Here is a 70,728-nt window from a genome sequence, read left to right as displayed (position 1 = left end):
GCGCAACGAGTGCGGAACGTGGGAGTAGGCTCTGTATTTTGGGCCCTGGGCACGGCGTGCTCGCGCGATGTGGCCACGGTGGTGAGGCCTGGTGTCTTAGGCCAACCCACCCTGGTACACGCCGACCCAGAGGGCTCCTTCCTGGTCCTGGACTTCACGGACACAGTGAAGTTCAGACTAATTAATATCTACGCCCCGAACGATGATGGTCTGAGGAGGCAATTCTTCAAAAAAATATTTCGCTTTGCAAACGACAATACAATCATAATCGGTGACTTTAATACAACACTTTGCAAGACAGACATCGGCATTAACAACTCTTTTAAAAACAGCACTGCCAGGACAGCCCTGTTGGAAGAAGCCGCCAGCAGGAACCTGACGGAGGTGTGGCGGTTCGTCCACCCCTTCCTGCAGGATTTCTCCAGGTGGCAGGGCGTCCCGAAGCAGTCCCGCATTACCTCTGTTTTGCCTCCTCAGACCTGGCACAGAGAGTCAGTGGTGCTTCCTACAAGTGGTCAGGCTTGAGTGATCACTCCACTTTAGATATTTATTTTGGGTTAGTTTCATCACCGAGGAATGGAGGACTGTGGGTCCTAAACAGCTCCATCCTCGGTGATGAAACTTTTTGTAGGAAAATGGACTTTTTGTTTGATGTATTTGACATGGAGCTGGAGCTGATCGACAGCGTGGTCGATTGGTGGCCGACGGCAAAAACACGCATTAAAAAGCTCTGTGTCAATTACAGCAAACACAAGGCGTGGCTGTCGACCAGGAGGGAGACCGCTCTCCGCCAGCGCCTGCAGGTCCTGGACCAGGGCGCAGCTTCCACCACTGGCCCTGTGGATCCAGAGTACCTGGTGGTGCGCGCTGAGCTGGAGCAGCTGGAGGTAAGTAGGTGTCAGGGTGCAATTTTGAGGGCAAAAGCCAGACACACAGTCGAAGGAGAACGCTCGACAGCGTTCTTCTTCGGCTGTGAGAAGGCTACACAGGGAAAGATGCACATAGATAAGTTGATAGAGAAGACAGGTAAGATTGTTTCCGAGGTAAGTGAGGTTTTAGAGACAGCGCAGGATTTCTATAGTAGGCTTTTTAGTTCAGACGGAGTGGCAGAGCAGGCTTTAGACCAGGCTGTAGGTGCTCTGGAGCGCAAACTGAGCAGGGAGGATAGGGAGCTGTGCGACGCGCCTCTGTCTCTCATGGAGATAGAGGCTGCAGTCAAGAGTTTAAATACAGGAAAAAGCCCCGGAGAGGACGGACTAACCTGTGAGTTTTTCAAGCGTTTCGCTTCCAGGTTAGCTCCGATCCTACTCCTATTATATCAGGATTTTGAGAGTGAGTGTAGAGTTGGCGATGGTTTTGCGATGAGTGTCGTCACTCTGCTTTTTAAGAAGGGCGACAGGAGCAGCCTCGCCAACTACAGGCCCATTAGCCTTTTGAACGTAGTCTATAAAATTTTAGCAAAGGTATTAGCAGGTAGGTTAAAGCGTGTGATTGGATCCATCATACACCCCTCGCAGGCCTACAGCGTCCCCGGGAGGGACATCTCAGACATAGTTTTGTCTCTGAGATATCTCCTTCGGCAGATGCACGCGACCGGTGGTATTCACGTTAGTGTAGACTTTAACAAGGCGTTCGACAGAGTTGAGCATTCGTTCCTCTGGACTGTATTAGGTAAGTTAGGTTTCGGCGAACGGTTTGTTAATTGGCTACAGCTCATCTATTCCTTTGCGGTCAGTAAGGTCAAAGTCAACGGGTTTCTAACTGACTCTTTCCCCTTAAAAAGATCAGTCAGGCAGGGCTGTCCCCTCTCGTCGCTCCTCTACAGCATCGCCGCTGAGCCTTTGGCGGCCATGTTGCGGGCGGACGCGGCGGTGAGGGGACTGACCACGCCTGCGGGTAGGGAAGTCAAAATTTTTCAGTACGCAGATGACACGAATCTGATCCTCCGAGACGTGGAGAGCCTGAACGCCTCTCTCCACGTGCTCAATGTTTATGGCCTCGCTTCAGGGGCCAAAATAAATTTCGATAAAACCACGGTTAAATTTTGCGGCAGCGTCACGCCTGTTCCTCTCCCTGTCCAGCTCCGGGAGGCCGGGGACTCCTACAAGGTCCTCGGCGTCCCCCTGGGCAGAGACGAGGAGGCGTGTCATACTGCACTTTGGTCGCCTTTGTGCGAGAAAATTACAGCGCGCTTGAATTTTTGGAGACGTCGTAATCTGACATTAAAAGGTAAAGTCTTAGTTGTAAATTCTTTGTGCATGTCCATGTTGAACCATGCACTCTCCGTGTACGGCCTGCCGGGGGTCTATGCTAACAAATTAAGGTTAGTGATAAACCACTTTTTGTGGAATCGTGAGAGGGGCTTTATTGCACATAAGGTTATGATAGGTGAGTACGATCAGGGAGGTTTAAAGTTAGCAGATTTAGAGTTAAGGAAGAAGGCCTTCCGGCTGAAAACAATTCGGAAATTTCTAGACGTTGAGGTAGATGCTCCATGGAAGGATTATATAGGTGAGTTTGTTAATAGTCTAGGTAAGTTTGGTGTTTATAATTTGTGTTTGTTGCCCCCTGTTTCGGTCCTGGAAGGCCTCCCCCCCTTCGAGAGGGAACTCTTGGAGGCGTGGAGGACTTTCAGGCCCCTGACTGTGGCGGTTCCAGACAGCGGTGAGGGTCTCGCGCACATGCCCCTCCGTCATAACCCTGACTTGCTCTCCGCTCCCCCCGGGAAGCGTGAGTGCATGATCAGTGGGGCGATGGAGGAGGCTGGGCTGGAATATGTAGGTAAGGTATTTGACGTGAAAGGTAATTTTAGTGTAGATTATATAGGGAAGTGTTTTAGGTTAGCAGGTAAAGTGTTTAGGAAAAAGTATATTAGTGGTATGGTAAGTATTTTTAACAGGAATCTGGTCAGGCATTGGGGAAGCACTTTGGGCCAAATGGGGAGCACGACAGGTAAGTTGAATTTTAATGTATTTGTTAGCACGGGGAGGTTTAGGATTTTCACAGACCTACCCACCCGCATCCTGTATCAGTTGTTGTTGCCGGGAGTGCTCAGGCGTCCCGCCTCGGAACACAAATGGTCATTAACATTCCCCGCACGCACCATTGCAACCATCTGGGCCAACATCTATAATTGGTACACCCCACATAACGTAGGTCATTTTGACTTCAGATTTAGACACAGGATCGTCTTTACATCCGCAGCACTGCACGCATTTCTTCCCGACAGCTACGCTGCGGACTGCCCCGTGTGCCACGGACCCCCCGAGACCCTGGAGCACATGCTGTACACCTGCCCGGCCGTCCGCCCGTTCTGGTCCCGACTGCAGGACCTCCTCGCTCGGAGGCTGTCCTGGAGGCTCCCACTGCTGGCGGCCCTAGGAGGGGACGACCAGGAGCCCTGGCTCCTCCTCTTTGGTCCCGGACAGAGTCGCTCTGTAGCCAACACCCATCTCGCCCGACTAACCCTCTCCATAGCCCGGTACACATTATATCTCAACAGGAACATCCATCTCCGTGACAATAAAACAGCAGAACCCTGGCCCATCTTCAAAGGACTCTTGGCCGCACACCTCCGACACCTCCACATGGCAGCAGAGCACCGGTTCATCACCCACCTCGTCCCCCACAACACCCTGATCCACCTCACACCCTCTGGAAACCTGGACATCATCTTCTGACCCCGGCATAACCCCCCCAACCACGGCATCAACCCCAACCACGGCATCACCCCCCATCACTGAAGAATGTTTGGAGAATGATTGTGTGTTTGATTTTCTGTAATTTTTTGTCTCGTCTCCCCCTGCCCTTGTGTATCCCATTCCCCTGCCCTTGTGTGTCATGTCTGTCTGTACATTCATGTAAATATATGTAAATACTTGTTTTGATGTTTTTGATAATAAAAGATAAAAAAAAAAAAAAAAAAAAAAAACAGTAAACATCCAGGGACGGGACATTGAGAGAATGGACTCATACAAGTACCTGGGTGTTGATCTGAACCACTAACTGGACTGGACTCATAACACAGACGCACTGTACAGGAAGAGACAGAGTCGGCTCTACCTCCTGAGGAGACTCAGGTCTTTTGGAGTGACAGGGCCACTCCTGAAGACCTTCTACGACTCTGTGGTGGCATCAGCCCTCCTGTACGGTGTGGCCTGCTGGAGCAGCAGCATCACAGAGAGGGAGAGGAAGAGGCTGGACAAAGTCATCAAGAAGTCCAGCTCCGTCCTGGGCTGTGCTCTGGACTCGGTGCAGGAGGTGGGGGACATGAGGGTCCTGGCTAGATTCACATCTATGCTGGACCATGAGTGTCATCCCCTGCAGGACACTATGTCCGCTCTGGAGAGCAGCTTCAGTGAGAGACTAATCCACCCTCGCTGTGTGAGGGAAAGGTTTCGTAGGTCTTTCCTTCCTGCTTCTGTCAGACTTTATAACAAACACTGTTAGTCCTGAACACTCGCAATACTGACCTAACCTAATACTGATGTGCAATTCCGTCATATGTGCAATTGCTGTTGGAATCCATGTGCAATTCATGTGCAATTACTGTGAAATTCATGTGCAATCTATGTGCCGTCATGACACATATTCATGTGCAATTACTGTTGTGATCACATGCAATGGTATTTATGTATTTATCTTATTATCTTATCTTATCTTATCTTATCTTATCTTCTTTACCATTAAATTAGCTCTTACCTTCTCAAATCATTCCCATATGGTCTAGCGGTTAGGATTCCTGGCTCTCATCCAGGTGGCCCGGGTTCAACTCCCGGCTTACATTATGTACAAGACTCACTGTGGTTACAATTATATTCAAGCTGGACGGAGGTGAAGAGAGGCATAGAAACATGGCATCAATTAGGGCGCAGCATGCGGAAGTTTGTAATTAACCTTTAGCTTTTCTATGCATCTATAGACTAGCAGGTTTGTTGGTGTTTCTTTTTGGAGCATTTCTAGACAAAGTGGGTCAGCGGTAGAGCGCATACTTTGCTTCATTTGGGATCAGTCATGTTTTCCAGCAATTCTTGACTGGACAAGCATATCTTGATTTTTTTATTGGTCTCAAGCTTTCACTGTAATTTTCCAAAGATGCAGTATTGTGGTGGCCAGGTGGTCAAGCTGATGGGCAAAAAATCCATTGGCATTGCTTCATATTTCTTAGAACCCTGCTGGAAACATACCTTTCTCTTCCCCCTGACCAGCAAAGGATGCCACCTGCTTAACAGTGCTTGATTTGTAAATATATAGGTACAGGAACACTTGTGGACTGGGTGATCAGGCCAAAAAAGTTACTGTAACACACAAAAAGTGACGCACATGTAAGTAAAGTAACAATGGGACAAAGTTTTGTGTCACAACCAGTCAAATTGGAATAAACAAAAAAAAAATGAAGAATTGAATTGCCTATCTGGTCACTGTTTCTGTTGATTCTATTCTATCTGTTCTGTTTTTGTCCATCTATCCGTCTATCATTTTAAGGCATTGATAAGGAAGGGGATGTAGCTCAGTGGTAGAGCGCATGCTTAGCATGTATGTGGTCTTGGGTTCAATCCCCAGCAGGTGACACTGTAGTCTTTGCTAATGGCCAGATTACACTGCAGTGAATTTTAGAGACCTTCACTTAAATATTTCAAATCAGCACATGTGGTGATTCAGTGCAAGCTCCCAGTCCCGCATTACCTTTGAACCTTGTAGCACTTATAAAATTCAAACAATATTATTTCATCCATCCACACTACCTGCAGGAAGGTGAGACAAAGTGGCCCATTCAGGTGGCCTGGGTTCAACTCCTGGCATGGGAACATCGTGGTCAGCCTTTTGGAAGACTTGAATCCACAGTATGAATAAGACACGCTGTGGGTTGTTAAGAGAGACATTGAAAAATCCCATCCATTTAGGATGCAGCGTGCAATATGCAGTAATCAACCTTTAGCTGTTCCATGCAACGTAGCAGCGGTTGTACTTGAAAGCATCCCTTCACAGGGACTGGAACTTAAATCTAGCTCCTTAGAGCACTCAGCCAGATTTTCTGGAGCGGGACAACACAAACTCAGAGCTGCTTGATAGTGCTTCCTACCCCATTAAAAAAAACTGTATTAAAAACCAAGACCTGGCTCTATTTGGCTGAACCAAAAGAAAGATACAAATCCCGAGCTATGTGCTTCTCTCCATGACATGCAGAACCAAGCACATTTAGATATTAAAAATGCTTGCTTAAAAGCTGGTGACCCAACTATGCACTGTTCTTTAACCTCTCAAACATCAATGAGGCTTATGTTACAATTCAATCTGTTACACTTGATCTTTATATTTCTCATATGGTCTAGGGGTTAGAATTTCTAGTTCTCGCCGAGGCAGCCTGGGCGACATTCCCAACTTCCAGTATGGGTATGTCTCGCCAAACCTGAGCTTAGAATGTTTAGTAAAACATGCTGTCTCCATGAATTCATGGAGAGTTAAATCTGGTAATGTAATTGCGCTAGTTTCAGAAAATAATGTGGATAATTTCCGCTTTCTTAAACACAGTTCAAATGTGTATTGTTGTTGTGGCCGAGAGGTTAAGGCGATGGACTTGAAATCCATTGGGGTTTCCCCGCGCAGGTTCGAGTCCTGTCAGCAACGTGTGTTTAGCAGCACAGATTTTGAGGTTTCGTTCTATTCTATAAACCAGCATGTTTGCTGATGTTTAATTTCGGAGCCTCACTTCAGAACGAGGGCATGTATGAAATCCTTGTTTCAATCCCCTGCATCTCCATTCAATATGTTGATGGCACAAAGTGAAAAGTGTTGACTCCAGGTCTCGCTTGGACAATAATCATGACAGACAAGAGATGGTTATGTAGCTCAGTGTTAGAGCACAGTCTTTCGTAGCAAGATCCCAGTTCCACATTCCTTTAAAATTAGATTTCATATTTTGAAGCAATTTGAGTCTATTAGACGTATACAGCCCCATGGGCATTACGCACTGGCCTCTTGAACCAGGGACTGTGGGTTTGAGTCCCATGATCATAACCATTCAGCAGAGTGGCGCAGCGGAAGCGTGCTGGGCCCATAACCCAGAGGTCGATGGATCGATACCATCCTCTGCTAGAATGTTTTTACTTGCATTATTGCCATTGTCAATCCAAATTAACCAAGCTAGTCAGTAATGTGTTGGATGATGGAAGCCGATCTTCAGCGCAAGCTCCCAGTTCCACATTTGCTTTGAATCTAGCAGCACATTTCTTTTATCCATCCTACATTGTTATTTCTTTTTTGGGGAAAAGGATAGCTGAGTAGTGAAAGAAGATGTAGGTCAAAAAAGACCCATGATTAGACATTTTGAAGCAATTTGAGTCTATTATGGGTACATAACCCCATAAGCAATATGCACAGGATACTAGCCTCCAAAATCCGGGATTGTGGATTTCAGGTCCATGGTCTAATAGGCTGAGCCACAAGGAAAATACTAATCACTAGACTTGTTGCACGTGGAATGGGCTTATATCTATTACATACAGAACTGTTCCTTAACTCTCAAGCATCAATGAGGCCTTCTTTATACGTCATAAGGCGCTGGTGCAGCTAGCAGCCCGGTGTAAACGCTCTCTCTTTTTTCTCACACTTATTGTGCTTCATCTCCTATATTTTGTAAATATAGTTAGTACATTTTTTCTATTTTACTGTACGATAGGGACACGCGCTGGAATCGTTTTTAATTCAACTGTTTTTGACTTTTTTCGGCTGGATTTGAGCGTTTTTCATCCGAGCTAGCCCCCCCGCGCCCTCCGGCCGCCGCCAAAGTACGGCGTGTTGTCGGTACACGCTTATATACACGTTTATATGAAAGAGGAACTTCATGAACGATCGGGACACGCACTGGAATCGCTTTAAAATAACTTGTTTTGACTTTATTCGGCTGGATTGAGTGTTTTCGTCGTGTCGTGGCGATGTGTCTTGGCTCTGAGTCCCCCGGCTCCGGCCCCGCCCCCCGGCCGGCGCCGTACCGCGTTTACACAAAGGAGGAACTAATGAAACTGCGGAGAACAGTCGTCTTACCCGGAGATCGTCACGTTATCCCGGCGGACATCCTAAGGAAAACGCAACGAAGCAGACAGGCTGGACGTAAACTCAGAGAGAAGAGAGGGACAAACAGGAAGTCGGTTCCCGCCGTAGTCATGGGTAACGTGAGGTCCCTTCAAATTAAAATGACGGAAATAGCGAGCCTCATGCGGTCCCAGAGGATTTACAGTTTGTGAGAGCACGGGATTGTGTGTCTGACACTCGGACCTGCAGTGTGGGGGCGCCCCAGGGCACTGTCCTCGCGCCCTTTCTCTTCACCCTTTACACTGCAGACTTCAGACATGACACGGACAGCTGTGTCCTGCAGAAGTTCTCTGATGACTCTGCCATTATCGGACTCATCACGGACGAAGATGACGCGGAGTACAGAGGACTGGCGCAGGACTTTGTGGACTGGTGTCAGCGGAACCACCTCATCAACGCGGGGAAGACCAAGGAAATGGTGGTGGATTTCCGCAGACGCCACCCCACTGCCCCCTTACCAGTGAACATCCAGGGACGGGACATTGAGAGAATGGACTCATACAAGTACCTGGGTGTTGATCTGAACCACAAACTGGACTGGACTCATAACACAGACGCACTGTACAGGAAGAGCCAGAGTCGGCTCTACCTCCTGAGGAGACTCAGGTCTTTTGGAGTGACAGGGCCACTCCTGAAGACCTTCTACGACTCTGTGGTGGCATCAGCCCTCCTGTACGGTGTGGCCTGCTGGAGCAGCAGCATCACAGAGAGGGAGAGGAAGAGGCTGGACAAAGTCATCGAGAAGTCCAGCTCCGTCCTGGGCTGTGCTCTGGACTCGGTGCAGGAGGTGGGGGACACGAGGGTCCTGGCTAGATTCACATCTATGCTGGACCATGAGTGTCATCCCCTGCAGGACACTATGTCAACTCTGGAGAGCAGCTTCAGTGAGAGACTAATCCACCCTCGCTGTGTGAGGGAAAGGTTTCGTAGGTCTTTCCTTCCTGCTGCTGTCAGACTTTATAACAAACACTGTTAGTCCTGAACACTCGCAATACTGACCTAACCTAATACTGATGTGCAATTCCGTCATATGTGCAATTGCTGTTGGAATCCATGTGCAATTCATGTGCAATTACTGTGAAATTCATGTGCAATCTATGTGCCGTCATGACACATATTCATGTGCAATTACTGTTGTGATCACATGCAATGGTATTTATGTATTTATCTTATTATCTTATCTTATCTCATCTCATCTCATCTCATCTCATCTTATCTTATCTTATCTTTTTTACCATTAAATTAGCTCTTACCTTCTCAAATCCTTCCCATATGGTCTAGCGGTTAGGATTCCTGGCTCTCATTCAGGTGGCCCGGGTTCAACTCCCGGTATGGGAATATCTGGTCTGTCCTTCTGGAATACTTGTAGCCACATTATGTACAAGACTCACCGTGGTTACGAGTACTTTCAAGCTGAACGGAGGTGAAGAGAGGCATAGAAACTTGGCATCAATTTGAGCGCAGCATGCGGAAGTTTGTAATCAACCTTCAGCTTTTCTATGCATCTATAGACTAGCAGGTTGGTTGGTGTTTCTTTTTGGAGCATTTCTAGACAAAGTGGGTCAGCGGTAGAGCGCATACTTTACTTCATTTGGGATCAGTCATGTTTTCCAGCAATTCTTGACTGGACAAGCATATCTTGATTTTTTTATTGGTCTAAAGCTTTCACTGTAATTTTCCAAAGATGCAGTATTGTGGTGGCCAGGTGGTCAAGCTGATGGGCAAAAAATCCATTGGCATTGCTTCATATTTCTTAGAACCCTGCTGGAAACATACCTTTCTCTTCCCCCTGACCAGCAAAGGATGCCACCTGCTTAACAGTGCTTGATTTGTAAATATATAGGTACAGGAACACTTGTGGACTGGGTGATCAGGCCAAAAAAGTTACTGTAACACACAAAAAGTGACGCACATGTAAGTAAAGTAACAATGGGACAAACCTTTGTGTCACAACCAGTCAAATTGGAATAAACAAAAAAAAATGAAGAATTGAATTGCCTATCTGGTCACTGTTTCTGTTGATTCTATTCTATCTGTTCTGTTTTTGTCCATTCTATCATTTTAAGGCATTGATAAGGAAGGGGGTGTAGCTCAGTGGTAGAGCGAATGCTTAGCATGTACGAGGTCTTGGGTTCAATCCCCAGCATCTCCAGGTGACACTGTAGTCTTTGCTAATGGCCAGATTACACTGCAGTGAATTTTAGAGACCTTCACTTAAATATTTCAAATCAGCACATGTGGTGATTCAGTGCAAGCTCCCAGTCCCGCATTACCTTTGAACCTTGTAGCACTTATAAAATTCAAACAATATTATTTCATCCATCCACACTACCTGCAGGAAGGTGAGACAAAGTGGCCCATTCAGGTGGCCTGGGTTCAACTCCTGGCATGGGAACATCGTGGTCAGCCTTTTGGAAGACTTGAATCCACAGTATGAATAAGACACGCTGTGGGTTGTTAAGAGAGACATTGAAAAATCCCATCCATTTAGGATGCAGTGTGCAATATGCAGTAATCAACCTTTAGCTGTTCCATGCAACGTAGCAGCGGTTGTACTTGAAAGCATCCCTTCACAGGGACTGGAACTTAAATCTAGCTCCTTAGAGCACTCAGCCAGATTTTCTGGGGCGGGACAACACAAACTCAGAGCTGCTTGATAGTGCTTCCTACCCCATTAAAAAAAACTGTATTAAAAATCAAGACCTGGCTCTATTTGGCTGAACCAAAAGAAAGATACAAATCCCGAGCTATGTGCTTCTCTCCATGACATGCAGAACCAAGCACATTTAGATATTAAAAATGCTTGCTTAAAAGCTGGTGACCCAACTATGCACTGTTCTTTAACCTCTCAAACATCAATGAGGCTTATGTTACAATTCAATCTGTTACACTTGATCTTTATATTTCTCATATGGTCTAGGGGTTAGAATTTCTAGTTCTCGCCGAGGCAGCCTGGGCGACATTCCCAACTTCCAGTATGGGTATGTCTCGCCAAACCTGAGCTTAGAATGTTTAGTAAAACATGCTGTCTCCATGAATTCATGGAGAGTTAAATCTGGTAATGTAATTGCGCTAGTTTCAGAAAATAATGTGGATAATTTCCGCTTTCTTAAACACAGTTCAAATGTGTATTGTTGTTGTGGCCGAGAGGTTAAGGCGATGGACTTGAAATCCATTGGGGTTTCCCCGCACAGGTTCGAGTCCTGTCAGCAACGTGTGTTTAGCAGCACAGATTTTGAGGTTCTATTCTATAAACCAGCATGTTTGCTGATGTTTAATTTCGGAGCCTTTCTTTCAGAACGAGGGCATTTATGAAATCCTTGTTTCAATCCCCTGCATCTCCATTCAATATGTTGATGGCACAAAGTGAAAAGTGTTGACTCCAGGTCTCGCTTGGACAATAATCATGACAGACAAGAGATGGTTATGTAGCTCAGTGTTAGAGCACAGTCTTTCGTAGCAAGATCCCAGTTCCACATTCCTTTAAAATTAGATTTCATATTTTGAAGCGATTTGAGTCTATTAGACGTATACAGCCCCATGGGCATTACGCACTGGCCTCTTGTACCAGGGATTGTGGGTTTGAGTCCCATGATCATAACCATTCAGCAGAGTGGCGCAGCGGAAGCGTGCTGGGCCCATAACCCAGAGGTCGATGGATCGAAACCATCCTCTGCTAGAATGTTTTTTCTTGCATTATTGCCATTGTCAATCCAAATTAACCAAGCTAGTCAGTAATGTGTTGGATGATGGAAGCCGATCTTCAGCGCAAGCTCCCAGTTCCACATTTGCTTTGAATCTAGCAGCACATTTCTTTTATCCATCCTACATTGTTATTTCTTTTTTGGGGAAAAGGATAGCTGAGTAGTGAAAGAAGATGTAGGTCAAAAAAGACCCATGATTAGACATTTTGAAGCAATTTGAGTCTATTATGGGTACATAACCCCATAAGCAATATGCACAGGATACTAGCCTCCAAAATCCGGGATTGTGGATTTCAGGTCCATGGTCTAATAGGCTGAGCCACAAGGAAAATACTAATCACTAGACTTGTTGCACGTGGAATGGGCTTATATCTATTACATACAGAACTGTTCCTTAACTCTCAAGCATCAATGAGGCCTTCTTTATACGCCATAAGGCGCTGGTACAGCTAGCAGCCCGGTGTAAACGCTCTCTCTTTTTTCTCACACTTATTGTGCTTCATCTCCTATATTTTGTAAATATAGTTAGTACATTTTTTCTATTTTACTGTACGATAGGGACACGCGCTGGAATCGTTTTTAATTCAACTGTTTTTGACTTTTTTCAGCTGGATTTGAGCGTTTTTCGTCGTGTTGTTGTGATGTGAGCTAGCTCCGAGCTAGCCCCCCCGCGCCCTCCGGCCGCCGCCAAAGTACGGCGTGTTGTCGGTACACGCTTATATACACGTTTATATGAAAGAGGAACTTCATGAACGATCGGGACACGCACTGGAATCGCTTTAAAATAACTTGTTTTGACTTTATTCGGCTGGATTGAGTGTTTTCGTCGTGTCTTGGCTCTGAGTCCCCCGGCTCCGGCCCCGCCCCCCGGCCGGCGCCGTACCGCGTTTACACAAAGGAGGAACTAATGAAACTGCGGAGAACAGTCGTCTTACCCGGAGATCGTCACGTTATCCCGGCGGACATCCTAAGGAAAACGCAACGAAGCAGACAGGCTGGACGTAAACTCAGAGAGAAGAGAGGGACAAACAGGAAGTCGGTTCCCGCCGTAGTCATGGGTAACGTGAGGTCCCTTCAAAATAAAATGACGGAAATAGCGAGCCTCATGCGGTCCCAGAGGATTTACAGTTTGTGAGAGCACGGGATTGTGTGTCTGACACTCGGACCTGCAGTGTGGGGGCGCCCCAGGGCACTGTCCTCGCGCCCTTTCTCTTCACCCTTTACACTGCAGACTTCAGACATGACACGGACAGCTGTGTCCTGCAGAAGTTCTCTGATGACTCTGCCATCATCGGACTCATCACGGACGAAGATGACGCAGAGTACAGAGGACTGGCGCAGGACTTTGAGGACTGGTCTCAGCGGAACCACCTCATCAAAGCGGGGAAGACCAAGGAAATGGTGGTGGATTTCCGCAGACGCCACCCCACTGCCCCCTTACCAGTGAACATCCAGGGACGGGACATTGAGAGAATGGACTCATACAAGTACCTGGGTGTTGATCTGAACCACAAACTGGACTGGACTCATAACACAGACGCACTGTACAGGAAGAGACAGAGTCGGCTCTACCTCCTGAGGAGACTCAGGTCTTTTGGAGTGACAGGGCCACTCCTGAAGACCTTCTACGACTCTGTGGTGGCATCAGCCCTCCTGTACGGTGTGGCCTGCTGGAGCAGCAGCATCACAGAGAGGGAGAGGAAGAGGCTGGACAAAGTCATCGAGAAGTCCAGCTCCGTCCTGGGCTGTGCTCTGGACTCGGTGCAGGAGGTGGGGGACATGAGGGTCCTGGCTAGATTCACATCTATGCTGGACCATGAGTGTCATCCCCTGCAGGACACTATGTCCGCTCTGGAGAGCAGCTTCAGTGAGAGACTAATCCACCCTCGCTGTGTGAGGGAAAGGTTTCGTAGGTCTTTCCTTCCTGCTGCTGTCAGACTTTATAACAAACACTGTTAGTCCTGAACACTCGCAATACTGACCTAACCTAATACTGATGTGCAATTCCGTCATATGTGCAATTGCTGTTGGAATCCATGTGCAATTCATGTGCAATTACTGTGAAATTCATGTGCAATCTATGTGCCTTCATGACACATATTCATGTGCAATTACTGTTGTGATCACATGCAATGGTATTTATGTATTTATCTTATTATCTTATCTCATCTCATCTTATCTTATCTTATCTTTTTTACCATTAAATTAGCTCTTACCTTCTCAAATCCTTCCCATATGGTCTAGCGGTTAGGATTCCTGGCTCTCATTCAGGTGGCCCGGGTTCAACTCCAGGTATGGGAATATCTGGTCTGTCCTTCTGGAATACTTGTAGCCACATTATGTACAAGACTCACCGTGGTTACGAGTACATTCAAGCTAGACGGAGGTGAAGAGAGGCATAGAAACTTGGCATCAATTTGGGCGCAGCATGCGGAAGTTTGTAATCAACCTTCAGCTTTTCTATGCATCTATAGACTAGCAGGTTGGTTGGTGTCCCTCTAATTGCAATAAGAAATGAAGAAAAACTCTGGATTCAGAGCGCTAACCGCTATACCGTTGAACCACACCTTTCTACAGGATGTCCTGTTTTGAAAATAAGTATGACATTTGATCATTGGGCTATATCAAAGAGAGCAGCATTGAAGTAGGCAAACTTCTGCTTCATGGTTTCATTGTGTGGTGGTCATCACATCTGCCCTACACGCAGAAGGTCTTGGGTACAACATTCAGCGAAACCAAACATGTTACCAAACATGTTCATGCGAACAATGTTCCAACGAAAGCTTGCTGTTTATGTTTTATAGATCCTTTCCAGGCCATTTATGTCCTGATCTCGCAAAATATCCAATCGACCCAGCATTCCTATTCATTGTATTTTTGAGCAAAGACTAACATTCAGGTACACATGCCGAAACCCGGGATTGAACCAGGAATAACGTAGCGAGAAAATGAACTAGTTCTGTGTGTCCTTTTTTCTTTTCTTTTGATTAAACATAAAACAATACAGGACACGACCAGGGAGCAAAAATCGTAATTAAAAGAACTTAATAGTTACATAAAACATATCATAACATGACATAACATAAAAACAAAATCACATTTAAATGAAAATAGGGGGCCTACTTGGTCCAAGTCAATCAAATTAGTGCTTATCCAAATTAAGCCTGAATGTCACTGTTTTCCATTCATCCAATGTCTAATGTCTGTTACTATGTCAGTCAAGTCTTTGATCGTTGGCGTGGTTGGTGTCGAGCATTTCTTTGTGATGGCCTTTTTCTCTACAGCCAAAAGTATGTTCCAAGGGTATCCATTTATTGTGTCCATGGCAGGAGTGTTGAGGCCCAAGTACATAGTTTTAAATTTGAGTGGGATGGCAAAGTGTGATAAAATGTGAATATATGATTGTATTTCTGTGATGTATTTTATCTGCATAATAGTGATATATTATCTGCATCATTAGTCTAAGAGAAGAACGGGTGTGTGAGAAACTGGATTTGTGAAGGGGTCGTAAAGATGGCCAAAGGATGTTTACCCGAGGGGGGGTGATAACCCAGAGGAGTCTGGGTAATGTTTACCCAAGGCTTGATCTCTACGGAAAAATACCAAGTGCCTTGATGTGAGGCTGACCAATGAGAAATGTGACCCGCCTATTCCAGAATATCTAATAAAACCAACCAGCATGGGAAATAACAGGGTGAGACGCGGGGGTGAGACACAGGAGGATCACGTAAGCTGCTTACAACAGCTTGCGTGATCAGTCCCCGCGTTTTCTCCCATGCATGCCATACAAATGTCTGATCTTTCTGTGTCGTTTCATATTCTAAGTTGAATTGTGTTCTCTATGTGTTAAGGAATAGCATCGGGTGTATGTCTCATTTCTTGACATTTTCTGGTCCTATCGAGCCGGATGACAAGCAGCCCCTTCGCGGAGATTGACGGGTGAATCGGTGAAGTCTGTGCACAGCTGAAAGAAGTCCACTTTTCCCGTGGCCGCCCATCGCACCTCATTCTCCGCCAGGAGAGCGCGTCGTTTCGAAGCAGCAGGAGAACACAGGCGACAAAGAAGGTCAGACAAAATTTTGTGTGTGAAAAAGAGTTAGCCATAAAACGTTTTTATGCATTAGTTTGATATTTACTGGAAAAATATTGTAGGCTTATGGACGAGATAAGTTTCTCACATAAAGCAAGGCAGTTAGGTATTACTGAGGAAATACCCAGTTTCAAATTACTGAGGAAATACGCAGTTTAGGTATTACTGAGGAAATACCCAGTTTAATATTACTGAGGAAATATGTGTGAATGTAAGCGCTGTGCACGAGCGAAGTAAGTAAGAGAGAAGTGTGAATGTGTGAATGAGGATTAATAAGTGATTAACTAACGAGTGTGAGAATCACAATTAATCAAGGGTCACAAGGCGTTATTCTGAGAGATCTAAAATTTGCAGTCACGGGTGAATCTTAAACACCACGTTTATGTCCGGAGGAATCTAATAAGGAATTTTCTCTAGAAGCTTGACATTAACCGTGACTGTAAAGCAAGTAGCATTTCTGTCAGACGACCGAGACCACATAATGCCAGAATTATCACCCCAAACTGTAAAAAGACAAAGGAAAAGTTATAGAGGATTTTGGAGGGAGACTTCCAGCGTGCTCAGATGACGTGGCAGAGAGGGGGAGATAAGGGGGGTCAACAAGACAGGAGAATGGGGAGAAAGCACTCAGAGGACGCTCTGAATGAATGAATTAGGAACTAAACTCAGCTGTTTTAAATTTTAGTCTGTAGAACAAATTTAAGGGTTTTGTTTGATTGACAACAATCAATTATAAAGATTTCATTAAACTTGATAAGAGATGAAGATGAATTCAGATTTTTATAGATGGCCAATATTTTGGGGAATGTGATCACAGACAGGACACTTCCTGTCCCCGACATAGATGACAAAAGTTGTGTTTTTACGGTATCGTGTTTTTTTGAGTGCACAGAACAAACCTACGTTTTGTTTTGTTTTATTTTTGGATTTGACAAAAAATATTTTTTGGACTTAATGCATGACTAGATCAAAGTACAGGACGAAAAGACAGAAGTGTTTTTAAATTTAGAATCAAATGCAGGCACAGGCCTGGTGTGATAATGTGGGTAAATTAATGACTACTGATGTTTTTGGACAGTAGAATGGGCAGTAAGTAAAGTGAAAAGTTATATCAGTAACTTATTTATTTGTATTATCATGAGGAAACCTCGTATTGCGATGTAGACGTAAGTGAGGGAATAAGTTAAATAGTGACGTGCCAATGTCCTCCTTGGAAAGACATGAATGGGTCATTAACTAAAGACAACAGGACACCAAGTCATAAAGATAGTCAGAGATAAGGGGCTATTGACTGGCAAAGAATCTGGAGAGGACTCAGGATGGAGCAGATGTCGTTATCTTTACGTATCACAGTGACAATTAACAGCAACTCCACCTCAGGGGGGGTTGACGTGATGGGTAATAGGAAAAGTTAAAATTAACAGGGAAAGAATTTGACATTCTAAAGTAAATACCTGAAGGATTGTTGAGATTCAATCAAGAATTGAATAGATTTAAATAAGACAATATCATCTAAATTTAGACGCTATAGAAGTTATGAAAACCAGTGATAATAGGACTTAAACATTATAGGACTCAGGACGGAGGCAAGAGATGGTTAGACTGATAAAATGACGTGCCTTATGGATAAGGGGAAGGTTTAGAATCATTTTGATTGTTAATACACATATAGACTTGCTAGAACAAACTAATACACAATGTTTGTAAAGCACCACATGAGCAGGTGTGAGAGATTGAGTTTGAATCTCACCTGAAGCACATATAAAAGATTAGCACATATTACATTAGATGTGTGACTTTATGCAGGCCACACAAACAGAGGAGATGTGAAATTATTAATTATGTGAAGAATTCTAAGTTGTGAACTGACCCTTATGGCCAGCTCAACGGGGGAATTATTGAGATAATTATTATTGTTTGATGTATTTGTAGTTGTATTGCACATACACACACACATACATACATACGCGCGCACACGTGGACAACCAAACATTTAGAGTTTGAAACTTTTAGAGTTTGAAACAAATGGTGGTAAAACAGATTTACAAGTTACAGATCGCAGAGGCAGTGTCGGATTACAGACACACAGGGTGGGGGCCCAGCGCCGTGGAAGGGGGGCTCAGCCAGGGATGTGACCACTGAACTGTGAAAAGTCAAGAGGTGACATTGCGGAGTGGAGTGACAGACGCAATTCCATCTCTTCCTTGATTACATCCTGGATTAGTGAACGTTGTAAACTATCTGGATTATTGAATTTTGGTTAAATGTAGAAGTTTGAGAAATGGGCAAAGCCATATCTCAAAAAGGAGGGCTATTGTACGTGTAAACAAATATTCCGAATCAAAAATTACTAAAAAAAAAATTGTAAACAAGAAAACTGAAATACACTGAATTGTCGAAAAGACTTTATCACCGCAGAGAACGTGTTGGAGATGTGGTGTTTACAGAAACGAGCCAAGTGGACGAGCAAGGTGGACGGAGCCACATCGTGTCGTCCTCACACCGACCATTGGAGGGACGAGAACATGGGTGCTCTCATGGGAAAGTGAGAGAAATGTCTGGACAACACAGCGGCAGATCCTTAACATCGCAGACGCAGGACTTTGTTTGTATTCTTCGTTTCTGTATGCAGAGACGACAGACAGATTCGTGTAGGCAAAGTACTATACTCTGCTACGATGAACGAGAGCCAGAGGCTACGGTGCGCAGAGTACCATACTCTGTGAAAAAGAATCAACGAGTTATCATCATCAAGTGATGACGGTAATATGGGTGCTGAACACCTGTATTATGCACCGGACAATCGGGACAATCGGGACAATCGATCAACATACACAACTGTGTATACCGGGAAATGAAACATACACAGACCTGGAATAGAGGGAAGCAAATAAGTGATCAACTTGAAAGGTTATGAAATGCATGATGTGTAATAATGTACAATGTATAATTGACATGACAGAGGCTGAAGAAACACAATGGCATATTATACAGCCACTGTTGTTTGCACGAACAGAGTGTATTTTTTATCTGCTACAACATAACTACATGTAATGTTAATGAGATTATGAATTGAGATGGGAAATGTACCAGTTCATATGTGTCATAGGTGTGACCGAAGCGAGCAGCGGGAGGAGGTCTCTTAAGAAACCAAGCAAGGACGTATGGTGATGTGGGGACACTTGTGGGACGTTGTGCCTATGTATCGCTTTTGTGATCAGCATCACCCAGAACCATACCGCAGGGTCAAGGGCGAGAGGTTAGTGGACAATCTGGTCCCAGTAGCACCTGATACTACGTATTTGATTCTATTGGGGTGTCCAGAGAGGTCCCTGACGAGTCAAAGTGACTGACCAGAGAGCAGCGGGTTTAAGGGCTTTCCGCTTGTACTTCTATATTTCCCATCACACCGCACAAAATATAGACAAGATAAATTGTCTGTTTGTCAAATTACAGAGATTGACCAATCTGACTCAAAATTTAGGACAGTAATGCTGTAGAAATGTTGTGGGCCGAGAGAAAAGAAGTGTGTTCAATGTTGAGAAATGTGCATAGACTTTTTGAGTGTAAAAGTGTCATTTTAACACCTATATGAAAGACATGTTGAAAACTGAAAAGAGTAATGTGTTTGGCATATGAGACAGTAGACTAATGCTTTGATAAACAGGAGGGAAATGTGATAAAATGTGAATATATGATTATATTTCTGTGATGTATTTTATCTGCATAATAGTGATATATTATCTGCATCATTAGTCTAAGAGAAGAACGGGTGTGTGACAAACTGGATTTGTGAAGGGGTCGTAAAGATGGCCAAAGGATGTTTACCAGAGGGGGGGTGATAACCCAGAGGAGTCTGGGTAATGTTTACCCAAGGCTTGATCTCTACGGAAAAATACCAAGTGCCTTGATGTGAAGCTGACCAATGAGAAATGTGACCCGCCTATTCCAGAATATCTAATAAAACCAACCAGCATGGGAAATAACAGGGTGAGACGCGGGGGTGAGACGCAGGAGGATCACGTAAGCTGCTTACAACAGCTTGCGTGATCAGTCCCCGCGTTTTCTCCCATGCATGCCATACAAATGTCTGATCTTTCTGTGTCGTTTCATATTCTAAGTTGAATTGTGTTCTCTATGTGTTAAGGAATAGCATCGGGTGTATGTCTCATTTCTTGACACAAAGTCAAAAACAGTCTGCAGTGCCCTGTGAATTTCAGTCCATTATTTTTGAGCAACAGCACAGCCCCAAAACACCTGATAGTGGTTTGCCTGCTGGGTTCTCCAGCAGTTAGCATTTCCTTGTGAATAATGGGCACTTTGACATGGTGTGGTGAAAAAACATATTTTTCCCCTTCAGGCATGTGATTTTGTGGTCTTCCTTAGGGCTGTTCCTACATTTCCACACTCTTGGTCAGACAAAACCAGGTTAACTTCTCGTTCCCATTGGTTTAGAATATACTTAGCAGAACGTTGTCCAGATTACCAATGCATTGAGATCATTTAGAAATGATTCCCCTCGCAAGTTCTGATTGATTGGTTTCAACAAAGATTACTGTCAGAGGATTATAGTGGTCATTTCTTTGTTTCATTTCTTGCTTATAATAAGTCCTATAAAAGTCCTGTCTCTCCAAGTCAAAGGATTCCTTCAACACATCAATGCTTTTCATTTGAGTTTCTTTTGCAATGCGGTGAAACGTTTACGCCTTTTGTAATCCAGGCGTTGAATCATAAGCTTGGTCATAAGAAAACCAACACCAGATTTTAACAGCTTTGTTTAGGTTGTATGCTTTGGTTGGCTCCTTTCAGGGGGTAAGCACAGATTTTACCCAAAGATTCTTCTTGTTTCTGCACTTTTTCAAAAGAGTAACGCTGCTCTCAGGGCACTCAAGGTTCCACCGAGATTTGAACTCGGATCGCTGGATTCAGAGTCCAGAGTGCTAACCATTACACCATGGAACCGCAGACTGGTCATTGGAAGGATAACTTTCATCCAAATCTATAAGTCTTTACATCAATCATCCCTTGCCAAAAAAATGAGAAACAAGGAGTGCAAACAGTGCAAATAATCTTGATGTGCAGCAATACTTTTCCCTCTCTTAATGCAAAGTGTAGCAGCAGTAAACTTGAGGGGGAAAGGTATGGGTTTGAGGGCTCTTCTTGTGGGCTTTTCTGTCCTTGTAAATATTTTTCAGAGTAGGCATTTCCTGTTTACTAAACAGGCCCTTTGACCAAGGAAGCCGCAGCGCCATAATGATTTCCTGGTTTCCTTACATAATTAGATAAAGTGGTTACTTCTGGGATTGTATTTCTTGCTTGCTCTGGCAAGGTGCGCAGTCGTCCCTGGGTGGGCTCCAGCCACCAACCTTTCGGTTAACAGCCGAACGCGCTAGCCGATTGCGCCACAGAGATGCATATCCATAAAAGACTTGTCCCTCTAATTGCAATAAGAAATGAAGAAAAACTCTGGATTCAGAGCGCTAACCGCTATACCGTTGAACCACACCTTTCTACAGGATATCCTGTTTTGAAAATAAGTATGACATTTGATCATTGGGCTATATCAAAGAGAGCAGCATTGAAGTAGGCAAACTTCTGCTTCATGGTTTCATTGTGTGGTGGTCATCACATCTGCCCTACACGCAGAAGGTCTTGGGTACAACATTCAGCAAAACCAAACATGTTACCAAACATGTTCATGCTAACAATGTTCCAACGAAAGCATGCTGTTTATGTTTTATAGATCCTTTCCAGGCCATTTATGTCCTGATCTCGCAAAATATCCAATAGACCCAGCATTCCTATTCATTGTATTTTTGAGCAAAGACTAACATTTAGGTACACCTGCCGAAACCCCGGATTGAACCAGGGACCTTTAGATATTCAGTCTAACGCTCTCCCAACTGAGCTATTTCGGCTACTTTATCGAATAAATTAGGCAAGGGAGGGAAACGTGTGGCATAACGTAGCGAGAAAATGAACTATTTCTGTGTGTCCTTTTTTCTTTTCTTTTGATTAAACATAAAACAATACAGGACACGACCAGGGAGCAAAAATTGTAATTAAAAGAACTTAATAGTTACATAAAACATAACATAACATAACATAACATAACATAACATAAAATAAAAACAAAATCACCTTTAAATGAAAATAGGGGCCTACTTGGTCCAAGTCAATAAAATTAGTGCTTATCCAAATTAAGCCTGAATGTCACTGTTTTCCATTCATCCAATGTCTAATGTCTGTTACTATGTCAGTCAAGTCTTTGATCGTTGGCGTGGTTGGTGTCGAGCATTTCTTTGTGATGGCCTTTTTCTCTACAGCCAAAAGTATGTTCCAAGGGTATCCATTTATTGTGTCCATGGCAGGAGTGTTGAGGCCCAAGTACATAGTTTTAAATTTGAGTGGGATGGCAAAGTCAAAAACAGTCTGCAGTGCCCTGTGAATTTCAGTCCATTATTTTTGAGCAACAGCACAGCCCCAAAACACCTGATAGTGGTTTGCCTGCTGGGTTCTCCAGCAGTTAGCATTTCCTTGTGAATAATGGGCACTTTGACATGGTGTGGTGAAAAAAACATATTTTTCCCCTTCAGGCATGTGATTTTGTGGTCTTCCTCAGGGCTGTTCCTACATTTCCACACTCTTGGTCAGACAAAACCAGGTTAACCCTTTAGGCGCCAGAGATTATGGATGAAATAAATGTATAAATAAAAAACTTCCTGAGATACAGAGAACTGAAGCCGGGGCACAGCTCTGGGTCGGCAGTGCCCCTGGAGGCCCGTAGAAGCTCCACACTCCAGTTGATTCTTGGATAAAAGTGCACCCAGCCGGTCTCGAACTCGCGTGAGGCGGAGCAGGGTTCACACACCCCGCACACGGCCAGACTTTGCCCGGCCAGGGAGCACCTTCTGCAGGTCGGAGGCTCCGGGTCGGAGCCCCTGGAGCCTGGAGCCCTCACTGGGCCCCGAACTCGGCTGCCGGAGGCAGTGCAGTGCCTCATGGATAAAGGTGCACCCAGCCGGTCTCGAACTCGCGTGAGGCGGAGCAGGGTTCACCCACCCCGCACACGGCCAGACTTTGCCCGGCCAGGGAGCACCTTCTGCGGGTCGGAGGCTCCGGGTCGGAGCCCCTGGAGCCTGGAGCCCTCACTGGGCCCCGAACTCGGCTGCCGGAGGCAGTGCAGTGCCTCATGGATAAAGGTGCACCCAGCCGGTCTCGAACTCGCGTGAGGCGGAGCAGGGTTCACCCACCCCGCACACGGCCAGACTTTGCCCGGCCAGGGAGCACCTTCTGCGGGTCGGAGGCTCCGGGTCGGAGCCCCTGGAGCCTGGAGCCCTCACTGGGCCCCGAACTCGGCTGCCGGAGGCAGTGCAGTGCCTCATGGATAAAGGTGCACCCAGCCGGTCTCGAACGGAACGGCCCAGCACTCACCACAGAGGCTCGCGCCGGCCCCGGCCCACCTTTCGTTCCCGGGTACCCACACTTAAGCACCCCCACACGAGCTACACACCCTTGGTGCAGCCCCCTGGAAGTCCGTGCCCTTGGTACTCTGAGCCACTTTAAAAGATAAAAAGCACCAGGACCCCAAGGCCCTGGCTCCCCTGTCCCCTACACCACACTTGGAGGCAGGGCCCTTGCCCTCCACTGGCTGCCCCCGCGCCCAATGTACTCCATAACCGAAGAAGAGAGGGGGGACCCGGAGGCCGGCCTACTAGGGTAACAGGTTTAATTTAGAGCCGGGGCTCTGGACCACAAATGCCTACAACCCCGCAGTGCGCAGGAGCCTTCGAAGCTGGATGAAACCAGAACGGGGCCCTACGATGGCGGTGACCAGCCACAGTTGATAGCAAAGTGAGCCCTGGACAGGCGCTGCATTTGACAAACTCAGAGACGAGGAAGGGACCGGAGTCGGACCAAATATATCATCTGGCGCTGTGTCCAGCGTGAGGGTGAGCCAGCGCAAATCAGGACCACAAATGCCTACAACCCCGCAGTGCGCAGGAGCCTTCGAAGCTGGATGAAACCAGAACGGGGCCCTACGATGGCGGTGACCAGCCACAGTTGATAGCAAAGTGAGCCCTGGACAGGCGCTGCATTTGACAAACTCAGAGACGAGGAAGGGACCGGAGTCGGACCAAATATATCATCTGGCGCTGTGTCCAGCGTGAGGGTGAGCCAGCGCAAATCAGGACCACAAATGCCTACAACCCCGCAGTGCGCAGGAGCCTTCGAAGCTGGATGAAACCAGAACGGGGCCCTACGATGGCGGTGACCAGCCACAGTTGATAGCAAAGTGAGCCCTGGACAGGCGCTGCATTTGACAAACTCAGAGACGAGGAAGGGACCGGAGTCGGACCAAAAGTATGCGCCGGCCCTGCCCCCCGCCCCGCGCAGAGCCATCGGACACGTTGAGGCTGAAGGGGACTGGCGCAGAGCCCTTGGGCCCAGGGGCAAAGCGCAGCCATCATCCTTCAAGCCGCGCCTCCTGCTGCGCGGGGGTGAGTGACAATGGGCCCGGACTGTGTTCCAACCGGACGCGTTGAGGCTGAAGGGGACTGGCTCAGAGCACCTGGCACAGGGGCTAAGCACAGCCATCATCCTTCAAGCCGCGCGTCCTTCAGTGCGGGGGTGAGTGACGGTCCCATCTCCGGAGACAAGGGGCCAGGCGCGGGGGAAGCCAGTCAGACTGACGCCCCGCGCCTGGTGGGACCTCTGTCTCGGCCTCGCTTCCAACGTGTCCGGCGTGAGGTTAGCCGGAGCAAACCACAGCCGCAAAATGTAAACAAAACCGCAGTGCGCAGGAGCCTTCGAAGCTGGATAAAACCAGAATGGGGCCCTACGATGGCGGGTCATGTGTGCCCGTCGACCAAGCTCCTTGTCTGGTATACATAGAACCATGATTTGTACCATTTTCATGGTTGATTCATGCTCACGCGAGTTCGAGACCGGCTGGGTGCACTTTTATCCATGAGGCACTGCACTGCCTCCGGCAGCCGAGTTCGGGGCCCGGTGAGGGCTCCAGGCTCCAGGGGCTCCGACCCGGAGCCTCCGACCCGCAGAAGGTGCTCCCTGGCCGGGCAAAGTCTGGCCGTGTGCGGGGTGGATGGCCCTGGGTCTGGGCGAAGCTAAGATCACGGAGCGGGTCACCTCCGCGTACAGCCCGTGGTCAGCGTGACACTGTGCTCTGCCCCGAGCAATCAGAGCAAACAGCAAGCTTCTGGAAGTGCCCGCGAGTCTGGTAAAATCAAGCCGAAAATAGACCCTCTCATGCCCGGTCTGAGCGGCGCTTAGAGCGCGGAGGAGCGCGGAGCGCGGGGCTCCATTCAGAGGCTCCGTGATCCGCCTTACAACCAGCTCTCACCTCCACGTACAGCCCGTGGTCAGCGTGACACTGTGCTCTGCCCCGAGCAATCAGAGCAAACAGCAAGCTTCTGGAAGTGCCCGCGAGTCTGGTAAAATCAAGCCGAAAATAGACCCTCTCATGCCCGGTCTGAGCGGCGCTTAGAGCGCGGAGGAGCGCGGAGCGCGGGGCTCCATTCAGAGGCTCCGTGATCCGACGCTCACCTCCGCACCTCCGAACCATGACTTGAGATTACGGCTGTGAAGGAGCCTTGGAAGCTGGATAAAACCAGAACGGGGCCCATCGATCGCGGTTCTCGTGTGTCCGTCAAACGAGCTCCTCCCCCGGTAGCCGCACAACCAGGAAATGTACCTGTTTCGATTGCGAAAAACGTCATTCTCAAAAACCGCCCGCCCGTCCCTCCCAGCATTACCATTTTGCACATCCCGCGTGAGAGCAGCGTAGGAATTTCTCGGGAGCAGCGTGATTTAGCCCGGGACTCTTGAGCTGAACGCTTATTTCCACGAGCCCAAAAAATGACTAAGTCCAACGGTATATAGTGTACTATTGCCGAAAAACGACAGAGTCGCTCGGGTATAGTGTACTATTGCCGAAAAATGACAGAGTCTTTTCAGGTATAGTGTACTATTTCGGTTTTTACTCTAAGTCCCTCAGGGGCATATGGTGCTATACTATGATGGTCAGATCACCTCCAGGCCCCAGGGGAGTGCTTTTCTGGGGGCAAACAGTGCACTGATGATGGGGGATTATTTCATTTTGCTCATTTTGGTGTTTTTTCACATTTTAACCCATTTTCACCCCTTTTGCTCACAACTTCATACTACGGCCCGGAAAAACGACAGAGTCCCTCGGGTATAGTGTACTATTGCCGAAAAACGACAGAGTCTTTTCAGGCATAGTGTACTATTTCGGTTTTTACTCTAAGTCCCTCAGGGGCATATGGTGCTATACTCTGATGGTCAGATCACCTCCAGGCCCCAGGGGAGTGCTTTTCTGGGGGCAAACAGTGCACTGATGATGGGGGATTATTTCATTTTGCTCATTTTGGTGTTTTTTCACATTTTAACCCATTTTCACCCCTTTTGCTCACAACTTCATACTACGGCCCGGAAAAACGACAGAGTCCCTCGGGTATAGTGTACTATTGCCGAAAAACGACAGAGTCCCTCGGGTATAGTGTACTATTGCCGAAAAACGACAGAGTCCCTCGGGTATAGTGTACTATTGCCGAAAAACGACAGAGTCCCTCGGGTATAGTATACTATTGCCGAAAAACGACAGAGTCCCTCGGGTATAGTGTACTATTGCCGAAAAACGACAGAGTCCCTCGGGTATAGTGTACTATTGCCGAAAAACGACAGAGTCCCTCGGGTATAGTGTACTATTGCCGAAAAACGACAGAGTCCCTCGGGCATAGTGTACTATTGCCGAAAAACGACAGAGTCCCTCGGGTATAGTGTACTATTGCCGAAAAACGACAGAGTCCCTCGGGTATAGTGTACTATTGCCGAAAAACGACAGAGTCCCTCGGGTATAGTGTACTATTGGCTGGAAGCTCGGTTTTTTTTCTAAGTCCAGCAGGGGTATATGGTACTATATTCTGGTGGTCAGATCACCTCCAGGCCCCAGGGGAGTGCTTTTCTGGGGGCAAACTGTGCACTGATGATGGGGGATTATTTCATTTTGCTCATTTTGGTGTTTTTTCACATTTTAACCCATTTTCACCCCTTTTGCTCACATCTTCAAACTCGGGCCCTGATTACAAGTTCTGACCAAATGATGACAAACACGGTATTTATTATGTATTTTTTTCATTTTTTTTTATTTTTCCAACTTATACATCCATCATTGGTGCCAGGCAGGTTGTGGAGAAAGCAGTGAAGAAAGGAGAGAGCCATCACAGAAAAGATGTCCATCCAGGGTCAAGGTACCCTGCACTTTTACATATCCAAATGACAGCATTTAAAGTTTTTTAGCGTATGGTATCTCTCGTTGCATGGAACCGCACAGAGGCCAACGCCACACAGACGGCACCTGTACTTTGTTTGCCGCCTGCCTTTGGTACGAGAGCGGTCAGAGCACACGGCGCAGTCTGGACGTCCCTCTGCTTGACAAAGCCAATGACGCTCTGTGAGTCTCTGTGGCATTTCACCCTCCGGTCTTGAGCGCCTTTCTTGTTTTTTGGAGTGATCAGCCAGTAATGCATCAATAATGTTCTGAATGTAAACCTTTAAAGGTTTGTGTGGGCCTGGAGTGGATTTGGTGTATATGATGTGTGAGTTGACAATACTTATGCTTATAATGGCATTGAATATGCGATGATACCATTTCCGGGACCTGTGTGGAAAGAGGTATGTCTTCATCCTCTGGTCAGCAGTGTCCACTCCACCCATGTAGGCGTTGTACTGGTCGACACATACAGGTCTTTTGATGTCACGGAAGCCAGTGTCATCTGTCTTGGATCGGATCCTCCTCTGAACACAATCATTTCCATGGACTGTGGACAACATGGTGAGACGTTTAGTATCGTGCCAAGCACAAGCCAGGAGTTTTCCCTTTCTGCAAAAAACTGGGTCATCTCCTTTTTTCAGCTGTAAGACACTTTTACCAAGGCATTTTGGCATCCCCAACCTGGTAATCCTTACCGTCCCACACAGTCCAGTTTCCAAATCTGCTAATTCATTTGCAATTACAGGCGAGGTATAGTAACTGTCCATGTAAATCTCGTGTCCTTTGCCCGTAAAGGGAGAAACCAACTCACGGACAACTGCGTGTGTTGCACTGATGTTGCTTGCATTATTTTTGTACTGTCCAGTGTGCATTGACCAGCGCAAAACATACCCTGAACAGCTTTCACTCAGGGCATACACTCTATAGCCATATTTGTCAGGTTTATTCGGAGAGTAACATTTTAGTGAAGATCTCCCCTTGAAAGCTATTGTCATTTCATCTAAAGAAAGCTCCTTGATTGGACTGTAAACTGCTGCAAATTTGGGAATAATCAAATCTATTATTGGGCGGACTTTGAACAGTTTATCGTGCCCGGGCTCGCCTGTTCTCACATAATCATTATTGTTGACAAAATGAAAGAACGAAAGAATGATTTCAAATCTGTTTCTTGACATTACATTTCCAAATCCAGGCGTTTGTGTAAGCCAAAATGTTCCCCAGTAATCCTCGATTTCAGGTTTCTCAACAAGGCCCATGGAGAGATGCAAAGCGAAGAAAGCTTTCATTTCGGTGACTGATACATCATACCACTCAAGAAATCTTGAATGTGGCTTCAGAATCATAGGTGCCATACACTGATGTGCATATCTATTTGTCTCATCAGTAATGAAAGTCCAAAACTGATCGGTCAGAAAGAGTGACAGAATATCAAATGGATTAGCATCCGTCAGATCCATCTCTCCTGTGTAGCCAACTGGGTCTTCAAAAGGTTTGATCCATGCCTCAAATACCTCGACCTCTCTCAGCATGTCCCAGCTCTCATCCACCGGGCAAGTTTTACTGCAGCCACTGGTTCCACTGGTTCCTCACCTCCGTCTGTCCTTTGCACCTGTCCGTTGTTTCGAAGTCCCTTCATCTCCACTTGGAAATCCATCGTCACTCTCGGGGAGATAATACCCTTCAGAGTCAGAATCTGCTGTAAATTGCATGCCACGTGAACTTCCTCCAGCCATTTTTTTCCTTACCGGATCTGCCCTGGATCATACCTGGCTAATAAAGGGAAGTTGCACCGAACCGACCAATGACTGAAGTGATTCATTTTCTACTATTATTTCATTAATTTCCTTGTACGGTAAAGTTGCATTTCTGCGACTTTGGCGCTTAAAGGGTTAACTAAACAGGCCCTTTGACCAAGGAAGCCCCAGCGCCGTAATGATTTCCTGGTTTCCATAAATAATTACATACAGTGGTTACTTCTGGGATTGTATCTCTTGCTTGCTCTGGCAAGGTGAGCAGTCGTCCCTGGGTGGGCTCAAACCACCAACCTTTCGCCTATCAGCAGAACGCGCTAGCCGATTGCGCCACAGAGGCGAGAATCTTAACAGACCCATGAAAGGGTTACCCCTCTAATTGCAATTAGAAATGAAGAAAAACTCTGGATTCAGAGCGCTAACCGCTATACCGTTGAACCACACCTTTCTACAGGATGTCCTGTTTTGAAAATAAGTATGACATTTGATCATTGGGCTATATCAAAGAGAGCAGCATTGAAGTAGGCATACTTCTGCTTCATGGTTTCATTGTGTGGTGGTCATCACATCTGCCCTACACGCAGAAGGTCTTGGGTACAACATTCAGCAAAACCAAACATGTTACCAAACATGTTCATGCTAACAATGTTCCAACGAAAGCATGCTGTTTATGTTTTATAGATCCTTTCCAGGCCATTTATGTCCTGATCTCGCAAAATATCCAATAGACCCAGCATTCCTATTCATTGTATTTTTGAGCAAAGACTAACATTCAGGTACACATGCCGAAACCCGGGATTGAACCAGGAATAACGTAGCGAGAAAATGAACTAGTTCTGTGTGTCCTTTTTTCTTTTCTTTTGATTAAACATAAAACAATACAGGACACGACCAGGGAGCAAAAATCGTAATTAAAAGAACTTAATAGTTACATAAAACATAACATAACATAAAATAAAATAAAAACAAAATCACATTTAAATGAAAATAAGGGTCCTACTTGGTCCAAGTCAATCAAATTAGTGCTTATCCAAATTAAGCCTGGATGTCACTGTTTTCCATTCATCCAATGTCTAATGTCTGTTACTATGTCAGTCAAGTCTTTGATCGTTGGCGTGGTTGGTGTCGAGCATTTCTTTGTGATGGCCTTTTTCTCTACAGCCAAAAGTATGTTCCAAGGGTATCCATTTATTGTGTCCATGGCAGGAGTGTTGAGGCCCAAGTACATAGTTTTAAATTTGAGTGGGATGGCAAAGTCAAAAACAGTCTGCAGTGCCCTGTGAATTTCAGTCCATTATTTTTGAGCAACAGCACAGCCCCAAAACACCTGATAGTGGTTTGCCTGCTGGGTTCTCCAGCAGTTAGCATTTCCTTGTGAATAATGGGCACTTTGACATGGTGTGGTGAAAAAAACATATTTTTCCCCTTCAGGCATGTGATTTTGTGGTCTTCCTTAGGGCTGTTCCTACATTTCCACACTCTTGGTCAGACAAAACCAGGTTAACTTCTCGTCCCCATTGGTTTAGAATATACTTAGCAGAACGTTGTCCAGATTACCAATGCATTGAGATCATTTAGAAATGATTCCCCTCGCAAGTTCTGATTGATTGGTTTCAACAAAGATTACTGTCAGAGGATTATAGTGGTCATTTCTTTGTTTAATTTCTTGCTTATAATAAGTCCTATAAAAGTCCTGTCTCTCCAAGTCAAAGGATTCCTTCAACACATCAATGCTTTTCATTTGAGTTTCTTTTGCAATGCGGTGAAACGTTTACGCCTTTTGTAATCCAGGCGTTGAATCATAAGCTTGGTCATAAGAAAACCAGCTCCAGATTTTAACAGCTTTGTTTAGTTTGTATGCTTTGGTTGGCTCCTTTCAGGGGGTAAGCACAGATTTTACCCAAAGATTCTTCTTGTTTCTGCACTTTTTCAAAAGAGTAACGCTGCTCTCGGGGCACTCAAGGTTCCACCGAGATTTGAACTCAGATCGCTGGATTCAGAGTCCAGAGTGCTAACCATTACACCATGGAACCGCAGACTGGTCATTGGAAGGATAACTTTCATCCAAATCTATAAGTCTTTACATCAATCATCCCTTGCCAAAAAAATGAGAAACAAGGAGTGCAAACAGTGCAAATAATCTTGATGTGCAGCAATACTTTTCCCTCTCTTAATGCAAAGTGTAGCAGCAGTAAACTTGAGGGGGAAAGGTATGGGTTTGAGGGCTCTTCTTGTGGGCTTTTCTGTCCTTGTAAATATTTTTCATAGACAAAAGAGTAGGCATTTCCTGTTTACTAAACAGGCCCTTTGACCAAGGAAGCCGCAGCGCCATAATGATTTCCTGGTTTCCTTACATAATTAGATACAGTGGTTACTTCTGTGATTGTATTTCTTGCTTGCTCTGGCAAGGTGCGCAGTCGTCCCTGGGTGGGCTCCAACCACCAACCTTTCGGTTAACAGCCGAACGAGCTAGCCGATTGCGCCACAGAGACTAGAATCTAGGCATATCCATAAAAGACTTGTGCCTCTAATTGCAATAAGAAATGAAGAAAAACTCTGGATTCAGAGCGCTAACCGCTATACCGTTGAACCACACCTTTCTACAGGATGTCCTGTTTTGAAAATAAGTATGACATTTGATCATTGGGCTATATCAAAGAGAGCAGCATTGAAGTAGGCAAACTTCTGCTTCATGGTTTCATTGTGTGGTGGTCATCACATCTGCCCTACACGCAGAAGGTCTTGGGTACAACATTCAGCAAAACCAAACATGTTACCAAACATGTTCATGCTAACAATGTTCCAACGAAAGCATGCTGTTTATGTTTTATAGATCCTTTCCAGGCCATTTATGTCCTGATCTCGCAAAATATCCAATAGACCCAGCATTCCTATTCATTGTATTTTTGAGCAAAGACTAACATTTAGGTACACCTGCCGAAACCCCGGATTGAACCAGGGACCTTTAGATATTCAGTCTAACGCTCTCCCAACTGAGCTATTTCGGCTACTTTATCGAATAAATTAGGCAAGGGAGGGAAACGTGTGGCATAACGTAGCGAGAAAATGAACTATTTCTGTGTGTCCTTTTTTCTTTTCTTTTGATTAAACATAAAACAATACAGGACACGACCAGGGAGCAAAAATTGTAATTAAAAGAACTTAATAGTTACATAAAACATAACATAACATAACATAACATAACATAAAATAAAAACAAAATCACCTTTAAATGAAAATAGGGGCCCACTTGGTCCAAGTCAATAAAATTAGTGCTTATCCAAATTAAGCCTGAATGTCACTGTTTTCCATTCATCCAATGTCTAATGTCTGTTACTATGTCAGTCAAGTCTTTGATCGTTGGCGTGGTTGGTGTCGAGCATTTCTTTGTGATGGCCTTTTTCTCTACAGCCAAAAGTATGTTCCAAGGGTATCCATTTATTGTGTCCATGGCAGGAGTGTTGAGGCCCAAGTACATAGTTTTAAATTTGAGTGGGATGGCAAAGTCAAAAACAGTCTGCAGTGCCCTGTGAATTTCAGTCCATTATTTTTGAGCAACAGCACAGCCCCAAAACACCTGATAGTGGTTTGCCTGCTGGGTTCTCCAGCAGTTAGCATTTCCTTGAGAATAATGGGCACTTTGACATGGTGTGGTGAAAAAAACATATTTTTCCCCTTCAGGCATGTGATTTTGTGGTCTTCCTCAGGGCTGTTCCTACATTTCCACACTCTTGGTCAGACAAAACCAGGTTAACCCTTTAGGCGCCAGAGATTATGGATGAAATAAATGTATAAATAAAAAACTTCCTGAGATACAGAGAACTGAAGCCGGGGCACAGCTCTGGGTCGGCAGTGCCCCTGGAGGCCCGTAGAAGCTCCACACTCCAGTTGATTCTTGGATAAAAGTGCACCCAGCCGGTCTCGAACTCGCGTGAGGCGGAGCAGGGTTCACACACCCCGCACACGGCCAGACTTTGCCCGGCCAGGGAGCACCTTCTGCGGGTCGGAGGCTCCGGGTCGGAGCCCCTGGAGCCTGGAGCCCTCACTGGGCCCCGAACTCGGCTGCCGGAGGCAGTGCAGTGCCTCATGGATAAAGGTGCACCCAGCCGGTCTCGAACTCGCGTGAGGCGGAGCAGGGTTCACCACCCCGCACACGGCCAGACTTTGCCCGGCCAGGGAGCACCTTCTGCGGGTCGGAGGCTCCGGGTCGGAGCCCCTGGAGCCTGGAGCCCTCACTGGGCCCCGAACTCGGCTGCCGGAGGCAGTGCAGTGCCTCATGGATAAAGGTGCACCCAGCCGGTCTCGAACTCGCGTGAGGCGGAGCAGGGTTCACCCACCCCGCACACGGCCAGACTTTGCCCGGGGAAGGGCCACTCTGGCTGGGCATGGCCTCCACTGAGCACCCCCTGGAGCCCCCGGAGCACCTCCAGAGCCACCCCCCACTCTCCCCAGATTCTGCCCGGGGAAGGGCCACTCTGGCTGGGCATGGCCTCCACTGAGCACCCCCTGGAGCCCCCGGAGCACCTCCAGAGCCACCCCCCACTCTCCCCAGACTCTGCCCGGGGAAGGGCCACTCTGGCTGGGCATGGCCTCCGCCGAGCACCCCCTGGAACCCCTGGAGCCCCTCCAGAGCCACCCCCCACTCCTCCAGACTCACCCCGGGGAAGGGCCACTCTGGCTGGGCATGGCCCCCACTGAGCACCCCCTGGAACCCCTGGAGCCCCCGGAGCACCTCCAGAGCCACCCCCCACTCTCCCCAGATTCTGCCCGGGGAAGGGCCACTCTGGCTGGGCATGGCCTCCACTGAGCACCCCCTGGAGCCCCCGGAGCACCTCCAGAGCCACCCCCCACTCTCCCCAGACTCTGCCCGGGGAAGGGCCACTCTGGCTGGGCATGGCCTCCGCCGAGCACCCCCTGGAAACCCTGGAGCCCCTCCAGAGCCACCCCCCACTCCTTCAGACTCACCCCGGGGAAGGGCCACTCTGGCTGGGCATGGCCCCCACTGAGCACCCCCTGGAACCCCTGGAGCCCCCGGAGCACCTCCAGAGCCACCCCCCACTCTCCCCAGATTCTGCCCGGGGAAGGGCCACTCTGGCTGGGCATGGCCTCCGCCGAGCACCCCCTGGAACCCCTGGAGCCCCTCCAGAGCCACCCCCCACTCCTCCAGACTCACCCCGGGGAAGGGCCACTCTGGCTGGGCATGGCCTCCGCCGAGCACCCCCTGGAACCCCTGGAGCCCCTCCAGAGCCACCCCCCACTCCTCCAGACTCACCCAGGGGAAGGGCCACTCTGGCTGGGCATGGCCTCCGCCGAGCACCCCCTGGAACCCCTGGAGCCCCTCCAGAGCCACCCCGCATTCCCCCAAACTCAGTCTGGGGACGGGCCACTCGGGCTGGGCATGGCCTCCGCCGAGCACCCCCCTGGAACCCCTGGAGCCCCTCCAGAGCCACCCCGCATTCCCCCAAACTCAGTCTGGGGACGGGCCACTCGGGCTGGGCATGGCCTCCGCCGAGCACCCCCTGGAACCCCTGGAGCCCCTCCAGAGCCACCCCCCACTCCTCCAGACTCACCCCGGGGAAGGGCCACTCTGGCTGGGCATGGCCCCCACTGAGCACCCCCTGGAACCCTTGGAGCCCCCGGAGCACCTCCAGAGCCACCCCCCACTCTCCCCAGATTCTGCCCGGGGAAGGGCCACTCTGGCTGGGCATGGCCTCCGCCGAGCACCCCCTGGAACCCCTGGAGCCCCTCCAGAGCCACCCCGCATTCCCCCAAACTCAGTCTGGGGACGGGCCACTCTTCCCCGGGTTGCAGGCTCTGGGACTCCGGGGATGACCACCGGGGACCAGGCCCTCCCTTCGAACCCGGGGACCCACACTTAAGCACCCCCACACGGGCTACACACCCTTGGTTCAGCCCCCTGGAGGTCCGTGCCCTTGGTACTATACCATGGAAGTCCGTGCCCTTGGTACTCTGACTGGAGTACCAAGGGAACGGCCCAGCACTCACCACAGAGGCTCGCGCCGGCCCCGGCCCACCTTTCGTCCCCGGGTACCCACACTTAAGCACCCCCACACGAGCTACACACCCTTGGTGCAGCCCCCTGGAAGTCCGTGCCCTTGGTACTCTGAGCCACTTTAAAAGATAAAAAGCACCAGGACCCCAAGGCCCTGGCTCCCCTGTCCCCTACACCACACTTGGAGGCAGGGCCCTTGCCCTCCACTGGCTGCCCCCGCGCCCAATGTACTCCATAACCGAAGAAGAGAGGGGGGACCCGGAGGCCGGCCTACTAGGGTAACAGGTTTAATTTAGAGCCGGGGCTCTGGACCACAAATGCCTACAACCCCGCAGTGCGCAGGAGCCTTCGAAGCTGGATGAAACCAGAACGGGGCCCTACGATGGCGGTGACCAGCCACAGTTGATAGCAAAGTGAGCCCTGGACAGGCGCTGCATTTGACAAACTCAGAGACGAGGAAGGGACCGGAGTCGGACCAAATATATCATCTGGCGCTGTGTCCAGCGTGAGGGTGAGCCAGCGCAAATCAGGACCACAAATGCCTACAACCCCGCAGTGCGCAGGAGCCTTCGAAGCTGGATGAAACCAGAACGGGGCCCTACGATGGCGGTGACCAGCCACAGTTGATAGCAAAGTGAGCCCTGGACAGGCGCTGCATTTGACAAACTCAGAGACGAGGAAGGGACCGGAGTCGGACCAAATATATCATCTGGCGCTGTGTCCAGCGTGAGGGTGAGCCAGCGCAAATCAGGACCACAAATGCCTACAACCCCGCAGTGCGCAGGAGCCTTCGAAGCTGGATGAAACTAGAACGGGGCCCTACGATGGCGGTGACCAGCCACAGTTGATAGCAAAGTGAGCCCTGGACAGGCGCTGCATTTGACAAACTCAGAGACGAGGAAGGGACCGGAGTCGGACCAAAAGTATGCGCCGGCCCTGCCCCCCGCCCCGCGCAGAGCCATCGGACACGTTGAGGCTGAAGGGGACTGGCGCAGAGCCCTTGGGCCCAGGGGCAAAGCGCAGCCATCATCCTTCAAGCCGCGCCTCCTGCTGCGCGGGGGTGAGTGACAATGGGCCCGGACTGTGTTCCCACCGGACGCGTTGAGGCTGAAGGGGACTGGCTCAGAGCACCTGGCACAGGGGCTAAGCACAGCCATCATCCTTCAAGCCGCGCGTCCTTCAGTGCGGGGGTGAGTGACGGTCCCATCTCCGGAGACAAGGGGCCAGGCGCGGGGGAAGCCAGTCAGACTGACGCCCCGCGCCTGGTGGGACCTCTGTCTCGGCCTCGCTTCCAACGTGTCCGGCGTGAGGTTAGCCGGAGCAAACCACAGCCGCAAAATGTAAACAAAACCGCAGTGCGCAGGAGCCTTCGAAGCTGGATAAAACCAGAATGGGGCCCTACGATGGCGGGTCAAGTGTGCCCGTCGACCAAGCTCCTTGTCTGGTATACATAGAACCATGATTTGTACCATTTTCATGGTTGATTCATGCTCACGCGAGTTCGAGACCGGCTGGGTGCACTTTTATCCATGAGGCACTGCACTGCCTCCGGCAGCCGAGTTCGGGGCCCGGTGAGGGCTCCAGGCTCCAGGGGCTCCGACCCGGAGCCTCCGACCCGCAGAAGGTGCTCCCTGGCCGGGCAAAGTCTGGCCGTGTGCGGGGTGGATGGCCCTGGGTCTGGGCGAAGCTAAGATCACGGAGCGGGTCACCTCCGCGTACAGCCCGTGGTCAGCGTGACACTGTGCTCTGCCCCGAGCAATCAGAGCAAACAGCAAGCTTCTGGAAGTGCCCGCGAGTCTGGTAAAATCAAGCCGAAAATAGACCCTCTCATGCCCGGTCTGAGCGGCGCTTAGAGCGCGGAGGAGCGCGGAGCGCGGGGCTCCATTCAGAGGCTCCGTGATCCGCCTTACAACCAGCTCTCACCTCCACGTACAGCCCGTGGTCAGCGTGACACTGTGCTCTGCCCCGAGCAATCAGAGCAAACAGCAAGCTTCTGGAAGTGCCCGCGAGTCTGGTAAAATCAAGCCGAAAATAGACCCTCTCATGCCCGGTCTGAGCGGCGCTTAGAGCGCGGAGGAGCGCGGAGCGCGGGGCTCCATTCAGAGGCTCCGTGATCCGACGCTCACCTCCGCACCTCCGAACCATGACTTGAGATTACGGCTGTGAAGGAGCCTTGGAAGCTGGATAAAACCAGAACGGGGCCCATCGATCGCGGTTCTCGTGTGTCCGTCAAACGAGCTCCTCCCCCGGTAGCCGCACAACCAGGAAATGTACCTGTTTCGATTGCGAAAAACGTCATTCTCAAAAACCGCCCGCCCGTCCCTCCCAGCATTACCATTTTGCACATCCCGCGTGAGAGCAGCGTAGGAATTTCTCGGGAGCAGCGTGATTTAGCCCGGGACTCTTGAGCTGAACGCTTATTTCCACGAGCCCAAAAAATGACTAAGTCCAACGGTATATAGTGTACTATTGCCGAAAAACGACAGAGTCGCTCGGGTATAGTGTACTATTGCCGAAAAATGACAGAGTCTTTTCAGGTATAGTGTACTATTTCGGTTTTTACTCTAAGTCCCTCAGGGGCATATGGTGCTATACTATGATGGTCAGATCACCTCCAGGCCCCAGGGGAGTGCTTTTCTGGGGGCAAACAGTGCACTGATGATGGGGGATTATTTCATTTTGCTCATTTTGGTGTTTTTTCACATTTTAACCCATTTTCACCCCTTTTGCTCACAACTTCATACTACGGCCCGGAAAAACGACAGAGTCCCTCGGGTATAGTGTACTATTGCCGAAAAACGACAGAGTCTTTTCAGGCATAGTGTACTATTTCGGTTTTTACTCTAAGTCCCTCAGGGGCATATGGTGCTATACTCTGATGGTCAGATCACCTCCAGGCCCCAGGGGAGTGCTTTTCTGGGGGCAAACAGTGCACTGATGATGGGGGATTATTTCATTTTGCTCATTTTGGTGTTTTTTCACATTTTAACCCATTTTCACCCCTTTTGCTCACAACTTCATACTACGGCCCGGAAAAACGACAGAGTCCCTCGGGTATAGTGTACTATTGCCGAAAAACGACAGAGTCCCTCGGGTATAGTGTACTATTGCCGAAAAACGACAGAGTCCCTCGGGTATAGTGTACTATTGCCGAAAAACGACAGAGTCCCTCGGGTATAGTGTACTATTGCCGAAAAACGACAGAGTCCCTCGGGTATAGTGTACTATTGCCGAAAAACGACAGAGTCCCTCGGGTATAGTGTACTATTGCCGAAAAACGACAGAGTCCCTCGGGTATAGTGTACTATTGGCTGGAAGCTCGTTTTTTTTTCTAAGTCCAGCAGGGGTATATGGTACTATATTCTGGTGGTCAGATCACCTCCAGGCCCCAGGGGAGTGCTTTTCTGGGGGCAAACTGTGCACTGATGATGGGGGATTATTTCATTTTGCTCATTTTGGTGTTTTTTCACATTTTAACCCATTTTCACCCCTTTTGCTCACATCTTCAAACTCGGGCCCTGATTACAAGTTCTGACCAAATGATGACAAACACGGTATTTATTATGTATTTTTTTTCATTTTTTTTATTTTTCCAACTTATACATCCATCATTGGTGCCAGGCAGGTTGTGGAGAAAGCAGTGAAGAAAGGAGAGAGCCATCACAGAAAAGATGTCCATCCAGGGTCAAGGTACCCTGCACTTTTACATATCCAAATGACAGCATTTAAAGTTTTTTAGCGTATGGTATCTCTCGTTGCATGGAACCGCACAGAGGCCAACGCCACACAGACGGCACCTGTACTTTGTTTGCCGCCTGCCTTTGGTACGAGAGCGGTCAGAGCACACGGCGCAGTCTGGACGTCCCTCTGCTTGACAAAGCCAATGACGCTCTGTGAGTCTCTGTGGCATTTCACCCTCCGGTCTTGAGCGCCTTTCTTGTTTTTTGGAGTGATCAGCCAGTAATGCATCAATAATGTTCTGAATGTAAACCTTTAAAGGTTTGTGTGGGCCTGGAGTGGATTTGGTGTATATGATGTGTGAGTTGACAATACTTATGCTTATAATGGCATTGAATATGCGATGATACCATTTCCGGGACCTGTGTGGAAAGAGGTATGTCTTCATCCTCTGGTCAGCAGTGTCCACTCCACCCATGTAGGCGTTGTACTGGTCGACACATACAGGTCTTTTGATGTCACGGAAGCCAGTGTCATCTGTCTTGGATCGGATCCTCCTCTGAACACAATCATTTCCATGGACTGTGGACAACATGGTGAGACGTTTAGTATCGTGCCAAGCACAAGCCAGGAGTTTTCCCTTTCTGCAAAAAACTGGGTCATCTCCTTTTTTCAGCTGTAAGACACTTTTACCAAGGCATTTTGGCATCCCCAACCTGGTAATCCTTACCGTCCCACACAGTCCAGTTTCCAAATCTGCTAATTCATTTGCAATTACAGGCGAGGTATAGTAACTGTCCATGTAAATCTCGTGTCCTTTGCCCGTAAAGGGAGAAACCAACTCACGGACAACTGCGTGTGTTGCACTGATGTTGCTTGCATTATTTTTGTACTGTCCAGTGTGCATTGACCAGCGCAAAACATACCCTGAACAGCTTTCACTCAGGGCATACACTCTATAGCCATATTTGTCAGGTTTATTCGGAGAGTAACATTTTAGTGAAGATCTCCCCTTGAAAGCTATTGTCATTTCATCTAAAGAAAGCTCCTTGATTGGACTGTAAACTGCTGCAAATTTGGGAATAATCAAATCTATTATTGGGCGGACTTTGAACAGTTTATCGTGCCCGGGCTCGCCTGTTCTCACATAATCATTATTGTTGACAAAATGAAAGAACGAAAGAATGATTTCAAATCTGTTTCTTGACATTACATTTCCAAATCCAGGCGTTTGTGTAAGCCAAAATGTTCCCCAGTAATCCTCGATTTCAGGTTTCTCAACAAGGCCCATGGAGAGATGCAAAGCGAAGAAAGCTTTCATTTCGGTGACTGATACATCATACCACTCAAGAAATCTTGAATGTGGCTTCAGAATCATAGGTGCCATACACTGATGTGCATATCTATTTGTCTCATCAGTAATGAAAGTCCAAAACTGATCGGTCAGAAAGAGTGACAGAATATCAAATGGATTAGCATCCGTCAGATCCATCTCTCCTGTGTAGCCAACTGGGTCTTCAAAAGGTTTGATCCATGCCTCAAATACCTCGACCTCTCTCAGCATGTCCCAGCTCTCATCCACCGGGCAAGTTTTACTGCAGCCACTGGTTCCACTGGTTCCTCACCTCCGTCTGTCCTTTGCACCTGTCCGTTGTTTCGAAGTCCCTTCATCTCCACTTGGAAATCCATCGTCACTCTCGGGGAGATAATACCCTTCAGAGTCAGAATCTGCTGTAAATTGCATGCCACGTGAACTTCCTCCAGCCATTTTTTTCCTTACCGGATCTGCCCTGGATCATACCTGGCTAATAAAGGGAAGTTGCACCGAACCGACCAATGACTGAAGTGATTCATTTTCTACTATTATTTCATTAATTTCCTTGTACGGTAAAGTTGCATTTCTGCGACTTTGGCGCTTAAAGGGTTAACTAAACAGGCCCTTTGACCAAGGAAGCCCCAGCGCCGTAATGATTTCCTGGTTTCCATACATAATTATACAACATAATCCATACAACAGTGGTTACTTCTGGGATTGTATCTCTTGCTTGCTCTGGCAAGGTGAGCAGTCGTCCCTGGGTGGGCTCAAACCACCAACCTTTCGCCTATCAGCAGAACGCGCTAGCCGATTGCGCCACAGAGGCGAGAATCTTAACATACCCATGAAAGGGTTACCCCTCTAATTGCAATTAGAAATGAAGAAAAACTCTGGATTCAGAGCGCTAACCGCTATACCGTTGAACCACACCTTTCTACAGGATGTCCTGTTTTGAAAATAAGTATGACATTTGATCATTGGGCTATATCAAAGAGAGCAGCATTGAAGTAGGCAAACTTCTGCTTCATGGTTTCATTGTGTGGTGGTCATCACATCTGCCCTACACGCAGAAGGTCTTGGGTACAACATTCAGCAAAACCAAACATGTTACCAAACATGTTCATGCTAACAATGTTCCAACGAAAGCATGCTGTTTATGTTTTATAGATCCTTTCCAGGCCATTTATGTCCTGATCTCGCAAAATATCCAATAGACCCAGCATTCCTACTCATTGTATTTTTGAGCAAAGACTAACATTCAGGTACACATGCCGAAACCCGGGATTGAACCAGGAATAACGTAGCGAGAAAATGAACTAGTTCTGTGTGTCCTTTTTTCTTTTCTTTTGATTAAACATAAAACAATACAGGACACGACCAGGGAGCAAAAATCGTAATTAAAAGAACTTAATAGTTACATAAAACATAACATAACATAAAATAAAATAAAAACAAAATCACATTTAAATGAAAATAAGGGTCCTACTTGGTCCAAGTCAATCAAATTAGTGCTTATCCAAATTAAGCCTGGATGTCACTGTTTTCCATTCATCCAATGTCTAATGTCTGTTACTATGTCAGTCAAGTCTTTGATCGTTGGCGTGGTTGGTGTCGAGCATTTCTTTGTGATGGCCTTTTTCTCTACAGCCAAAAGTATGTTCCAAGGGTATCCATTTATTGTGTCCATGGCAGGAGTGTTGAGGCCCAAGTACATAGTTTTAAATTTGAGTGGGATGGCAAAGTCAAAAACAGTCTGCAGTGCCCTGTGAATTTCAGTCCATTATTTTTGAGCAACAGCACAGCCCCAAAACACCTGATAGTGGTTTGCCTGCTGGGTTCTCCAGCAGTTAGCATTTCCTTGTGAATAATGGGCACTTTGACATGGTGTGGTGAAAAAAACATATTTTTCCCCTTCAGGCATGTGATTTTGTGGTCTTCCTCAGGGCTGTTCCTACATTTCCACACTCTTGGTCAGACAAAACCAGGTTAACTTCTCGTTCCCATTGGTTTAGAATATACTTAGCAGAACGTTGTCCAGATTACCAATGCATTGAGATCATTTAGAAATGATTCCCCTCGCAAGTTCTGATTGATTGGTTTCAACAAAGATTACTGTCAGAGGATTATAGTGGTCATTTCTTTGTTTCATTTCTTGCTTATAATAAGTCCTATAAAAGTCCTGTCTCTCCAAGTCAAAGGATTCCTTCAACACATCAATGCTTTTCATTTGATTTTCTTTTGCAATGCAGTGAAACGTTTAAGCCTTTTGTAATCCAGGCGTTGAATCATAAGCTTGGTCATAAGAAAACCAGCTCCAGATTTTAACAGCTTTGTTTAGTTTGTATGCTTTGGTTGGCTCCTTTCAGGGGGTAAGCACAGATTTTACCCAAAGATTCTTCTTGTTTCTGCACTTTTTCAAAAGAGTAGCGCTGCTCTCGGGGCACTCAAGGTTCCACCGAGATTTGAACTCGGATCGCTGGATTCAGGGTCCACAGTGCTAACCATTACACCATGGAACCGCAGACTCCTCCTTGGAATGATAACGGTCATGCAAATCTACAAGTCTTTACGTCAATCATCCCTTGCCAAAAAAAGAGAAACAAGGAGTGAAAACAGTGCAAATAATCTTGATGTGCAGCAATACTTTTCCCTCTCTTAATGCAAAGTGTAGCAGCAGTAAACTTGAGGGAGAAAGGTATGGGTTTGAGGGCTCTTCTTGTGGGCTTTTCTGTCCTTGTAAATATTTTTCATAGACAAAAGAGTAGGCATTTCCTGTTTACTAAACAGGCCCTTTCACCAAGGAAGCCGCAGCGCCATAACGATTTCCTGGTTTCCTTACATAACTACATACAGTGGTTACTTCTGGGATTGTATTTCTTGCTTGCTCTGGCAAGGTGAGCAGTCGTCCCTGGGTGGGCTCGAACCACCATCCTTTCGGTTAACAGCCAAACGAGCTAGCCGATTGCGCCACAGAGACGAGAATCCAGGTTTATCCATAAAAGACTTGTGGCTCTAATTGCAATAAGAAATGAAGAAAAACTCTGGATTCAGAGCGCTAACGGCTATACCGTTGAACCACACCTTTCTACAGGATGTCCTGTTTTGAAAATAAGTATGACATTTGATCATTGGGCTATATCAAAGAGAGCAGCATTGAAGTAGGCAAACTTCTGCTTCATGGTTTCATTGTGTGGTGGTCATCACATCTGCCCTACACGCAGAAGGTCTTGGGTACAACATTCAGCAAAACCAAACATGTTCCCAAACATGTTCATGCTAACAATGTTCCAACGAAAGCTTGCTGTTTATGTTTTATAGATCCTTTCCAGGCCATTTATGTCCTGATCTCGCAAAATATCCAATAGACCCAGCATTCCTATTCATTGTATTTTTGAGCAAAGACTAACATTCAGGTACACATGCCGAACCCAGGATTGAACCAGGAATAACGTAGCGAGAAAATGAACTAGTTCTGTGTGTCCTTTTTTCTTTTCTTTTGATTAAACATAAAACAATACAGGACACGACCAGGGAGCAAAAATCGTAATTAAAGAACTTAATAGTTACATAAAACATAACATAACATAAAATAAAAACAAAATCACATTTAAATGAAAATAAGGGTCCTACTTGGTCCAAGTCAATCAAATTAGTGCTTATCCAAGTTAAGCCTGAATGTCACTGTTTTCCATTCATCCAATGTCTAATGTCTGTTACTATGTCAGTCAAGTCTTTGATCGTTGGCGTGGTTGGTGTCGAGCATTTCTTTGTGATGGCCTTTTTCTCTACAGCCAAAAGTATGTTCCAAGGGTATCCATTTATTGTGTCCATGGCAGGAGTGTTGAGGCCCAAGTACATAGTTTTAAATTTGAGTGGGATGGAAAAGTCAAAAACAGTCTGCAGTGCCCTGTGAATTTCAGTCCATTATTTTTTAGCAACAGCACAGCCCCAACACACCTGATAGTGGTTTGCCTGCTGGGTTCTCCAGCAGTTAGCATTTCCTTGTGAATAATGGGCACTTTGACATGGTGTGGTGGAAAAAAAAATATTTTTCCCCTTCAGGCATGTGATTTTGTGGTCTTCCTCAGGGCTGTTCCTACATTTCCACACTCTTGGTCAGACAAAACCAGGTTAACTTCTCGTTCCCATTGGTTTAGAATATACTTAGCAGAACGTTGTCCAGATTACCAATGCATTGAGATCATTTAGAAATGATTCCCCTTGCAAGTTCTGATTGATTGGTTTCAACAAAGATTACTGTCAGAGGATTATAGTGGTCGTTTCTTTGTTTCATTTCTTGCTTATAATAAGTCCTATAAAAGTCCTGTCTCTCCAAGTCAAAGGATTCCTTCAACACATCAATGCTTTTCATTTGAGTTTCTTTTGCAATGCGGTGAAACGTTTACGCCTTTTGTAATCCAGGCGTTGAATCATAAGCTTGGTCATAAGAAAACCAGCTCCAGATTTTAACAGCTTTGTTTAGTTTGTATGCTTTGGTTGGCTCCTTTCAGGGGGTAATCACAGATTTTACCCAAAGATTCTTCTTGTTTCTGCACTTTTTCAAAAGAGTAGCGCTGCTCTCTGGGCACTCAAGGTTCCACTGAGATTTGAACTCGGATCGCTGGATTCAAAGTCAAGAGTGCTAACCATTACACCATGGAACCGCAGACTCCTCCTTGGAAGGATAACGGTCATCCAAAGCTACAAGTCTTACATCAATCATCCCTTGCCAAAAAAATGAGAAACAAGGAGTGCAAACAGTGCAAACAATCTTGATGTGCAGCAATACTTTTCCCTCTCTTAATGCAAAGTGTAGCAGCAGTAAACTTGAGGGAGAAAGGTATGGGTTTGAGGGCTCTTCTTGTGGGCTTTACTCTCCTTGTAAATATTTTTCATAGACAAAAGAGTAGGCATTTCCTGTTTAATAAACAGGCCCTTTGACCAAGGAAGCCGCAGCGCCATAACGATTTCCTGGTTTCCTTACATAATTACATACAGTGGTTACTTCTGGGATGTATTTCTTGCTTGCTCTGGCAAGGTGAGCAGTCGTCCCTGGATGGGCTCGAACCACCAACCTTTCGGTTAACAGCCGAACGCGCTAGCCGATTGCGCCACAGAGACGAGAATCTAGGCATGTCCATAAAAGACTTGTGCATCTAATTGCAATAAGAAATGAAGAAAAACTCTGGATTCAGAGCGCTAACGGCTATACCGTTGAACCACACCTTTCTACCGGATGTCCTGTTTTGAAAATAAGTATGACATTTGATCATTGGGCTATATCAAAGAGAGCAGCATTGAAGTAGGCAAACTTCTGCTTCATGGTTTCATTGTGTGGTGGTCATCACATCTGCCCTACACGCAGAAGGTCTTGGGTACAACATTCAGCGAAACCAAACATGTTACCAAACATGTTCATGCTAACAATGTTCCAATGAAAGCATGCTGTTTATGTTTTATAGATCCTTTCCAGGCCATTTATGTCCTGATCTCGCAAAATATCCAATAGACCCAGCATTCCTATTCATTGTATTTTTGAGCAAAGACTAACATTCAGGTACACCTGCCGAAACCCGGGATTGAACCAGGGACCTTTAGATATTCAGTCTAACGCTCTCCCAACTGAGCTATTTCGGCTACTTTATCGAATAAATTAGGCAAGGGAGGGAAACGTGTGGCATAACGTAGCGAGAAAATGAACTATTTCTGTGTGTCCTTTTTTCTTTTCTTTCGATTAAACACTCTACACTCTTGGTCAGACAAAACCAGGTTCACTTCTCGTACCCATTGGTTTATCTTCTTTACCATGAAATCAACTCTTACCTTCTCAAAGCCTTCCCATATGGTCTAGCGGTTAGGATTCCTGACTCTCATCCAGGGGCCAGCCGTGGATAGTGGGCATAGAGCGCCAGCCAATCAGAATGAGCCTGTGTGCCATGTGCCACTGTGATGAAGGCCAACCAATCAGAATGCAGAGATTCGTGTTCGTTCACAAATTCATCTCAAGAAACCAGAGTTCAATTCCTGCTGTGCCCAGAAGAAGAGGAACGTTTCAAAGGATCAAAACTTTAAATGTACAAAGTTTATGAGTTCAAACATTAAATGTATAAAGTTTATGAGTTGGTGTGTCAGTTTGCACTTGTTAAAAGGTCAGATCATGAGAAGGACTCACATGCAGCTGCTGGTACTGATTTGCAATTTTAATAAAATCACAAATTGATCACAAATAGTGATTTCTGCTTCACCTTAAGAGATTTACCCACGTCACACCTTCTGCATAAATAAACTTGGAGTGGGTCAGAAAACTCCAGGTGTTTAGTCCGCAGGGGTCAGAGGTCACACTATCACATCTCTAACACTGCAGCACTGAACTGTACTATTGTGTTCAGTTTATGTTCTGCAGAGAAATAAAACATTGACTCATATTGTTAATGATATGATATCTCAATCATTTAAATAATATTGTTGTATTGTTATATTGGAAAGAAAACACAAAAAAACATGTACTTTTAAGAATATTTATTGACAGGGAAAATACCAGAAATATTAAGTTTAATTTATTTACACTTCAGACAGCATTCATTACTTGACAGTAGTATTTACATTAAATATACAGATATATAGAGTCCAGGGAAGTATGTGTGGATGTGAGGACTGTGCGGGGCCTGCTTCAGCACCAGTTTGCAGAACCTGCACGTTCTCCCTGGGGCAGAACCTGCACGTTCTCCCTGGGGCAGAACCTTCACGTTCTCCCTGGGGCAGAACCTGCACGTTCTCCCTGGGGCAGGTGACTCCTCTCTCTTCCTCTTCTGTTGCTTCCTTTCCTCCTCTCTCTGTCTTGTGGCCTCCAGCTCCCTCTGGAAGAACTCTGTGTCCACAATGTCCTTAAAGGTGGTGTTTCTTCAGGGCTGCTGCTCAGGGCGTCCTGAGAAAGAGACGGTGATGGTCAGAGCTGTAGGAGACGAGGTGATGGTCGTGGTGACGACAGTTGTCGTGGTGACGACAGGCAGAGTTGTGGTGTTGCCAGAGTGTCTGTGTTTGCTCCAGCTTTTTCGGGCTGATGTTGAGTGAAGATGATGCATTTAATAATTTGATGTGATGATGATGTAATGACAAATATGTAGTTTTGTGGTCGGGTGTAGCGCGCTGTTGGCTGATTGGCTCAGGGGCAGTGGAGGGGGAGGCGGCCTGTTGTGACGACTGCGGCTGAAGCTTCACTGGAGGAGGAACTACAGAACAAAACAGATGAATGTTTTAGTGATAAGCAACACGTGTGCACATGAAATACAACACATGACACACATTTAGAACCACTGCACTGGCTGTGAAACTACAGTCAGCATGAAGTATTCATCTGTTCACTCTGTGATGGTTTGACTGAGACAGACACAGACACACATGGAGCATGAAGCATTCATCTGTTCACTCTGTGATGGTTTGACTGAGACAGACACAGACACACATGGAGCATGAAGCATTCATCTGTTCACTCTGTGATGGTTTGACTGAGACAGACACAGACACACATGGAGCATGAAGCATTCATCTGTTCACTCTGTGATGGTTTGACTGAGACAGACACAGACACACATGGAGCTCACTCACTTTGGGTTGTCTCTTCTCCAGGAGCATCAGATGCAGAATGTGTGGGACGAGCTGCATCTGAAACAACCAAAACACCACAATATAGGTTTATGTTTGTTTAGATTATTCTATTAAAATGTCAGACCTGGAGCTGAAGTACTTCCAGACTCGGGCAGAACAAACCTCAGCTCCTGTGGAAGTGGCACTGGAGGCTTAAGGGGCAGCACATCTGCAGCAGCTGAAGAGAGGAAAGAAATATATGATACGTTTGATCAACTTTGATCTTACAGTGAATAAGCAACAAGTAAAAGCTCTTACATCCTGTGGTTCCTCCAGAACAGTTGCTGTAAGAGAAGAAGAAGAATAATGAGTCATATTTAGCTGTTAGTAACAACACACACTTACATTTGACCTGTTGTTTATATCATAAGTAAGTTTATATTGCTGTTTTATTTAGCAATGTTAGTGTGAATGAGCAGAAGAAGCTCTCACTCATTCATATTGAACACCAGATAATATGACTTACTCTCATCACAGATGCATGAATTCAGAGCAGGACCTGAACAGGGTCAGGAACAACTGAACTCATGCACAGGACAGAACGTGTCCCAAAGTGTCTTTCATGGCAGGACATCTGTGTGTGAACTTCTGTAAACCTGAGGATGATGGAGCTCAGCAGCGACTGGACACGGCTGGAATAAAAGACAAACCTTTTTAACACATGATAAATCCAAAATGGAGCTTAAGCGTTACAGACACATTACACACATCCACGTGTTGTTTGGACGGAGATGCTGAGCATTGTCCTCTCCAGCGCGTCCTCTTCAGCCACTACTAAAGGAAAAGACATGAAATGAAACAGAAGTGACTGCTCCTCTACACGGTGTGACTCTGTGTGACTCCACACAAACCAAGAACACACGATTTATGTAGTTATACTCACCCAAGGGCTCACGAGGAGAGCTGGTGGGGACACGAGTGGGTGGAAAAGAGGACAGGGCAGAGGAGGACAGGAGAGAGGAGGACAGGACAGAGGAGGACAGGGCAGAGGAGGACAGGGCAGAGGAGGACAGGACAGAGGAGGACAGGACAGAGGAGGACAGGGCAGAGGAGGACAGGACAGAGGAGTACGGGGCAGAGGAGGACGGGGCAGAGGACAGGACAGAGGAGGATGGGGCAGAGGAGGACAGGAGGAATTGTTGAGTCATTCATATGGATTTTGGCTCTTGTTTATAGTCTGTTGCTAGGTAACAGTTGTGGAATGTCCTCCACATTAACATGAAGTGAAGGCATTTCCCCATTGTGGGACAAAGTCTCTCTTACTTGTGATGAATTGTTGAAGCTACAACTACTTTTATGCACAATAAGAGACAACACAACACACAGATCACGTAATATTGCACCTTATATAAAACTGCACAACTGCAAACCTTTAAATGTAATAAAGTTTAACTTCACAGGGCTGAATATCACACAAAACTGACAGAAAAGTCGCGTTTAGTTGTTCAACAGAGACATGGAAGTAGCAGTGACTTTATGTGACTAAAAACACAGTTTCAAAAGTGCAAAACACAAGACGAACTTTACCTGAAAACGTCTTCAAATGCCCGTTATAAATGCCACAAAATACGAGTGTTCTGGGGCAGTAAAATGTCCATAAGAAGGTGAAAACAGGAGCAGATCTAGTGCTAAACTTGTCCAGGTCGCACTGAATGAATGACGTCACTCTGCATTCAAACATGGCGCGCTCTCGCCACAGCGCCGCCGCTGGCCAAAAGTATATTACATCCGTAGTGGTTTAACACTACCATAGGAAATGAATGGGATTCTGTTTAGGGCTGTTTAGCTAAAGAATCCAGGTGGCCCGGGTTCAACTCCCGGTATGGGAATATCTAGTCTGTCCTGCTGGAACACTTGTAGCTGCATTATGTACAAGACTCGCTGTGGTTACGAGTACATTCAAGCTGGACGGAGGTGAAGAGAGGCATAGAAACATGGTATCGATTTGGGCGCAGCATGTGAAAATTTGTAATCAACCTTTAGCTTTTCTATGCATCTATAGACTAGCAGGTTGGTTGGTGTTTCTTTTTGGAGCATTTCTCTTAGACAATTGCCAGATTACACTGCAGTGAATTTTAGAGACCTTCACTGAAATATTTCAAATCAGCACATGTGGTGATTCAGTGCAAGCTCCCAGTCCCGCATTACCTTTGAACCTTGCAGCACTTATAAAATTCAAACAATATTATTTCATCCATCCACACTACCTGCAGGAAGGTGAGACAAAGTGGCCCATTCAGGCAGCCTGGGCGACATTCCCAACTTCCAGTATAGGTATGTCTCGCCAAACCTGAGCTTAGAATGCTTAGTAAAACATGCTGTCTCCATGAATTCATGGAGAGTTAAATCTGGTAATGTAATTGCGCTAGTTTCAGAAAATAATGTGGGTAATTTCCACTTTCTTAAACACAGTTTAAAGGTGTCTTGTTGTTGTGGCCGAGAGGTTAAGGCGATGGACTTGAAATCCATTGGGGTTTCCCCGCGCAGGTTCGATTCCTGTCAGCAACGTGTGTTTAGCAGCACAGATTTTGAGATTGCGTTCTATTCTATAAACCAGCATGTTTGGTGATGTTTAATTTCAGAGCCATTCTTTCAGAACGAGGGCATGTATGAAATCCTTGTTTCAATCCCCTGCATCTCCATTCAATATTCTGTTGATGGCACAAAGTGAAAAGTGTTGACTCCAGGTCTTGTTTGGAAAATAATCATGACAGACAAGAGATGGTTATGTAGCTCAGTGTTAGAGCACAGTCTTTCGTAGCAAGATCCCAGTTCCACATTCCTTTAAAATTAGATTTCATATTTTGAAGCAATTTGAGTCTATTAGACGTATACAGCCCCATGGGCATTACGCACTGGCCTCTTGAACCGGGATTGTGGGTTTGAGTCCCATGATCATAGCCATTCAGCAGAGTGGCGCAGCGGTAGCGTGCTGGGCCCATAACCCAGAGGTCGATGGATCGAAACCATCCTCTGCTAGATTTTTTTTTACTTGCATTATTGCGATTGTCAATCCAAATGAACCAAGCTAGTCAGTAATGTGTTGGATGATGGAAGCCGATCTTCAGCGCAAGCTCCCAGTTCCACATTTGCTTTGAATCTAGCAGCACATTTCTTTTTTCCATCCTATATTGTTATTTCTTTTTTGGGGAAAAGGATAGCTGAGTAGTGAAAGAAGATGTAGGTCAAAAAAGACCCATGAATAGACATTTTGAAGCAATTTGAGTCTATTATGGGTACATAACCCCATAAGCAATATGCACAGGATACTAGCCTCCAAAATCCGGGATTGTGGATTTCAGGTCCATGGTCTAATAGGCTGAGCCACAAGGAAAATACTAATCCCTAGACTTGTTGCACGTGGAATGGGCTTATATCTATTACATACAGAACTGTTCCTTAACTCTCAAGCATCAATGAGGCCTTCTTTATACGTCATAAGGCGCTGGTACAGCTAGCAGCCCGGTGTAAACGCTCTCTCTTTTTTCTCACACTTATTGTGCTTTATCTCCTATATTTTGTAAATATAGTTAGTATATTTTTTCTATTTTACTGTAGGATAGGGACACGCGCTGGAATCATTTTTAATTCAACTGTTTTTGACTTTATTCGGCTGGATTGAGTGTTTTCGTCGTGTCGTGGCGATGTGTCTTGGCTCTGAGTCGGCGCCGTACCGCGCTTACACAAAGGAGGAACTAATGAAACTGCGGAGAACAGTCGTCTTACCCGGAGATCTTCACGTTATCCCGGCGGACATCATAAGGAAAACGCAACGAAGCAGACGGGCTGGACGTAAACTCCGAGAGAAGAGAGGGACAAACAGGAAGTCGGTTCCCGCCGTAGTCATGGGTAACGTGAGGTCCCTTCAAAATAAAATGACGGAAATAGCGAGCCTCATGCGGTCCCAGAGGATTTATAGGGACAGCAGTGTCTTGATTTTCACAGAGACCTGGTTAACAGCAGAAATGCCAGACTCTATTGTAGGTTTGGACAATTTTCATCTGCTGCGGGCGGACAGAACGAGAGAATGCGGGAAGAAAAGATATATTATCTGCCCCGGGAGTTCTCACATGTGATTTTGATCGCAGTCTATGTGGCCCCGTCTGCCAATGCTGAATATGCTTGTGAAGCACTGCTCTCCTGCACTTGTAGGCTGCAAACACAGCACCCACAGGCTCTCTCCCTCGTCTCTGGTGACTTTAACCACGCTTCTCCCTCTTCTGTTCTACCAACATACACCCAGTATGTTACCTGCCCCACCAGAAACAATAGAACATTGGACTTGTTTTTTGCCAACACCAAGGAGGCTTATTCCTCTTTCCCCCTCCCTCCCCTGGGCAGCTCGGACCACAACCTTGTACATCTGGGGCCTGTGTATGAACCCATCGTGCCCATGTGGGACAATAAAGGAATATCTTATCTTATCTGATCTGATCTGATCTGATCTGATCTTATCTTATCTTATTGATTGTTTTTGTCCATTCTATCATTTTAGAGCTCATGCTTGGCATGTATGAGGTCCTGGGTTCAATTCCCAGCATCTCCAACCAGCACTCACCTCCGCGTACAGCCCGTTGTCAGCCTGGAAGTGCCCCGGAGTCTGGTAAAATCAAGCCGAAAATAGACCCTCTCATGCCGGGTCTGGGCGGCGCTAAGAGCGGGAGGAGTGCGGGGCTCATTCAGAGGCTCCATGATCCGCCTTACAACCAGCTCTCACCTCCACGTACAGCCCGTGGTCAGCGTGACACTGTGCTCTGCCCCGAGCAATCAGAGCAAACAGCAAGCTTCTGGAAGTGCCCGCGAGTCTGGTAAAATCAAGCCGAAAATAGACCCTCTCATGCCCGGTCTGAGCGGCGCTTAGAGCGCGGAGGAGCGCGGAGCGCGGGGCTCCATTCAGAGGCTCCGTGATCCGACGCTCACCTCCGCACCTCCGAACCATGACTTGAGATTACGGCTGTGAAGGAGCCTTGGAAGCTGGATAAAACCAGAACGGGGCCCATCGATCGCGGTTCTCGTGTGGCCGTCAAACGAGCTCCTCCCCCGGTAGCCGCACAACCAGGAAATGTACCTGTTTCGATTGCGAAAAACGTCATTCTCAAAAACCGCCCGCCCGTCCCTCCCAGCATTACCATTTTGCACATCCCGCGTGAGAGCAGCGTAGGAATTTCTCGGGAGCAGCGTGATTTAGCCCGGGACTCTTGAGCTGAACGCTTATTTCCACGAGCCCAAAAAACGACTAAGTCCAATGGTATATAGTGTACTATTGCCGAAAAACGACAGAGTCTTTAGGTATAGTGTACTATTTCGGTTTTTACTCTAAGTCCCTCAGGGGCATATGGTGCTATACTATGATGGTCAGATCACCTCCAGGCCCCAGGGGAGTGCTTTTCTGGGGGCAAACAGTGCACTGATAATGGGGGATTATTTCATTTGGCTCATTTTGGTGTTTTTTCACATTTTAACCCATTTTCACCCCTTTTGCTCACAACTTCATACTACGGCCCGGAAAAACGACAGAGTCGCTCGGGTATAGTGTACTATTGCCGAAAAATGACAGAGTCTTTTCAGGTATAGTGTACTATTTCGGTTTTTACTCTAAGTCCCTCAGGGGCATATGGTGCTATACTATGATGGTCAGATCACCTCCAGGCCCCAGGGGAGTGCTTTTCTGGGGGCAAACAGTGCACTGATGATGGGGGATTATTTCATTTGGCTCATTTTGGTGTTTTTTCACATTTTAACCCATTTTCACCCCTTTTGCTCACAACTTCATACTACGGCCCGGAAAAACGACAGAGTCGCTCGGATATAGTGTACTATTGCCGAAAAATGACAGAGTCTTTTCAGGTATAGTGTACTATTTCGGTTTTTACTCTAAGTCCCTCAGGGGCATATGGTGCTATACTCTGATGGTCAGATCACCTCCAGGCCCCAGGGGAGTGCTTTTCTGGGGGCAAACAGTGCACTGATGATGGGGGATTATTTCATTTTGCTCATTTTGGTGTTTTTTCACATTTTAACCCATTTTCACCCCTTTTGCTCACAACTTCATACTACGGCCCGGAAAAACGACAGTCGCTCGGGTATAGTGTACTATTGCCGAAAAATGACAGAGTCTTTTCAGGTATAGTGTACTATTTCGGTTTTTACTCTAAGTCCCTCAGGGGCATATGGTGCTATACTATGATGGTCAGATCACCTCCAGGCCCCAGGGGAGTGCTTTTCTGGGGGCAAACAGTGCACTGATGATGGGGGATTATTTCATTTTGCTCATTTTGGTGTTTTTTCACATTTTAACCCATTTTCACCCCTTTTGCTCACAACTTCATACTACGGCCCGGAAAAACGACAGTCGCTCGGGTATAGTGTACTATTGCCGAAAAATGACAGAGTCTTTTCAGGTATAGTGTACTATTTCGGTTTTTACTCTAAGTCCCTCAGGGGCATATGGTGCTATACTATGATGGTCAGATCACCTCCAGGCCCCAGGGGAGTGCTTTTCTGGGGGCAAACAGTGCACTGATGATGGGGGATTATTTCATTTGGCTCATTTTGGTGTTTTTTCACATTTTAACCCATTTTCACCCCTTTTGCTCACAACTTCATACTACGGCCCGGAAAAACGACAGAGTCGCTTGGGTATAGTGTACTATTGCCGAAAAATGACAGAGTCTTTTCAGGTATAGTGTACTATTTCGGTTTTTACTCTAAGTCCCTCAGGGGCATATGGTGCTATACTATGATGGTCAGATCACCTCCAGGCCCCAGGGGAGTGCTTTTCTGGGGTCAAACAGTGCACTGATGATGGGGGATTATTTCATTTTGCTCATTTTGGTGTTTTTTCACATTTTAACCCATTTTCACCCCTTTTGCTCACAACTTCATACTACGGCCCGGAAAAACGACAGAGTCGCTCGGGTATAGTGTACTATTGCCGAAAAATGACAGAGTCTTTTCAGGTATAGTGTACTATTTCGGTTTTTACTCTAAGTCCCTCAGGGGCATATGGTGCTATACTATGATGGTCAGATCACCTCCAGGCCCCAGGGGAGTGCTTTTCTGGGGGCAAACAGTGCACTGATGATGGGGGATTATTTCATTTGGCTCATTTTGGTGTTTTTTCACATTTTAACCCATTTTCACCCCTTTTGCTCACAACTTCATACTACGGCCCGGAAAAACGACAGAGTCGCTCGGGTATAGTGTACTATTGCCGAAAAATGACAGAGTCTTTTCAGGTATAGTGTACTATTTCGGTTTTTACTCTAAGTCCCTCAGGGGCATATGGTGCTATACTATGATGGTCAGATCACCTCCAGGCCCCAGGGGAGTGCTTTTCTGGGGGCAAACAGTGCACTGATGATGGGGGATTATTTCATTTTGCTCATTTTGGTGTTTTTTCACATTTTAACCCATTTTCACCCCTTTTGCTCACAACTTCATACTACGGCCCGGAAAAACGACAGAGTCGCTCGGGTATAGTGTACTATTGCCGAAAAATGACAGAGTCTTTTCAGGTATAGTGTACTATTTCGGTTTTTACTCTAAGTCCCTCAGGGGCATATGGTGCTATACTATGATGGTCAGATCACCTCCAGGCCCCAGGGGAGTGCTTTTCTGGGGGCAAACAGTGCACTGATGATGGGGGATTATTTCATTTTGCTCATTTTGGTGTTTTTTCACATTTTAACCCATTTTCACCCCTTTTGCTCACAACTTCATACTACGGCCCGGAAAAACGACAGAGTCGCTCGGGTATAGTGTACTATTGCCGAAAAATGACAGAGTCCCTCGGGTATAGTGTACTATTGCCGAAAAACGACAGAGTCCCTCGGGTATAGTGTACTATTGCCGAAAAACGACAGAGTCCCTCGGGTATAGTGTACTATTGGCTGGAAGCTCGGTTTTTTTTCTAAGTCCAGCAGGGGTATATGGTACTATATTCTGGTGGTCAGATCACCTCCAGGCCCCAGGGGAGTGCTTTTCTGGGGGCAAACAGTGCACTGATGATGGGGGATTATTTCATTTTGCTCATTTTGGTGTTTTTTCACATTTTAACCCATTTTCACCCCTTTTGCTCACATCTTCAAACTCGGGCCCTGATTACAAGTTCTGACCAAATGATGACAAACACGGTATTTATTATGTATTTTTTTCATTTTTTTTATTTTTCCAACTTATACATCCATCATTGGTGCCAGGCAGGTTGTGGAGAAAGCAGTGAAGAAAGGAGAGAGCCATCACAGAAAAGATGTCCATCCAGGGTCAAGGTACCCTGCACTTTTACATATCCAAATGACAGCATTTAAAGTTTTTTAGCGTATGGTATCTCTCGTTGCATGGAACCGCACAAACGCCACACTGACGGCACCTGTACTTTGTTTGCCGCCTGCCTTTGGTACGAGAGCGGTCAGAGCACACGGCGCAGTCTGGACGTCCCTCTGCTTGACAAAGCCAATGACGCTCTGTGAGTCTCTGTGGCATTTCACCCTCCGGTCTTGAGCGCCTCTCTTGTTTTTTGGAGTGATCAGCCAGTAATGCATCAATAATGTTCTGAATGTAAACCTTTAAAGGTTTGTGTGGGCCTGGAGTGGATTTGGTGTATATGATGTGTGAGTTGACAATACTTATGCTTATAATGGCATTGAATATGCGATGATACCATTTCCGGGACCTGTGTGGAAAGAGGTATGTCTTCATCCTCTGGTCAGCAGTGTCCACTCCACCCATGTAGGCGTTGTACTGGTCGACACATACAGGTCTTTTGATGTCACGGAAGCCAGTGTCATCTGTCTTGGATCGGATCCTCCTCTGAACACAATCATTTCCATGGACTGTGGACAACATGGTGAGACGTTTAGTATCGTGCCAAGCACAAGCCAGGAGTTTTCCCTTTCTGCAAAAAACTGGGTCATCTCCTTTTTTCAGCTGTAAGACACTTTTACCAAGGCATTTTGGCATCCCCAACCTGGTAATCCTTACCGTCCCACACAGTCCAGTTTCCAAATCTGCTAATTCATTTGCAATTACAGGCGAGGTATAGTAACTGTCCATGTAAATCTCGTGTCCTTTGCCCGTAAAGGGAGAAACCAACTCACGGACAACTGCGTGTGTTGCACTGATGTTGCTTGCATTATTTTTGTACTGTCCAGTGTGCATTGACCAGCGCAAAACATACCCTGAACAGCTTTCACTCAGGGCATACACTCTATAGCCATATTTGTCAGGTTTATTCGGAGAGTAACATTTTAGTGAAGATCTCCCCTTGAAAGCTATTGTCATTTCATCTAAAGAAAGCTCCTTGATTGGACTGTAAACTGCTGCAAATTTGGGAATAATCAAATCTATTATTGGGCGGACTTTGAACAGTTTATCGTGCCCGGGCTCGCCTGTTCTCACATAATCATTATTGTTGACAAAATGAAAGAACGAAAGAATGATTTCAAATCTGTTTCTTGACATTACATTTCCAAATCCAGGCGTTTGTGTAAGCCAAAATGTTCCCCAGTAATCCTCGATTTCAGGTTTCTCAACAAGGCCCATGGAGAGATGCAAAGCGAAGAAAGCTTTCATTTCGGTGACTGATACATCATACCACTCAAGAAATCTTGAATGTGGCTTCAGAATCATAGGTGCCATACACTGATGTGCATATCTATTTGTCTCATCAGTAATGAAAGTCCAAAACTGATCGGTCAGAAAGAGTGACAGAATATCAAATGGATTAGCATCCGTCAGATCCATCTCTCCTGTGTAGCCAACTGGGTCTTCAAAAGGTTTGATCCATGCCTCAAATACCTCGACCTCTCTCAGCATGTCCCAGCTCTCATCCACCGGGCAAGTTTTACTACAGCCACTGGTTCCACTGGTTCCTTGCCTCCGTCTGTCCTTTGCACCTGTCCGTTGTTTCGAAGTCCCTTCATCTCCACTTGGAAATCCATCGTCACTCTCGGGGAGATAATACCCTTCAGAGTCAGAATCTGCTGTAAATTGCATGCCACGTGTACTTCCTCCAGCCACTTTTTTCCTTACCGGATCTGCCCTGGATCATACCTGGCTAATAAGAGGAAGTTGCACCGAACCGACCAATGACTGAAGTTATTCATTTTCTACTATTATTTCATAAATTTCCTTGTACGGTAAAGTCGCATTTCTGCGACTTTGGCGCTTAAAGGGTTAGTTTGTGTGAACTGTGAGTATACAGAATCAGATCCGTTATTACAGTAGCACAAATGACCGTACCTATACTTTGGTAAAAAAACACATCAAACTGCTGTCTCTTTTTAAAGGAGTTTGATGTGGTTGTTGTTACATCAAACTACTGCGTCCTTTAAAAGTCCACATCAAGCTAATGCTTTTTTTTAAAGTCTATTGCAATTGAGATGTCAGTCGAGAGCCGTAACAGCAGTAGTGCATCCAAGAAAGCTGTGTATTGAATGGATATAGAACCTTTAGTGAAGCAGGAGCCAACAGGCTATTCACATCCTTGTGTAGGGTCTCAAACTACAGGTATTCAGTTTACGATTAAGGAAGATTTCTTAGCAGAAACGAGACAAGACGGGGCACCAGGGTAAAACCCAAAAAGCTAAGATACGGTCCTTAATCACGCTCGTTAAAAGGTTTGAAGGGTGTTTCACGATTCAGGGACTTACGCATAGTCTAATCAAACAAACAATAGTCAATAACTCTTTCGTGTAGTTTATTTATCAAAAGGGCAATCAAAAAGGGCACCGGAGCAGAAATGCGCACAGGTAAATCACAGGTGATGTTATATCAGATTTAAAGGCAGAATTCATGCAGATAATGTTAAACCAGGGTTTTGCCTTTGATAATCAAACGTGTCTATGCTAATCTATATCAAAAAGAGGGAAAGTGAGAAGCTAAGGGAGGAGGAACAGCTGAGTTCTACCCAAATCACGCCACAAAAGAACCGCACACTGAAGTCGGCTTACGATTTTGTAGAACTCGGTCCGGCTGGTCCTTGTCCGCGGACGAGATCCGTGGCGAGGCAGCGGCGTGGAGCGGTGTGGCGGGCGAAGGCAGTGGCGTGCCGCGATATCCGTGATGCGGGGCGGCAGCGGTGGCGCGAGGCGGCGCGAGGAGCGGTGTGGCGGGCGAAGGCAGTGGCGTGCCGCGATGTCCGTGACGCGGGGCGGCAGCGGTGGCGCGAGGTGGCGCGTGGCGATGTCCGGGAGTTCCTTAGCGGTAGAACGCTTTAGCTGCGTGTTAGCTCCTCACGCGGCCTTTACTCAGATGAGAACGTAGCGCTGATCCACGTAAACGGCGTAGATTACTTAAAAAATAGTAGAAGCGAAGTAGAAAAGAAAGTCTCTGTCAGGTTTAGCGCTTAAGCTTAGTTCCAGGTGTTTCCAGGTGTTTTCAGAGTTCAGGGGGGCGATGAGGCTGGCCTAGTCTTGTCGACCCACGTGGCGGACGCTTTGTTGAGACAAAGGAAAAGTAAACAGGCTCGTCCGTGGAGACGGCTTCAAAGAGATAGACAAAGGCTTGAACAAAAAAAAAGGAAGAAGAGAGCAAGAAGAGAAGAGAGGAGAAGAGAGCGTTCCAAGCTCGGAGGGTCTTTTTGTCACCTAGTTCCGCAGGGCACGCTGGGAGCGAAAGGGGCGGGCGCTACTGCGACGACACGTTAAACACTTTTGGCAGTTTGTGCACATTATTCCTTGAGGTAGATACATTTTACATCTTCTTTCACCTGTGATGGGCACTCGAGTTAAAGCATTGGGAATATAAAACCTTAAACAGTGGAAAAATACGTAACACAAGGTGAAACATGAGGTGTACGGAGTTGATTCGGACAAACATTCATGGCATAATCACATAAAACATAGTTTTCATCGGGGCGTCCTCCTGTAAGACTATGGGGGAGAAGGTCTGTTATCGCCAAAGTCACAGCGGCTCCCTGCGGTGAGGGAGAGAGGGAGAAAGAAAACCCCCCAATGTTCAAAGAGAGTTTTTCTGTTATCTGGCCGTGGAATATCCATCTCCATTCCCCTACACTTGCAATGAGGTCAAATATAGGACAAACCCATTGTCAGGAGTGGGATTAGAACCCATTCCTCCACTTGTAGACCAAATTTGCTTACGCTTAGGTAGGAGTTTACCTTGACCCTGACACCTTGGACATTTCAGCGATGCTGACATTGAGCTCTCTTATCTCGAAGATAACGTTCCAAAAATCAGTACAAAGTAAATGCTTTGGCAACCTTACACTAGATGAAGTCTTTCCAATTATGTACAGTCCATATAAAGAGATGACTTTAACAGGTGATGAGAATTGAGTGAAATAGTTCAAATCTCATTGTTACAGAGGGTTTAATTCTTCTTCTTTCGGTTCCAACAGAAGAAAATTTATGACCAAGATTTCACGGGTTGTAATGGCGAGCAGTCCATAAAGCTTAAAATTAACTCCGCCCAACGTGGGGCTCGAACCCACGACCCTGAGATTAAGAGTCTCATGCTCTACCGACTGAGCTAGCCAGGCTGGCTGTCCAAAAGGCAAAAAAAGGTCATAATGAAAACCCAGAATTTTTCAGTACTAAGTGGTAAATTAATCTGTCACTTTAATTTCTCAGGGAGTGGTCACAATTACAGTATAAGACATATGATACAGTTCACTCTGAATGTACTCAATGCTTTGACAGTACAGCATCTACGTAGTAGATTGGCCATCACATCACAATTCATCATTGGAAGTAACACTTCATTTGAAATCTTAAGCCAATACGAAAATTTTTCATCCATTGTCACACATATGTACTTGTAAATTAGGGTGTAAAAATGGCTTCCTTTCCAAAGGAAATATTTTTTTTTTTGTCAGGAGTGGGATTTGAACCCACGCCTCCATTCAGAGACCAGAATCCCCTGTGGCGAGGAAGGAGTTTACCTTGAGTCTGGCGCCTTAGACCGCTCGGCCATCCTGACACTTTATTTATGTGAACTGTGAGTATACAGAATCAGATCCGTTATTACAGTAGCACAAATGACCGTACCTATACTTTGGTAAAAAAACACATCAAACTGCTGTCTCTTTTTAAAGGAGTTTGATGTGGTTGTTGTCACATCAAACTACTGCGTCCTTTAAAAGTCCACATCAAGCTAATGCTTCGTTTTAAAGTCTATTGCAATTGAGATGTCAGTCGAGAGCCGTAACAGCAGTAGTGCATCCAAGAAAGCTGTGTATTGAATGGATATAGAACCTTTAGTGAAGCAGGAGCCAACAGGCTATTCACATCCTTGTGTAGGGTCTCAAACTACAGGTATTCAGTTTACGATTAAGGAAGATTTCTTAGCAGAAACGAGACAAGACGGGGCACCAGGGTAAAACCCAAAAAGCTAAGATACGGTCCTTAATCGCGCTCGTTAAAAGGTCTGAAGGGTGTTTCACGATTCAGGGACTTACGCATAGTCTAATCAAACAAACAATAGTCAATAACTCTTTCGTGTAGTTTATTTATCAAAAGGGCAATCAAAAAGGGCACCGGAGCAGAAATGCGCACAGGTAAATCACAGGTGATGTTATATCAGATTTAACAGCAGATTTCATGCAGATAATGTTAAACCAGGGTTTTGCCTTTGATAATCAAACGTGTCTATGCTAATCTATATCAAAAAGAGGGAAAGTGAGAAGCTAAGGGAGGAGGAACAGCTGAGTTCTACCCAAATCACGCCACAAAAGAACCGCACACTGAAGTCGGCTTACGATTTTGTAGAACTCGGTCCGGCTGGTCCTTGTCCGCGGACGAGATCCGTGGCGAGGCAGCGGCGTGGAGCGGTGTGGCGGGCGAAGGCAGTGGCGTGCCGCGATATCCGTGACGCGGGGCGGCAGCGGTGGCGCGAGGCGGCGCGTGGAGCGGTGTGGCGGGCGAAGGCAGTGGCGTGCCGCGATGTCCGTGACGCGGGGCGGCAGCGGTGGCGCGAGGTGGCGCGTGGCGATGTCCGGGAGTTCCTTAGCGGTAGAACGCTTTAGCTGCGTGTTAGCTCCTCACGCGGCCTTTACTCAGATGAGAACGTAGCGCTGATCCACGTAAACGGCGTAGATTACTTCAAAAATAGTAGAAGCGAAGTAGAAAAGAAAGTCTCTGTCCGGTTTAGCGCTTAAGCTTAGTTCCAGGTGTTTCCAGGTGTTTTCAGAGTTCAGGGGGGCGATGAGGCTGGCCTAGTCTTGTCGACCCACGTGGCGGACGCTTTGTTGAGACAAAGGAAAAGTAAACAGGCTCGTCCGTGGAGACGGCTTCAAAGAGATAGACAAAGGCTTGAACAAAAAAAAAGGAAGAAGAGAGCAAGAAGAGAAGAGAGGAGAAGAGAGCGTTCCAAGCTCGGAGCGTCTTTTTGTCACCTAGCGCCGCAGGGCACGCTGGGAGCGAAAGGGGCGGGCGCTACTGCGACGACACGTTAAACACTTTTGGCAGTTTGTGCACATTATTCCTTGAGGTAGATACATTTTACATCTTCTTTCACCTGTGATGGGCACTCGAGTTAAAGCATTGGGAATATAAAACCTTAAACAGTGGAAAAATACGTAACACAAGGTGAAACATGAGGTGTACGGAGTTGATTCGGACAAACATTCATGGCATAATCACATAAAACATAGTTTTCATCGGGGCGTCCTCCTGTAAGACTGTGGGGGAGAAGGTCTGTTATCGCCAAAGTCACAGCGGCTCCCTGCGGTGAGGGAGAGAGGGAGAAAGAAAACCCCCCAATGTTCAAAGAGAGATTTTCTGTTATCTGGCCGTGGAATGTCCATCTCCATTCCCCTACACTTGCAATGAGGTCAAATATAGGACAAACCCATTGTCAGGAGTGGGATTAGAACCCATTCCTCCACTTGTAGACCAAATTTGCTTACGCTTAGGTAGGAGTTTACCTTGACCCTGACACCTTGGACATTTCAGCGATGCTGACATTGAGCTCCCTTATCTCGAAGATAACGTTCCAAAAATCAGTACAAAGTAAATGCTTTGGCAACCTTACACTAGATGAAGTCTTTCCATTTATGTAGAGTACATATAAAGAGATGACTTTAACAGGTGATGAGAATTGAGTGAAATAGTTGCAATCTCATTGTTACAGAGGGTTTAATTCTTCTTCTTTCGGTTCAAACAGAAGAAAATTTATGACCAAGATTTCAAGGGTTGTAATGGCAAGCAGTCCACTTTTTGATTCTCAGTTTGTTGGCAAGGAATGACTGATGTGGACCCATTTTGGATGAAAACCGTGTTTTGCGTTTGTGGAAATGAGCATCATGGAAGGATGTATGGGCTCTGTGGCGCAATGAGTCGCTAATGGTGAGAGAACATATTTGTTTTTTACAATGGAAAGTCTGCTCGCTTTACTATCTGATGAAAGGCACTGCTGAACGAGGTTCAATTGCCAAGTGTGCTTGAAAAAGTAAGCAAATACATCGGCATTATGTCAAATAACATTATCTTGCAATTTTTCCTCAATATCCAGATTAACTGCAGTATATTGAGTGCGCAATAAATTGGCGAGAGTCGATTGATTGAAAAACTTCCAGTTTTTTTATAGCTACATTGGTACAGGGGATTTAGCTTAAAGGTAGAAAGATTGATGCCCTCGCTCTCCATTAAACACAGTTGATTGGACAGGGGCTGAACTTTCGAATGTTGCTGGCTCGCTTTAAAAAAAAAAAAAGATATTGCGGCTTGTAGAGTCGCAATTATTATACCATGTGGGCTGTATGACTCTGTGGCGCAATTGGGCAGCGCGCTCTGCTGTTAACCGGGAGGTTGGTGGTTCGAGCCCACCCAGGGACGATTGGAAGAGCAATTGCAGGCAAAGTCTACGAGGTAAAATTGGTCAATGAATATCGACTAACAGGTTCGAGTAGCATTTTTGAAACGCAGGGTAAACTCCCAATGGATATGGAGTCCGTCGCCTTAACCGCTCGGCCACAACGATACGCTGATACACCGCCCCCTGTAAGTATTATCATTAGTAAGCCATGCCACCTCCCCGGCTTGACCTGCAGGTGTCGCAATTGCGCACGCGCCCGTTTTACTCTCTCTCTCTTTCTCTCTCTCTTTCTCTCTCTCTCTTTCTCTCTCTCTCTCTCTCTCTCTCTCTCTTTCTCTTTCTCTCTCTTTCACTCTACTTCTTCATCGTAAGGACATAATTTTTTTTTTTTTTTTTCATCCTTATTATTTAAAATAAAATAAAAATTGACACAATAGCATTTAAAAAAATATCTATATATTATTTTTCTCTTTTCGGCGTTGTCGCATTCTTTATTCAAAATAGTAGCGTGGCGGCGGCGGCGACCGACCGACCGACCGACACCCCTTTTACAAGCGAGCAACGCCATTATAGGCTTTCACCAGGATGGCCGAGCGGTTAAGGCTTCGGACTCAAGATCCGACGGGCGGTGGCCCTCGTGGGTTCGGATCCCATTCCTGGTATAAGCTTCTTGGACAAATATAAAAAATAAAAAAAACACAACACAGGAAATTTTTGGCGGCGGCAAGGCAACGGCGGCAACGGCAGCGATCGTAAGGTCGACAGATACTTAGGTCCGAGCGCAGCGCGGGCAGTAGCTGGGGGCGCACTCGCCACACACGTGTACGAGGCACCCTCGGTACACGTTCGTCGTTTTAGTGTCCTTGCTCCTGGGGCATATTCGGCACCACTTCCTCTTCGCGGGTACAGCAGCGGGTTCTCTTCCTCCTCCTCCTCCCCCCCTCTCTCCCCTCTCCTCTCCCCTCTCTTCTCCCCTCTCCCGAGATGTCCCCGATGACGCCAGGTCATCCCCCCCCTCCCCCTCCCCCTCCCTTCCTCCTCCCTCCCGCGTATACGAGGCGCGACGAGCGCGCTCCCCAGCTGCTCCATGAACAGCCTGCGTCTGTGGCGTTTGCCGACCATCCACATCAGGTTCAGCTCCCGCCACAGGACGAAAGCATTGTACGCGGACACGTCGATCATGTTGTGGAACAGGACGAGGGCCCACCGGCAGGTTTTCCTCCTGCAGCTGTAGGTACCTGTCACCTTGTCCAGGTTGTCCACGCCTCCCTTGGTGCGATTGTAATGCAGCACGGCCGCCGGTTTGCTCGGAGGAGGAGGCTCGCCGCCGCCGCGATTGCCGTCTCCGTAGGTGGCGCCGCACCGTGGTGAGGATCTGCAAGTTCTTGCTCTTCTTCGCCAGGTAGGAGACCAAGGCGACCGAGGGGACTCCGTTCGTTGCCGTAGCCGTTGGAAGAGGTCCCCGGCGCGGTCTCGCCCAACGTGAACACGAGACGGAAGACGCGATCGCCCTGCGCTTCGTGTCGACCAGTTCCCGCGGGAACTCGCTCCTGTTGGCGCGCAGCGTCCCCAGCAGGGTGAGGCCGTCCCTCTCGAAGAATAGCCTGCGGGCGAGCTCGTACGAGGTGAAGAAGTTGTCGCACGTGACGTTGCGCCCCCCCCGGCCCCCCTTCCCAGTCCCTCGGTGAGATCGAGCACGACCCGCGTGGCCAGGTTCTTCTCCGGAGGCGCGCGCTTATCGGATTTCCCGGTGTAGACCTGCATCTTCCAGGCGTAACTGGACAGCGAGTCGCACGCGACACAGCTTGATTCCGTACTTCGCCGGCTTTGAGGGAAGGGGCAGCGACCTGTCAAAGAAGAAAGAAGAACGAAGAAAGAAGAAGAAAGAAGAAGGAAGAAGAAGAAGAAGAAGAAGAAGAAGAAGAAGAAGAAGAAGAAGAAGAAGAAGAAGAAGAAGAAGAAGAAGAAGAAGAAGAAGAAGAAGGGGAAAAAAAATAAAAAAAAATAATGAAGGAAAAACAAGAACACAAGAACAACAAATATTATTTAATTTGAATTTACTTTTCATGATTTATTGATTTATTAATTTATTAATTTATTAATTTATTGATTTATTGATTTATTGATTTATTGATTTATTGATTATTATTATTTTCTCTTTTTTTTTCTCCATTTGTTTAAATAAAAAAAATCACCTCTAAACGAAACCAGCCTCTCGTCTACGGTGACCTTGGATCCCGGATTGTACATGAGCGGCAGTCGCTTGCACCACAAGTCCCACAGCTCCCTGATGGGCGCCAACTTGTCTACTCCTACTTCTCCTCCTCCTCGCCTTGCCTCTCAAGCGACGGCTTGGAGGTCCACGAGATTTCCCCGCGTTTAGAGAGCATAAGGTGTTCGTCGTCGCCGCCGCCGCCGCCGCCTTCTTCTTCTTCTTCTTCTTCTTCTTCTTCTTCTTCTTCTTCTTCTTCTTCTTCTTCCCCTCGCAAGTTCTGATTGATTGGCTTCAACAAAGATTACTGTCAGAGGATTATAGTGGTCATTTCTTTGTTTCATTTCTTGCTTATAATAAGTCCTATAAAAGTCCTGTCTCTCCAAGTCAAAGGATTCCTTCAACACATCAATGCTTTTCATTTGAGTTTCTTTTGCAATGCGGTGAAACGTTTACGCCTTTTGTAATCCAGGCGTTGAATCATAAGCTTGGTCATAAGAAAACCAGCTCCAGATTTTAACAGCTTTGTTTAGTTTGTATGCTTTGGTTGGCTCCTTTCAGGGGGTAAGCACAGATTTTACCCAAAGATTCTTCATGTTTCTGCACTTTTTCAAAAGAGTAACGCTACTCTCGGGGCACTCAAGGTTCCACTGAGATTTGAACTCGGATCGCTGGATTCAAAGTGTGCTAACCATTACACCATGGAACCGCAAAATGCTCCCTGGACGGATAACGGTGATCCAAAGCTACAAGTCTTTACATCAATCATCCCTTGCCAAAAAAATGAGAAACAAGGAGTGCAAACAGTGCAAACAATCTTGATGTGCAGCAATACTTTTCCCTCTCTTAATGCAAAGTGTAGCAGCAGTAAACTTGAGGGAGAAAGGTATGGGTTTGAGGGCTCTTCTTGTGGGCTTTACTCTCCTTGTAAATATTTTTCATAGACAAAAGAGTAGGCATTTCCTGTTTACTAAACAGGCCCTTTGACCAAGGAAGCCCCAGCGCCGTAATGATTTCCTGGTTTCCTTACATAATTACATACAGTGGTTACTTCTGGGATTGTATTTCTTGCTTGCTCTGGCAAGGTGAGCAGTCGTCCCTGGGTGGGCTCGAACCACCAACTTTTCGCCTACCAGCAGAACGCGCTAGCCGATTGCGCCACAGAGGCGAGAATCTTGACATACCCATAAAAGGTTTAACCCTCTAATTGCAATTAAAAATGAAGAAAAACTCTGGATTCAGAGCGCTAGCCGCTATACCGTTGAACCACACCTTTCTACAGGATGTCCTGTTTTGAAAATAAGTATGACATTTGATCATTGGGCTATATCAAAGAGAGCAGCATTGAAGTAGGCAAACTTCTGCTTCATGGTTTCATTGTGTGGTGGTCATCACATCTGCCCTACACGCAGAAGGTCTTGGGTACAACATTCAGCGAAACCAAACATGTTACCAAACATGTTCATGCTAACAATGTTCCAATGAAAGCTTGCTGTTTATGTTTTATAGATCCTTTCCATGCCATTTATGTCCTGATCTCGCAAAATATCCAATAGACCCAGCATTCCTATTCATTGTATTTTTGAGCAAAGACTAACATTCAGGTACACATGCCCAAACCCGGGATTGAACCAGGGACCTTTAGATCTTCAGTCTAACGCTCTCCCAACTATTTCGGCTACTTTTTCAAAAATTTAGGCAAGGGAGCGAAACGTGTGGCATAACGTAGCGAGAAAATGAACTAGTTCTGTGTGTCCTTTTTTCTTTTCTTTTGATTAAAAATAAAAACAATACAGGACACGACCAGGGAGCAAAAATCGAAATAAAAAGAACATAAATAGCACTAAACATAAAATAAAAACAAAATCACATTTAAATGAAAATAGGGGTCCTACTTGGTCCAAAGTCGATCAAATTAGTGCTTATCCAAATTAAGCCTGAATGTCACTGTTTTCCATTCATCCAATGTCTAATGTCTGTTACTATGTCAGTCAAGTCTTTGATCGTTGGCGTGGTTGGTGTCGAGCATTTCTTTGTGATGGCCTTTTTCTCTACAGCCAAAAGTATGTTCCAAGGGTATCCATTTATTGTGTCCATGGCAGGAGTGTTGAGGCCCAAGTACATAGTTTTTAATTTGAGTGGGATGGAAAAGTCAAAAACAGTCTGCAGTGCCCTTTGAATTTCAGTCCATTATTTTTGAGCAACAGCACAGCCCCAAAACACCTGATAGTGGTTTGCCTGCTGGGTTCTCCAGCAGTTAGCATTTCCTTGTGAATAATGGACACTTTGACATGGTGTGGTGAAAAAAACATATTTTTCCCCTTCAGGCATGTGATTTTGTGGTCTTCCTCAGGGCTGTTCCTACATTTCCACACTCTTGGTCAGACAAAACCAGGTTAACTTCTCGTTCCCATTGGTTTAGAATATACTCAGCAGAACGTTGTCCAGATTACCAATGCATTGAGATCATTTAGAAATGATTCCCCTCGCAAGTTCTGATTGATTGGTTTCAACAAAGATTACTGTCAGAGGATTATAGTGGTCATTTCTTTGTTTCATTTCTTGCTTATAATAAGTCCTATAAAAGTCCTGTCTCTCCAAGTCAAAGGATTCCTTCAACACATCAATGCTTTTCATTTGATTTTCTTTTGCAATGCGGTGAAACGTTTACGCCTTTTGTAATCCAGGCGTTGAATCATAAGCTTGGTCATAAGAAAACCAGCTCCAGATTTTAACAGCTTTGTTTAGTTTGTATGCTTTGGTTGGCTCCTTTCAGGGGGTAAGCACAGATTTTACCCAAAGATTCTTCATGTTTCTGCACTTTTTCAAAAGAGTAACGCTACTCTCGGGGCACTCAAGGTTCCACTGAGATTTGAACTCGGATTGCTGGATTCAAAGTGCGCAAACCATTACACCATTGAACCGCAGAATGCTCCCTAGACGGATAACGGTGATCCAAAGCTACAAGTCTTAACATCAATCATCCCTTGCCACAAAAATGGGAAACAAGGATTGCAAACAGTGCAAACAATCTTGAAAAAAGCGAGCCAGCAACTTTCGAAAGTTCAGCCCCTGTCCAATCAACTGTGTTTAATGGCGAGCGAGGGCATCAATCGTTCTACCTTTGAGCTAAATCCCCTGTACCAATGTAGCTATAAAAAAACTGGAAGTCTCTCAATCAATCGACTCTCGCCAATTTATTGCGCACTCAATATACTGCAGTTGATCTGGATGTTGAGGAAAAATTGCAAGATAATGTTATTTGACATAATGCCGATGTATTTGCTTACTTTTTCAAGCACACTTGGCAATTGAACCTCGTTCAGCAGTGCCTTTCATCAGATAGTAAAGCGAGCAGACTTTCCATTGTAAAAAACAACCATGTACTCTCACCATTAGCGACCTTTGAATCCCCTTGCAAATTATGCCTAGAAGTCCAATGCGCTATCCATTGCGCCACAGAGCCCATACATCCTTCCATGATGCTCATTTCCACAAACGCAAAACACGGTATTCATCCAAAATGGGTCTACATCAGTCATTCCTTGCCAACAAACTGAGAATCAAAAAGTGAAAAGAGTGCAGTTAATCTGTGTGTGCAGGGATACTTTTCCATCTCTTATTCCAATTTGTAACAGCAGCGCATTTTCTGTCGTTGTAAATAATTTGCATGCTTGAATGGACAACTGAGTAGTAGTAGGTTTGAGATGGGCCGGTATTTATTTAGCACTGTGGCATCAAGACTGCTCTTCTTTAAGAGAGGCTTAATGACTGCAGTTTTAAGGCTCTTGGGAAAATTCCAGATCCAAGCAACATGTTGACTTTTTCATTGATTGGAGCCAACAGACCGCTCACCATAGACTTTAAAAATCTAGTAGGCAATGCATAAAGGCAGCATGTAGTGGAACTCAGACTTGTGGTGATCTCTTGGAAAGTTTTGTCAGCCACAAATGCAAAATGGGTTAACTCCAGTTGTCTAGTTGGCTGCGTGCTTGTTATCTGCAAATAATGGTATTATTAATGTTCTGAAATGAGTCTTGCAAAGAACACTGCAAACTCATTGCACCTGGAGAAATACAGAAACCATCAGACAAAGTAACATTTACCACACTGTAATTTGAAATATTAACCCGCTTTGTCATTAGCAGGTCCAGAGTGTGCCATTTGCCCTCTGTGGGGCCACTCAGGTGCTGAGTAAGACCAAAGCTTCTGATGACAGCGCCAAGCTCTTTAGAAGAAGACGAGGTTGAGCGGGGCGTGAAGGAAGGAAGGAACAGTCACTCACGTACGGGAAACTCCTACCAAGCAGTGGCCAGCCTATAGCACACTGGGATTCTGTGGTAATTGAACCAAGTTTAGCAGTTCCTTTCATCAGTTAATAACACAAGCAGGCTTTCCTATTTACCAATGTAGATAACAGGGGTTACAACAGTGACTCTGGTGGGTCTCGAACTCACAGCCTTTGAATGCCTTTGCAACTTTTGTCTGATTCCCCTTTTTCACAAAAGCAAAACAGTCATCCGAAAACAGTCTACATCAATCAATCCTTACCATCAAACTGAGAAACAAGGAGTGAAAAGAGTGCATTTACTCTGTTTATTCAGGGATACTTTTCAATCTCTAATTGCAAAATGTAAAAGAGCTCTTTCGGGTGATAAGTTTTTCTGTACATGTAAACAACTGATTTGCTTGAAAGGCTATCATGAAGGCACTGCTGGGATTTGAACCCAGGATGTCCTGTTTACTAGACAGCCACAGCGCCTCTTAAATGCTACTCCACCTGTTTCAGCTAGATATTCAGTGACCAATGTTACCTCGTAGATTTCGCCTTTTTGAGGTGCGTGCAATTTGTGGTGTGCTGCATGGTCTGGAGCTGGAGGTTTGGGAGTTTTTTGGAGTTTTTAATCGTTATTTTGATCATTTTCATTTACTTTTTTCAGTTTTTTTGTTTGTTCCCCTCCCAGTAAACTTACTGGGAGGTGGATTTTTTGTTTTTTTGTGAGCATGGCTCAAAGGACGGACAACACGGCATCGGACACTGGAATGGACACGACAAAGGCAAGACAAAGTTTGAAAGAATCAGTAAATAATAGAAAGAACAAAGAAAGAAGGATGACATTTATGAAAGAACTCACTGTGGTA

General features: G+C 46.3%; 17 non-coding genes across 17 annotated transcripts; 9 read left to right on the top strand and 8 right to left on the bottom strand.

Annotated features, from left to right (window-relative positions):
* The first annotated feature begins 6,545 nt into the window (after window positions 1-6,545).
* Window positions 6,546-6,627, top strand: trnas-uga (transfer RNA serine (anticodon UGA)). The gene has a single exon. It is a non-coding gene; the product is annotated as a tRNA-Ser (tRNA).
* A 2,730-nt stretch (window positions 6,628-9,357) lies between these two features.
* trnae-cuc (transfer RNA glutamic acid (anticodon CUC)) lies at window positions 9,358-9,429 on the top strand. Its single transcript has one exon. It is a non-coding gene; the product is annotated as a tRNA-Glu (tRNA).
* A 742-nt stretch (window positions 9,430-10,171) lies between these two features.
* Window positions 10,172-10,243, top strand: trnaa-agc (transfer RNA alanine (anticodon AGC)). Its single transcript has one exon. It is a non-coding gene; the product is annotated as a tRNA-Ala (tRNA).
* Window positions 10,244-11,224: 981 nt separating this feature from the next.
* On the top strand, window positions 11,225-11,306 carry trnas-uga (transfer RNA serine (anticodon UGA)). Its single transcript has one exon. It is a non-coding gene; the product is annotated as a tRNA-Ser (tRNA).
* A 392-nt stretch (window positions 11,307-11,698) lies between these two features.
* Window positions 11,699-11,770, top strand: trnam-cau (transfer RNA methionine (anticodon CAU)). The gene has a single exon. It is a non-coding gene; the product is annotated as a tRNA-Met (tRNA).
* A 2,254-nt stretch (window positions 11,771-14,024) lies between these two features.
* Window positions 14,025-14,096, top strand: trnae-cuc (transfer RNA glutamic acid (anticodon CUC)). The gene has a single exon. It is a non-coding gene; the product is annotated as a tRNA-Glu (tRNA).
* Window positions 14,097-20,775: 6,679 nt separating this feature from the next.
* trnaq-cug (transfer RNA glutamine (anticodon CUG)) lies at window positions 20,776-20,847 on the bottom strand. Its single transcript has one exon. It is a non-coding gene; the product is annotated as a tRNA-Gln (tRNA).
* An 883-nt stretch (window positions 20,848-21,730) lies between these two features.
* trnaf-gaa (transfer RNA phenylalanine (anticodon GAA)) lies at window positions 21,731-21,803 on the bottom strand. The gene has a single exon. It is a non-coding gene; the product is annotated as a tRNA-Phe (tRNA).
* Window positions 21,804-30,911: 9,108 nt separating this feature from the next.
* On the bottom strand, window positions 30,912-30,983 carry trnaq-cug (transfer RNA glutamine (anticodon CUG)). Its single transcript has one exon. It is a non-coding gene; the product is annotated as a tRNA-Gln (tRNA).
* A 902-nt stretch (window positions 30,984-31,885) lies between these two features.
* On the bottom strand, window positions 31,886-31,958 carry trnaf-gaa (transfer RNA phenylalanine (anticodon GAA)). The gene has a single exon. It is a non-coding gene; the product is annotated as a tRNA-Phe (tRNA).
* Window positions 31,959-42,403: 10,445 nt separating this feature from the next.
* On the bottom strand, window positions 42,404-42,475 carry trnaq-cug (transfer RNA glutamine (anticodon CUG)). Its single transcript has one exon. It is a non-coding gene; the product is annotated as a tRNA-Gln (tRNA).
* A 3,045-nt stretch (window positions 42,476-45,520) lies between these two features.
* trnaf-gaa (transfer RNA phenylalanine (anticodon GAA)) lies at window positions 45,521-45,593 on the bottom strand. The gene has a single exon. It is a non-coding gene; the product is annotated as a tRNA-Phe (tRNA).
* A 4,433-nt stretch (window positions 45,594-50,026) lies between these two features.
* trnas-uga (transfer RNA serine (anticodon UGA)) lies at window positions 50,027-50,108 on the top strand. Its single transcript has one exon. It is a non-coding gene; the product is annotated as a tRNA-Ser (tRNA).
* Window positions 50,109-50,507: 399 nt separating this feature from the next.
* trnam-cau (transfer RNA methionine (anticodon CAU)) lies at window positions 50,508-50,579 on the top strand. Its single transcript has one exon. It is a non-coding gene; the product is annotated as a tRNA-Met (tRNA).
* A 9,447-nt stretch (window positions 50,580-60,026) lies between these two features.
* On the bottom strand, window positions 60,027-60,099 carry trnak-cuu (transfer RNA lysine (anticodon CUU)). Its single transcript has one exon. It is a non-coding gene; the product is annotated as a tRNA-Lys (tRNA).
* Window positions 60,100-60,429: 330 nt separating this feature from the next.
* Window positions 60,430-60,539, bottom strand: trnal-caa (transfer RNA leucine (anticodon CAA)). Its single transcript has 2 exons — window positions 60,502-60,539; window positions 60,430-60,475 (listed from the first exon to the last, which is right to left on the bottom strand). It is a non-coding gene; the product is annotated as a tRNA-Leu (tRNA).
* A 3,414-nt stretch (window positions 60,540-63,953) lies between these two features.
* On the top strand, window positions 63,954-64,036 carry trnal-caa (transfer RNA leucine (anticodon CAA)). Its single transcript has one exon. It is a non-coding gene; the product is annotated as a tRNA-Leu (tRNA).
* Window positions 64,037-70,728: the final 6,692 nt, after the last annotated feature.

This window comes from Eucyclogobius newberryi, unplaced genomic scaffold, assembly GCF_026437365.1.
Source record: "Eucyclogobius newberryi isolate DKJ021-1_F unplaced genomic scaffold, fEucNew1.0.hap1 SCAF_182, whole genome shotgun sequence".
Lineage (NCBI taxonomy): Eukaryota > Metazoa > Chordata > Actinopteri > Gobiiformes > Gobiidae > Eucyclogobius > Eucyclogobius newberryi.
This window is presented reverse-complemented; position numbering and strand designations above follow the sequence as displayed.